This window comes from Tetrahymena thermophila, assembly GCF_000189635.1.
Source record: "Tetrahymena thermophila SB210 genomic scaffold scf_8254654, whole genome shotgun sequence".
Taxonomy (NCBI): Eukaryota; Ciliophora; class Oligohymenophorea; order Hymenostomatida; family Tetrahymenidae; genus Tetrahymena; species Tetrahymena thermophila.
This window is the reverse complement of record NW_002476422.1, coordinates 266,344-337,006: the sequence shown is the minus strand read 5'-3', so window position 1 is coordinate 337,006 and position 70,663 is coordinate 266,344. Positions and strand designations below refer to the sequence as shown.

Here is a 70,663-nt window from a genome sequence, read left to right as displayed (position 1 = left end):
ATTTTTTAATTAGTTAGTTAGAAGAAAAAAATGAAGAAAAAATATGATATTAAGAAATAAGAAAATTAAAAGTTGAGAGTGATAAATAATTTAAATTAAAAAAAAAGAAATAAAAAAAAACACAAGCATTATAAAAAAATATAAAATAAAAAATAAATAAATAAATTAAAAACAATCTCAATCCAAAACATATAAACAGTTTTTACTTAAGGTTAAGTGTTAAATTTGAGAGATTAGTGCACTTTCCTAAACCAGAGCCTAAGCCTTACGCACCAATTACACCAATTTAGTTTTTCCTTATTAAATATTGAAAATAAAAATATGAAATAATAAGAAATTAGTTAATTATTAAAAGCAAAAGCTGAGAAAGATAAATAAGTTAAATTAACAAACAAAGAAATATGAATAAAACAAGCATAATAAATAAAAATTAAATCAAATAAAAATCTAATAAATAAAAACATTTAAAGAGTAAGTTATATTTTTTTAAATACATTTTTTTATTAAAAAATATAACAATCCAAAACAATAAACTGTTTTTACATAAGATCAAGAATCAAACTTGATATATTAGTGCTTTATCCTAAACCAAAACCAAAGCCTGATGAACCTTGATCACCAATTTTATTTCCCCTTTTTAAATATTAAATATATATTTAATTAGATTATTGAAAGAAAAAGCGAATAAAAAATAAGAAATAATAAGAAATATGAATTATTAATAAAAACAAAATTTAAAAATTAAATAATGAGTTAAATTAACTAAGAAGGTAAGCAAGAAAGAAAAAGAAATATTACCTGAATAAAAAAAGAGTAAAATTAATCAAATAAAAAGCTAATAAATAAATTAAAATAGTTGTTGTTTTATTATATTTTAATATTATAAAATAACACAACCAAAAACAAATAAACTATTTTTACCAAAGATGAAGTGTCAAACTTGAGAGATTAGTGGATTATCCTAAACCAGAACCTAAGCCTGATGCACCTTTACCAATTTCATTAACCCTTTTTAAATATTAATGAAATAATTATGAAATAGTAAGAAATTAATTAACAATAAAAGCAAAAGTTAAAAATGAAAAAATGATTTAAATTAACAAAGAAAATAAACAGAAAATAATAAAAAAGTATAACCAGAATAAAATAAATAAAAAGCTAATAAATAAATTAAAAGAGTATTAAAAAATATCACAATCCATAATAAATAAACTGTTTTTACTCAAGACGAATTTTCAAATTTTAGAGACTAGTGCACTATCCTAAACCAAAACCTAAGCCTGATGCACCTTCTTCACCGATTTGATTTTCACTTTTTAAATATAGAAGAAAAATATATAGTTAATTAATTAGTTAATTAGAAGAAAAAAATGAAGAAATAATAAGAAATGAATGGATTAATTAATAATAAAAGCAAATATTAAAAAAAAGATGAGTTAAATTAGTAAACAAGGAAACAAAACACAAGCAGAATATAAAAAAAAAGAAAAATAAATCAAATAAAAAACTAATAAAAAATTAAAATAATTAGTTTTTTTTAAATTAATTTTTAAATTAAATAATATCACAATCCAAAATAAATAAACAATTTTTACTGAATTTGAAGTTTTAAATTTGAGAGGTTAGTGCACTTTCCTAAGCCAGAGCCTAAACCTGATGCACCATTTGCACGAATATTATTATTACTTTTTAAATATTGAAGAAAATATATTTCTCTAATTTGAGTAATATACCTTTTTAATTTTGGATAGGTTATGCTAATTACTATTTCGTTAAAATAAATATAAACTAATGTTTTGTTATAAACATTTCTCTACCTTTTTTAATTAAACATTAATTAGTATACCCTATCCAAAATTTAAAATGCATTTAATCCTAATTATATTGTTTGTTTTAAATTCATTTTTTATTAAAAAGATAAGCAATCGAAAACAAAAAACTGCTTTTACACAAGATCAAGTGTTAAATTTTAGAGATTAGTGCATTTTCTTAAACAAAAGCCTATGCCTGATGCACCTTTATCACCAATTTAATTTTCTCTTTTTAAATATTGAAGAACAAATATATAGTTAATTAGTTAGAAAGAAAAAATAAGAAGTAATAAGAAATTAATTAATAAATAGTAAAAGTAAAAAATCTAAAAATGTAAGAAAATGAGAAAAAAAATAAATATAATAAAAAAAACAAAAACAAATAAAAAAATAAGCTTATAAATAAATTAAACGAGTTATATCGTTTTAAATTCTTTATATATTAACAATCCAAAACAAATAAACTATTTTTACGAAAGACAAAGTTCCATATTTGAGAGATTAGTGCACTATCCTAAATCAGAACCTAAGCCTGATGCACCTACACCAGAGATTTAATTGTTTCTTTTTAAAAATAGAAGAAAAATATATTGTTAATTAGTTAATTATATAATAAGAAATTAATAGCCATAAGTTGAAAATGAAAAACTTATTTAAATTAACAATCAAAAAAAGAAAAAAAATAAATCAAATAAAAGGCTAATAAATATATTAAGAAAGTTCGTTATAATGTTTTAAATTAATTTTTATTTTAAAAAATATCACAATCCAAAATAAATAAACTGTTTTTACTGAAGACAAAGTGCCAAATTTGAGAGATTAGCACACTTTCTTAAACCAGAACCTAAGTCTTATACACCTTAATCACCAATACAACCGAAGCTTTTTAAATATCAAAGAAAAAATTTAGAGTTAATTAATTAGTTAGTTAAAGGAAAAAAATGAAGAAAAAGTATGAAATAATAAGAAATAAATTACTTAATTAATAAAAAAATAAAAGTTGAAAATAAAAAAAATAACTTAAATTACCAAGGTAAGGATGAAGAAAAAAAAACACAATCAAAATAAAATAATCAAAGATAAATCAAATAAAAAACTAATAAATAAATTAAAAGTTTTAATTATATTGTTCTAAATTCATTTTTTTTTCAAAAAATATCATTATCCAAAACAAATAAACTATTTTTACTTAAGATTAAGCATCAAATTTGATAGATTAGTGCATTTTCCTAAAGAAGAACCTAAGTACGATGTACTAATTGCATCAATTACACTACCCCTTTTTAAATATTAATGAATAAAATATAGTTTAGAATGAAAAAATGGAGAAAAAATATGAAGTGATAAGAAAATTAATTAATTAATAATAAAAGTAAATGTTGAAAATGAAAAATCAGTTAAATAGTATAAGAAAGAAAAAAAAAATACAATGAGAATAAAAAAAAGAAAAATAAATGAAATAAAAAGCTAATAAATATTGTTTTAAATTCATTTTTATATTCAAAAATATCACAATCTAAAACAAATAAATGGTTTTTATTACTCAAGATCAAGTTTCAAAATTGAGCAATTAGCACATTTTTCTAAAGTAGAATATATGTCTTTTACATGATTATCTCTAGAATTGTATTTTTTAATAGTGAAGAAAAAATAAATAAAATGATGAATAAATATCAAATATAAAAAAATTAATAATAAATAATTAAAATAAAAATTGAGAATAAATAAATAAATAAATGAGAATATATATATAGATGAGAAATTCTAATTGAAAAATCATTTTGTAAATAACTTGAAATGTAAAAAACAATTAATATTAATAATTAAATATACTTCTTATGATCAAGATCGAGAGCCTAATGCGATTAAAATGAAGAGTTAAAAAAATTGTTTTTTAATAAAATGAATTTAAACAATATTAATAAAAAAATAAATATTTACTTCTTCTTTATTCTAAAAATAATTTTTGTATCTTATCATTTATTTTTCTTCAAAAATATTTAATAGCAGTCAGTTTATGGAAATTTAATTAATTAATTAATTATATGTTTTTTCATAAATTAATTAAGTCAAAAGCAACAAACAAAATATAATAATTTAGAGATATCACAAAAAATAATATTAGTATAAAATTCATTATTAAATCTTAATATTTCTATTTAAAACATTGCTTTTAACATGTCAATTTATGATAGAGTAGATATCAATGAAGCATTTGCTCTTAAATTTATAAAATTAGTGTTAGTGCATATATAAATATTTTATTTTTATCCTTATTATATTTATTTTTATTATTTCTGATGTGTTTAATTAAGACTTCCTTAAAATTTAATCTATTAATTAGATAGATAGCAGTCTTGTTTGTTAATCATTGGCAAATTTACAGACAAATAATTTATATCATAATATGTATTCTATATTAGTTAGTATTCAAATTCTTCTATCAATTTAATGTTAAATTTTTATGCTAGATATTATTTAATTACTCCAGATTAGCCTAATATACACCAAAGCTGCAGATACTTTTTTATTAAAGAAAATTATTTTTTGGTAGGTAAAATTTACATTTTATTTTTCATTCGATTAAAATTTGAATACATCAAATAGATAAAAACATTTATGTCTTTGTAAAGACTGATTCTATTTTTAATTATCATCAGATTTAATTAGAGATGATTGAAAATATTACAAAAATTGCATTAATTTATTTATTCTATAATTCAGTATTATTTAAAATATTTAAGCTTGCTTGAATTTGTTTGTTTTTCTACTATAAAAAATATTTATCTTAAATTATAAAATTATTTTTAAAATAATGAAATAAATAATTCAAGCAAAGTTTTATCTTTTTTAAACTAAGTTGACCTTAGAAAAATAAATATAATTCAGCACATATATATTTTTTTTTTGTGTGTTAGTGAATATCCATTCACCTTATATAGGTCAGATTTTATCAGCCAAGACATAAAATATTACAAATTTTTTGTTAATTGATTTATCTCTTAAATTAGACTTGACTATGATTCTTTCATTTAAAAATCTCAAAATAATCTGTAATTCAAATTATATTAAATAAGTAAGAAACAAACACAAACAAACAAAAAAACAAAATCAAGACAAATTAAAAACCAATCAATTATATTAATATTAAATGAATATCTTGAAGAATAACTTTAAATTGGCTTGCGCTATAGGAGCTGGGATCACTGGTATAGTATCTGGTATCTATTGGTATCATGGTGCTTTTTCTGATATAGAGTTTAGAGATTCAAAGTATGGTCCTTATGATTTCGTCTACTATAAGAGAGTAGGAAGCTATTAAACTTTAGGTAGTGAATGGTCAAAGATGAGTAATGAAGTTCAAAAATAGTTTAGCACTGTACATTTTATTGGCATATACTACGATAACCCTGAACAGCTAAAAGATCCAAATCAAGCAAGAGCAGCTCTTGGTTTTGCTGTTGGAAACTGTGAAAAGGATAAGATTAAGGCTTTCTTAGATAGTCACCCAAATTACAAATTTACTGAGCTTCCTGAAGTGCAAAGTCATTCTACGAGCTTCCCCTTCAAATCTTATTTTTCATTTAAAATAGTAAAAGATAAAATATATCCCAAAGTAAGAGACTTTGTATTTGAGAAAAAACTTAAATCATATTGTTTAATAGAGTCTTACTTATTTTAGGTTTAAAATAAAAAAATAAATTTTGATATCCCCATTGGAAATAATTCATAAAGCTACTTATTATTTTGATTGAATATAGTTAGAAGGTATATATATATAAATACTTCTACTAATACAAATATAATCAATCAAAGACTCTATATAATTATATATAGAATAGAATAGATCATTATTATATTTTTCATAAACTATTGATTAGTATAAACATATTTTATAAATACATTTATTTTGCTTATTTTTTTTTTGAATTTTATCATTAAAGTCTTATTATTTATAAAAATCTATTTTTAATAGTTTTCAAACTAACTTTGAAAATAAATAAATGGATTGAAAAATATAATCTGAATCCTTTTCAATAAATATAAATTTAGATAAAAAGTAGAATATATTTGAGATATTTATTATAAACTATATTTGTAAATTAAAGAAAATTTAATTTTTATTTTTTAATTTTAATATTTAGATATGAAAATATTATCAAAAAATGTTAAAGGTGTTTATAGTCTTTACTTTCTAATTAGTATGAATTTAACAATTTAATACATATATAAAGACGATTTTCTTTGATTGAAAAAGAAATAGAAATTATAGAGTTGTTTAGGAGATAAAAAATTTTCTTTTAAAATTATTTTATCTTAAAATATTACAATATTTATAATAAAATTTGTTTTGAATATCTTAAATATTTTTAAACTTTGATATTTAAAAATGAAAATATTTGAAGGCCTTTTTAGTCTTTTCTTTCTAATTAGTATGAATTTAACAATTTAAAAATTGTAAAGCCTATTTTCTTTTAGGTTTATCTTGAGTAAATAGAAACTATAGAGTAGTTTAGGGAGATATAAAATTTTATTTTAATCTTACTTTATCTTAAAGAAGAACCATTTATATAATAAAATTTGCTTTAAGAAAAAATGCTTAAGATACTAAAATATTTTTTAAAATAGATTTTCAATTAAAATATCTTTTTTATTTTATTTAAATTTTCTAGAAACTACTTTTGTAATCTTCTTTTTTTTTCTAAGAAATATTAAGCTTAAGATTTTGAATAAATAAAAATTAAGCGCAATTTTTTGATAATTTAGAGGAAAATACAAAATAATTATTTATTCTCTCGAATAGATATTTTAATTTATCAGAAATCATTCTTCTATATTTCTGTTATTCGCTTTAAAAATGAATAATAATTATTTATTAAAATATATAATAAATATTAATAAAAAACAATCAAAATAATTTAAATAGCATGATAATCCTTGGTTACTGGAATCTAAGAGGCTACGCTTAACCTATTCGTCTCCTTCTAGAATATTTGTAAGTAGATTATAAGGAAAAACTTTATAACTAAGATGGAGAAGAATGGTTAAATGTTGATAAATAATAACTTAAAACTAATTTCCCTAACTTACCTTATATAATTGATGGAGATATTGTTGTAACAGAATCAAAAGTTATTCCTATTTACTTGGCCAAGAAATTCAAAAATTATGAGCTTATTGGCTAAAATCCTGATGGGTCTTTTAATTTGAATGAAATTACATTCCTTTAAATCTTAGAAATTTTGAAAGAACTCAGAGATTCGTTATTGAATTCAGCAAAAGTACCATCTTTCAAAGAAGAAAAAGATTAAATTTTCAATGAAAAATTCAACATTACTTTTGAGGTATTTGAATACAATTTTTTTAATTTACTAAATATTTAATTATTATTATAAACATAGAAAATAAAGAAACAACTTGGAGAGAACAAATACCTGCTTGGAAATCTTTCATTTATAGATTTCTATTTTTATGAAGTTTTGAAATTTTTCTAATTCTTTTATCCAAAACTTTCAATCTTTACCGACTATATTGATAGAATAGAAAATATTCCTCAAATAAAAAACTATCTTGAAACAAAAGAAAACAAAATCTTTATTCTTGATAGAATGAAAAGCTATTTTTATTATTGAATAAGACTAAAACCTGCAATAAATTCATAATATTTATTTATTTATATTGGTAGTATTTTATAATATTAAAATTGAATAAAATCAAAATTTAAAATAAAATTCTCAAAGATTAAAAAATAAATGGATTATTTCATGAAATAATAAATTTTGAGATAAGTTTTTGTTACCAATAATTTCATAAATTTATTTTTTAAGTGTCTCTATATTTAATAAAGAATCTTAGAAGATTATAAAACTGAATGATTTACTTTTATTTAATGAATATTCATAATAATATAATGTTTGATGTTAAATTTATAACAATTATAAATGAAATTAATTTATTTATTCTAACTAAATAACATTTTAAGGATTCATTAATTAAGATATTCAGGCAAAATACAAAAATATTATTCTAAAAATCTTCTAAAATAAAACTCAATAAAATATTTTAATATTTTGAGAAAGAGTAATTATAAATATGCTCTATTAATAATTGAAAAAATGCTATTAATTAAATAAAAGTTTATTTATCAATATATAAAAAACGATTTCAATAAAGTGCCCTTTTTTAGTTTAAGTAATTTGACTTTTTGTTGTTAATAATGTTAATTGTTAGTATTTTTCTAAATAAATTTATTATTTAAGAGTGATGATGATAAATTTATTTTATAATAGAAAGCATGAAAGCATTAATTAATAGGATTTATTAGTTGGTGTTTGTTATTTACTTGTTTTAATATTTAAAAAATCTGTTTTAATTAATTAATATTCAATAATCACAATTTTTAATAACAATTACATTCACAAATTAAGTTTCGAAACTAATTTTTTTTATAATTTGTTTGTAAATTTTGTATTTTAAATAAATTATTTAGAAAATAATTATTCAAAAATCAATTAATTGTTTTGCTATTTCAGCTAAGCAAATATGATTTGGAAAATTCAAATCATTTAATAATTTTTATTATTTTATGCAATTTTTATACTGAGAATCGTATCAAGTTATTTATTGATTGAAGAAGAGTATTTTAAATACTAACTTTTTTTAATAACTACCACAAAATATTATTTAAATGTATAAATTATATTTAAAACCAAAATTAATTTCTATTTTTGTTTTTTAAATTTTGTAATTTATGGCGGTGATTTTTGTATATTAGTAAAATTTTTATGAATACCTTTTTTTACTATTTTAATTGCTAAATATTGATCAATTTCGTGTAACTTAGAATTTATCAGCTAAGATACAAAGTATTATAAAATTCTTCTGAATTTGTTTTTCAAATTAGATTGGGACTCTATTTTATCTTTTTTATCTTTAAAAGTCATAAATAATTTTCAATAATCTGATAATAAATTATTAATAAACTTGCTAATATTAAAAGAGAAGAATTAAAGATTATAGAAAATAACTACTAAATGAATATTTTGAATAATAAACTTAAATTAGCTTGCGCAATAGGTGCAGGAATTGCTGGGTTAATATCTGGATTCTATTGGTATCATGGAGCTTTTTCTAATGTCGATATTAAAGAATAGAAGTATGGTCCATGTGATTTCATCTACTTCAATAGAATTGGCAGTTATCAAACAATAGGTACTGAATGGATGAAGCTTGAGAAAGATGCCCATAAATATTTTACTAATGTACAGTTTATTGGTATTTACTATGATAACCCTAAACTACTTGATGATCCAAATCAAGCTCGAGTTGCTCTTGGATTTTCAGTAGGAAATAGAGAAAAAGATAAGATAAAGATTTTTTTAGATAATAACCCAAACTATAAATTTGTTTAGCTTCCTGAAGTACAAAGCTACTCCACTAGTTTCTCCTACAAATCTTCATTCTCATTTAAAATAGTAAAAGAAAAAATATATCCTAAAATCACTGGATATGCTTTGGAGAAAAATTTATCATCGTTTTGCTTGGTTGAGACATATTTATTTTAGGAATAAAGCAAGAAAATTAATTTTGATATCCCATTAGGAGAAAATTCTGAGAGTTACTTCTTATTTTGATTCTATAAAATTTTATTAAAATGTTTGTTCTTGCTTGATAGCATCAATATTAATTAAACTTAATATTATCATGTACCATTAAAACCTTTTAAATTTCAAAAATATTTTTGCTTACTTTTAACTATTTTAAATTATTTGAAGACATTTTATTAAATTTTTACTTATTTTTAGCCATTTTATTTCTACCTAAATTTTTTTATTTAATCTTCATTATTTATGATATTTGCTTTCACATAAAAATTAATTTATCACTCAAAAACTCAAAAATTTAAAGATTAATCACGTATTTTATGAAAAGTTTCAATTAATTTTATTTATTATTCAAGAAAATATTTGAAATTTACAAGATTTGAATATCCATCAATCCTACTCCCATTTTAAGTTATTTTCTTTTATTCACTATTTATTTATTTGTTTTTTATCTTCGAATTTTCTTCAACTTTAGATTATGAAAAGTTTGATTATTAAAAATAAACTAATTTGATTGAAATTTAGATGTAAGCGAAAATATTTAATTAATAAGGTATTTATTTATCTAATCTGGGAGGTTATACTAAGTTTATTTATTTATTTATTTACTTTTTCAACATTTACTAGGAAATTAAAATAAATTTAATAGAGTTTAACTAAAATAAATGAAAAATCAATTTATTATCTTTATAAATAACTTTAAATTGCCTGTTTTTTTAACTATTATCAAGTACACATTCAGTATTTAAATATAATATTTAGAGATTAAATTATTGTTTTTGTATTCCAAAATCTAATTATTTTTATTTAGGTTTTAATATTCTTTATTAAACGCATAGTATAAATGATTATATTCTATTTTTTTAACAAAAAGTAAATCTTAATTTTTATAAAACTAAAGTTAAAATTAAATACATATTCATAAATAAATAATGTATTTCTTCTAATAAATTTTACCAATTATATATGCACTAGAAATAAACATTTTTATTGAAATTATTTACTTGCTCACTACAGTATTTAATATTGAATGCAAATCGATCGAGGAATTATGGTAAATTTTTTTAAATTAAACAATCAAAAATTAGTGACTATATCTAAAATTAAAGGAGAAGAATGTAATTCTCAGAATTTGTAAGTAAGTAAGAATTACTATGAAAACCAACTTAAAATTAATAATTTACCACTAATTTAAAACTGTAAATAGATATTTATTCGATGACAATTTCTAAAATTTATTATTTGATGTAAGAATTGTTCTAAGAAAGATTATAGAAATTAGCTTTTTGAATAAAATTCAATAAAATAAAACAAAGAACATTTATTAATTTAGAAGCTAAATTAATTTCAAAAATAATTTAAGTTTGATTTTCTTAAAGTTGTTTAAAAAAAATATTTAATCATAAAATCTTAAAATATAATTTTAAAAAAAAGAATAAATTTTTGAATTGTGCTTTAAATATTATTTTACTTAAAAATATTATATTGTTCTTTTCTTTTTCTAAGAAATAACTGATATTAGTATTTTATCATAAAAAATACAGGATTTCAAATCAAAACTTTTATTTTTAATAATTTATCAGAAATAAATCTGAAGGAATTCTTATTATATTTTGTATTAAATTAATTCTTCTGATATATTTTAACAGATAGTTTTCTGAAATTTGTCTTTAAATTAAGGGAAAAGTTTAATAATTTAAAAAGAATAATTTAAAAAAACATTTATAATAGTAATAAAAAACTAAATGATAATACTTGGATATTGGAACTTAAGAGGTTACGGATAATCTATCCGCTTGCTGCTTGAATATTTGTAAGTGGAATATTAGGATAAACTTTATCATGAGAATGGAGAGGAGTGGTTTGGTACAGATAAGAAAAATCTCAATACAAACTTCCCTAATTTACCCTATGTTATAGATGGAGATGTAGTTGTGACAGAATCTAAAGTTATTCCTATCTATATTATTAAGAAGTTCAAGAGATTTGATCTTATTGGATAGAATGTTGATGGTTCTTATAATTAGAATGAAATTACTTATCTACAACTTTAGGAGATTTTAAAGGAATTATTAGATAAACTTGAAGCTTAAGCGAGAATCCCCTCATTCAAAGAAGAGAAAGAAAAGATTTTCAATGAACAATTTAATATTACGTTTGAAGTAAAAAATTTTTATTTTTGTTTTTATTCAATCATAGAAAAATTATTTTAAATTTTATCATAATAATAGAAAATTAAGAAATAACTTGGAAATCAAGAATATCTATTAGGTAATCTTACATACGTAGATCTTTACTTTTACGAAGTTTTAAGAAATTTCTAATTATTTTATCCTAAAATCTAAATTTTTACTGAGTACCTGAAAAGAATTGAGAATATTCCTCAAATCAAGGAATACATTCAAACTAAAGAAAACAAAACATTCATTTTTGATTCCATGAAAGATAAATATTATTACTGATAACAAGTCCTCAATTATTAAAATGTATTTATATATTGTATTTAATATGTAGGATCTTTCAAAGTAATTTTTTTAATGATTTTTAAAAATACTTTATTTAAATTAAACAAATTCAATTAAATTAATTTTTTTTGTTGAAATAAAATAATTCTTTTCATTTTTTTTCAAACTTAAATGCAAACAAGAAATATTGTTAAAAAAATCAGTTTTATATTTTGTTAATTGATAAAAAAAAAAATATTTATAAGTTAAATAATTTATTTTCAAAAGAATTACAATTTTTATAGAAACATTTTTTTAGCTAGCTAGATAGCTATGTTTTTAAAACAAAATAAACACAAAAAAGTTATCAATTAACATGATTAAATATTAATCTTTTTAATATTTGTATTTAAATTATTTCAATAAAATTATATTTTCAAGAAATTATACAAATTATTACATATTTATTTGCTTTTATTTATTATATGATAGTTTTAAATGTTAATTTTTACAATATAATAACTGTATAGTTTTGCACAAAACAAAAAATATTTTATTATTTTTAAAATACAAAAATATTTGAATAAAAGTAGACTAAATTTTAATGATATAATCAAATTGATATCTTTGATCTTATTAATCTTTTTAATTTAAAAATCTTTTAAATTAATTTTTATCTGACTAACTTTATTTTATTTGCCCTATTTATAAAGTTTATTAGAAATATTTTAAATCATAAAAAATTTACAAAAAATCTATTTCTAATTTTCTTAATTGATTGCATTACTGTAGCTAATGTCCTAAAATAGCTATACCCATATCACCAATATTATTTGAGCTTAAATTATTTTTTTTATTTTAGTGGAAACTCAAGTAAAATTAAAAATTTTAAAAAGTTTTATTTTATATTTGATATAATTAAAAAAATTACAATAAATCAATTTTTAAATTTTAAATAACTGAGCACTAATTTAAGCTTTTACTCAAATCAATTAAGCCTTCATCATTTATGCAATTACAACTAATTAAAATTAAAAAGTTTAATCAAAAATTAATTCTTTTTGTATAATAAATGTATGATGAGTTAATTTTGGAAAGTAATTCAAAATATAAATTTACTTGAGAATCAGAGTTAGATTTCTCAGTTTTTTTAATTTACTTAGTGTAAACCCTATTTATGACATAGCTTTATCATTTAAATCATTAGAACTATTTAAAAATCATCAGATTAATTACAAATTAAAACTATTAATTATAAACTTAAATTTTTCTTTTTTTACGATAAAATAAGTTCTATTGTTGCCAAATCGAGGCACTAGCTGATACCATTAGCGATTTCAAAAGCTCCAGATTCATTAATTTAATTTTATCTAAAATAAATTATTATAAATTATGGTTAATTATAATAGAAATATTACTTACTCAAATTTTAATTATAACTCTTGTAAATTCATATAATTTCCTATTGCTTTCCCAAAGCATGGTGTTCCCAATTCTCTAATCTGATTGTTGCTAAATTGTTAATTTTATATTCAAAAATTAAAATAAATTTGAATAATATTTAAAAATTTAATTAAAGAGTACTTTAAATTCAAACTAAAAACTAACAGCTACTAATTAATATTAACAAATCCTTTACTAAATTCTTTAATTATCTTGTCATTTATTTTATTTAGAGTTCTAATTTCAGTAAAATAATTATTTTAATTAATGAAATTTTAATTATTCTATACAAAAGAGAAAGTTTTAAAGATATAAGATTAATATTATTTGCCAAACCAACTCCTAATCCAAAAGCTCCTTTTTCAAATATTTCATTATTTCTTATTATAAAAAAAATTAATAAAAACAAAATATAATTATAACTAAACTGAATAAATAAAATCAAATTCTTTTTAGCATGTGCTTTGAGTTAAGAGCGCATGAAATATAGCTAAGTACTAATAAATTAACTAGTATTTTAGTGGATATTTTGTATTAAAATTTTTAAAAAAATTTTCTATTGAAAATATTAATTTTAAGTCTTTAGACTGAAAATTGACAAAATAATAAAGTGACCTTAATTATTGAAAATTTATATTATATAAATATGAATTTAAACTTTTTTTACCTCAAATCCAGATCTAAAATTTAAAGATTTTTGCAATTTCCTAATTTTTAACCTAAATTAAAAATGTTTTCATCATTAATCGTATTTCCTCTTTTAAAAATTAAAATGAATTTTAAATTTAATTTATGAATTCATAAATATTAACTAAAATTTTGCTTAAATTAAAAAAACTTTTTAACATATTTTGTTGATTAAATAAGTATTTAAGTAAGATTACTTTCCATCTAGAACAAGTGTTAAATTTTAAAGATTAGTTATTTATTGCAAAGCATCAGCTAAACCAGATACTCCATTACTTTAAATTTGATTTTATCTTATAAATTATTTTAATTTAAACATAATTTATTTTTCTGTTTTAATTAATTAAGACTAATTTTTACGAAAAATATAAGCTGAGAGTTGTTATAGATAGACACTTAGTTAGCCCCAAGCTTAAACTGGATAAACCATTATCTTTAATTAAATTCTAACTTTTTTAAAGATTTTAATATATTTTGATTAATTTTTAAAAATGAAATAATTTAATAATTAATTAATCCTTATGGATCCTAAAAAAGAGAAATTAAAACCATATTTTAATAGACAAAGATTTTAATTTGAAGCATTTTCCTATCTCTTTTCCTAAATTAAAAGCTCCGTTTTCATCAATATTATTCTAACTAATTTAAATATAATCAAATTTAATTAATTATCTAATGAACATTTTTTATTTAATCATTACTCAAATTAAAGGTATAAATGCTAAAGGTTTATACATTTTCCTAAGCATATTGCTAGATTTGATACTCCAGTCAAACATAGTTTGTTGCATCTTAGCAAATAAAACAAATTAAATAATTAATTATTTAGATTTCAATTTTTAGCAAAGTACTTAAAATTGAGAAATAAATTCTAGAGGTTGGCGTATTTAACTAATTAGTCTGCAGTTTGATTTGATTCTTTTACACCAAAATTTTCTTTACTTTAAAATTTACAAAAGTTTATTTAAATAATAAAATTAATCTGTTTAATATTTAAAAAAGTTTTAAGGAAGAGAAAAGAGTTTTACAAAAGGTTCAATTGAAGATCTTTGATCTGAAAAGATTAACAAGTTAGAAACTATTTTATTTTTTAAATTAAATAATAATTGGCTATATTTATAAAAAATATAATTACATTTCTTAAATCATAAAATACTTGAGTCTGCTACATAATATTTTTTTAAAAGGTGCGATTTACTTAAATAATTAAACTTATAATAATTAATTTAAAAATAATTCAATAGTTAACTGATTATGTTAACTCTTTTTTTTAATGATTTTTAAATAAATTAAATAAAGTTAGCTTTAAATCTTATTTTATGGTAAGAACAATTATCAAAATCTCTAACTATGACTTAGTAATTCTTTAAAGATTACTCAATATCAGACTATCTCTGAGAAATTTTTCTTCTTCACCCTCGATTAGATTAAGATTCTAAAGTATTTTTTTAATATTTATTTCACTTGAATAAAAAAAAATTAAATTCAATATATTTTTTACTTTTTCTTTCTAATAAATTAAATATTTGGAATAATTTATTTTGTGGCAATTGCTTCGAATGTCTTTTTTTATTTTAACCATTTAGTTTTTTTGATGCAAAATATACTGCTTTAATAAATTTTTGCTAAAGGAATATATTTGTAAAATTTAATAAATATTTGTATTAAAAATTTTACAAATGTGCTTTCATAATTATGAGAAGAATAAATTATTTCATTTCTTTTTTTTATAATTATAAAACTATTTCAAAATTAATCTATTTGCTATTTTTTTTCTTTCAAACATTACTAAAAAAATCTAAATAAATAAATATTTATCATAATTAAAATGAAATTTAGATCTAAAATTCATTTAAAAGCAAATCTCCAATTTAAATTCGTAATAATAATTATAATACAATAGTGTTTTAAAGTAAATTTAAAAATATATTTTTTGCAATTTGAAAGCTAAAAATTTCTATAAAAAAATATAAATAATAATTGAAAGATTGATAAAAAAAATATTCTGTCTTTTAAAGAAAATATTTTTGGTAAAAAAATAAGAAATAATTATTTAATTTTCCATTAAAAAATAGATTTTTATGTGAAAAATTTGTTAATGAAAAGTAAAAAAATATTTTTCTTAAACATCCGAAGATAAAATCAAGTGCTCTGTATAAAGGTTTTTTTTTATAAAACTTTTTAATTAAAAAATAATACATTGAGTAATAAATAGATTTTTATGTTTTTAGATTGTGGAGCTCTTTAATAGATTATTAAATAATTATTAAAAAATTGAAAATTTTATTAAGGGAAAATAAAAATTCATTTGTATAACATTATTTAAAGAAAATTGATTTAATTGTGTGTCAATTTTTCATAGCTGATTGTTTTTAAATAAAATAAGTCTAACTTTAAAAATAAATAACATACAATTCATGTTGCGTAAATTTTTTAAATTGCAAATGTATAAACTTAATAATTTTTTATTTAAAATGAAAAAATACATACTATAATTCTTTCAAACAAATAAATATGAGAATAGATAAAATTATAATCATTGTATAATCTATTGAGTACGTTAGGTATTTTATTATAATCTTTTTTTTAAGGTTTTGGTAGAAAATAATAAATGTTCTATTAAACTTCTATTTATGAATTTGAAGGAATTCGAAGCAATTAAAAAATAGAAATTGAGTTGATATTAGGAATAAATAAGAATATAATTAGAAAATAATTAAGTTTTGATTACGTATTAACATAGAAAATAAATATTTAGTTATATTATATAATAAATTTTATATTAGTGATTTGTATAATTAAGAATGAATTTACATAAGCTAGTCCTTAAACTAGCATTTTGAGTAGATTATTATTTATTTTTTTAATGGATTAAATTATTTAAAGAATTTTTTAGTTAGATTTGTCATTTTATGTTTGATTCACTAACACTACTTTTCTTTTAGATTGGATTTTAATCTAAGTCTTTATGGCTGACAAATTTTACTTTAGACTTCTTTTTTTCAGAGAAAGTTTAATTCAAACCTTTTTTAGCTCCTTTGAGTAAAATAGAGTGGAGATGATGATTTTAAGAAATTACTAAATCAGGGACATCAATTGATTACTAGTTCTTTATTTTTTAACTTTCTTTTACGGGAGAATTTCCTATTGTTTTTTTTTCTTCTATTTCTTTCTTTGTATTTTCTTTGATTACTTCGTCATAATTAATATTCATTTCGATTGGAGGAAGAAGTTTCTTTTTGGCTGGAGGAAGAGAAAAGAAAACAACATTTTACTACTGTTTTGAACTTACAGGCTGCTATATCTAAGTTGTATACTTTTCATCGCAACAAGATTCATTATTAATTTAGAGTACACTTTAAGGATTTGATTGTCCATCTTTTTCTTGTTATGTGATCAATATTTTATTTTCAGCTAATTAAGAGTTATTTAGCGAGGATTTTCTATTTGTTTGCTATTACTGATTAGTTTATTGATCGTTTTTAATGTCTATTTTTTAAATAGGCAAGGTTTTTACTTTTGGTTTTGTTAAATAATCAAATAATTTTTTTATTTTATAAAATACGCCCTCATTTTATTTTGTTTCATTTTTCTTTTATTAAATTTTTTGAGGTTAGCTTTTTGACAAATTTTATGTAGGAATAACTTTATTTGACTTTTTAATAGGCAAGTTCTTATTATCTAATTTGAAAAAGTCTTATTCTACTTCAACTCTCAAACATGGTAGCAGGTAGTGAACAATAATGACTAAAATCCAATTAAGACAGAATGAAAAAATAGCTAACAAAGTAAAAATTAGTAGGAGACAGAACTGATCAACAGGGAAATAAGGTCTTTCTTTGAAAATGACTTAAACAAAGCTTTCACTCTTTTTACAATAATCAGAGGAGTTTTAATTATCTAAATATAGAGAATCGACTCCATAAAAATTAAAATAACATGTCTCAACATCGACTTTTGGTTTATTTTAAGATCCATTCCCTTTTATATCAGTTTGGTAGTCAGTAAAAGGCTAGCACATCCAAGAGGGCATTTTGATGGTTGAAATATCCTCTTCTTCTTTCATTGTTTATTCATTCAAAGCAGTCATTTCTTCATTACTCACATAGCGAAAAGGCTCAATTTTTGTTTAGTATATACTCTCTTCGTATTTATCACTGCCACAACCGCATCCCTAAAAAGTTTATCCATTGTAATTGAACTAGACAGTTAAGACCTGAAAATTTTCTAAGTAAGAACCATCCTTAAGGACTGCCCTGCTGTCCTTGATTATTTTACAGTTTTAACCTTCATTGAACATCTATTTAAATGTAGGATTATAAATATAAAAATAAACTCCTAAAAAGACTGAAAGCAAAACTGCCAAGAGTATAAACTAAATAAGCCAGTGGTATCTAGGATTTGTCAAAGTTTTTTTAATGAAGATTATCTGAATAAAAGAGTAAATTAAGCAAATAGGACTTAGATAAATGCCATATTTAAAGTTAGTGTTGACTTTAGCATACAGTATACTAAGCGTGGTCAAAGCTAAAATGAACTAAATCAAATGGCATAAATACAAGACCTTCTTATTCTAGTAAAATTTAACTCTGTAGATAATGTTCCACTTTTTAAAAAAGACAAGTTCAACTTGCTCCTTGCTATTGCTTGGCTAAAAACCCATCTTAATCATTTTGTTTTATCGTGTTTACTTACTTATTTTAATAATTATTAATTTTAATTGTGATTTTTAATTTATAAATTGAATGAAAATTTTTATGAGGAAATCGATATTTATTTGTTACAAAGATAAAAAGTATTTGAATAAATCAATTTATAAATTATAAAATTATCCAACTTTATTAATTTACCGAATACATTACACACTAAATAGCTAATCGATGGTTGATCAATTTCGAGATATTCTTTGAAATAATAATAAATATCATGATTAAATTAATTACGATTCGTAGCAAACTAAATCTATCATTCTAAAATTCCGTCAGTCTTGATGTAAACTAAATTTCTAGCTATTTTAGTAATAAATAATTTTTTATAATATTACAAATTTTCTTTTTTCACCTTTTCCTTATATTTTTTAACTTACTTACTTAACAAAGAATTACCAAAAAAATCAATCAATATATTTCATAATTACTTGTATGGATATTATAACCACATTTTATAAATACAAATAAATTTAGTGGTTCACAACTCAAAATCTATCAAAAAAATTATTAATTTTTTTTTCATAAAAAATTTTTGCAAAATTATAAAAGTGATATGTAATTAATTTAGTATTTTACAACGGTTTTATATTAATTAAAACGTAACTCGAATATATTTTCAAATTAGACTAGATTCTAAATACTTTTTTAAAATAATCTGTAAATAAGTTAAGATTTCAAAAATATAAATTGCTATTACAAAAATTAATGTTTATGATAGTATTTAGTTAGTTAGTTATTTACCATGTTTTACACAATATTTTAAGAAATTTGAGATTATCTTGAATTTTATTGTTAAGAGCTATTTTATAATTTAAATATTGAATGGTTTATCAAAAATGATTACAATACATATTAATTATAAGTTCTTCTATTTTTATAAAAATGAAGTTCTTTTACTAATCTACTTCGAAATTGCAATTTTGCATTGATAGATTTCAAAATTTTAGATCAAATTAAATCTAACAAATAACTAAAATATCTTAACAAAGATTTATAAAGATAATTTCTGAAACTTAATAATAAGTTTCACTTATTAAACTAATTTTCTTCTAGAAATCAAAAATTTTCACGTCTCAAGTCTCGAATTTCAAAATAAATGAAACCTTTGTATTAATTAACACAATCATACAAAGTCCTTATTTAAAAATAATTATTTAATTTTTACGAATAATTATATTGTTAAAAATTTCAAATTGATCTTTTATCTTGTTTATTTATTGTCATAAATAAGTTAAAAAATATTTTACAAAAGAATGTGAACTTATATTTACACTAACTAAGTGTAAAAGTTGCTTATTAGCTAAACATATTTGCCAAATTTTGAAATATGTTTGAATCATTAAATTAGCTATTAAATCTAACTTGATAAACTTCAAGATTATTTAGACTGCTTATTTTTTTGATTATTAAAACAAAATTAATTGGTCATAAATTATAAGAAAAAATTTCAAGTCAAAAAAAAATTTATTGGTCAAAAAATGAAAAATTATGCTTTTATTTTCTTTCCTGTGTAAATTATGGAAAATAATGCTAAGTAAAATCAATGCACCAGCCTCTGGATAAAATTAAATATAGTTTCAAAAATAATATTAAAAAAAATCCTGATATTTCCAATATTTTCTTGATACATTTATCTTTCAATTCCTACTTTAAATAAATAAAATATTCAATCATTAATTATTTTAACAATAGAGTTTCTTCATTACTACAATTAATTAATTTATAATTGAGGAAAGAATAATTATAAATTTATTTTTCAATCATGAAAAAATATAAATTGTATAATTTGTTTGAATCTAAAGTTTTAAGAAATAAGTTTTACAATAATCACAAATATATTCTATAAATTTACTTTTAATTTTAATTGCTTATTTGATTTATTTAAATAGGTATAGTTTATTTTTATCTAAAATAATATATTTACAAATTATAATATTAAATATTATTTTTTTAGAGAAATTTGGGATTAATAGAATGCAAAAAAAAAATGTTAACTCAGTAATTATTGTAAATATGTAATTAGGGCATAAATTATTTTTTATTATCTCAAGAGCTAAATAATCTAAAAATATTAATACACCTTAAATTAATTAACTAAAATAATAATAAAAAATAATGTAATTAGAATTATTTTTACTTATCCAATAAAAAATATAAATTTTAAAATGAATTAAATAAATGTATTAATAAATAATATTTGGAATTTCTATTAATATGTGCACTAAGAAATAATTATCTTGCGATAATATTATTACTATTCTTCAATAAATAATAGCATATTATTCTACTAAAGTATTTTTTGTATAATTATTAATTATTAAAGTTATAATGAACATTAATATACAAATTATGATATCAAATAATTAACGGCTAAAAAATCTACAATAAAATAACTAATATTATTTTTAACCAAAAATATCCCCAAATATAATTAAAATATTATTTTTAAATTTTTTTAATACTTCTAATTTTATCAATGTAAGCATCGAATAAACTTTGTGTTTATAATTAATATTCGGACTTATTATGTTTAAAAAATTACTAAAACAGGAAAATATTGTTACTTAATGAGTAGAAATAGAATAAATCATAATCAATTTTAAAAATATGTCACTTAATTATTAATTTTGATATATGATTGACCTATAGAAGAGTTTTAATCTATTTATTAGATTAACTTTAGTTTTTGAATTGTTAGAATTAAGGCATCCAAAATTTATATGATCAATTTACTAAATTTTCCTCCATAAAATAAAACATGCTTTTGAAGTAAAAATCATAAAATATTATTTTATTTCTTGCATTGAAATGAATGTCCATTATTTTATATAAATAAAATGAAATCTTAGCTACACAAATCTAGTAAATAAAATGAAGGAAATTAGACTAAACAAACATAAGCACTTGGTTAAATAAAGGAAAGAATTTCAACAACAACATCTTAATAATATCTTAAAGTTATTCAACAAAAAATAATTTATTTTTTAACTTAAAATAGAATTTAAAATAATAAATTATTTATTTTTTGTATAAAAAAATTGCTACTAAAATTACATGTAATGGCATTATTATTATTTTTGTAATATTGCTTATCAGTCGTAAAGCTTATTAAGGTGAATTAAGGAAATGAATTGAAACGAACTATCCTTCGATTAAATCAAAAAAGACCACTAAATTAAATGCGATTTGAAGCAATTTGATAAATAAAGCATTAATATCATACTATTTAATAATCTGTGATCTGTGTTGACAGTATAAGATACAAAATTTCTTTTAATTAAAAATAGAATCGGATTTAATAAGTAATTAATAGATTTAAGTTCGAGGTCAAATGTCTTCAAATCAAATAAATTCATAAAGTCTTAATTAAATTAATATAGTTAAGATATCAAATTATATTAAGGAAAACGCTAAGAATATACCTCCAGCATGCTTAACTAAAATATCTCAAAAACGATCATTTTAAAAAAGTAAAATGCTGGTATTCAATATTCAAATTAATGAATGTTTAAAATATTTCATTGATTTGCTAATTCTCAAATATCAAGATTAATAATAATGTAAATTTGTTTTTATCTATATTTTTAATCTAACAAAAATAGAGTAAATTTTATCCGTTGCTTTTTCTTTTAAAACTTTAAAACGTTAGTTTTTGAATTAAAAAAGTATCTTTTAATTCAAATAAAAACGTAAATATTTTTTAATCAGTGTTTATTTTTCTTTGCCCTTCCTTAGGCAATTAAATGCTCTGAGCAAATTAGATATTTCATAATTAATTAATCAAAATAAAATTTTATTTGTTAATTAAAAATATGAGTAAATATATTTAAGTCATATTAATATTAGGAATATTCCTTAGCACTTGCTCTAGTTAAACAGTAGTTGTTACAGATTTTACAATCTCTTCTGGCAACAGCGTACCATACATAAAAACCTTTTAAAATTAATGGAATAATGAATTGGAATTTGCTGTCTATGGCTGGATTAGAGTAGCTGCTTGGGTTAACAACGAAATCTAAGTCTTCCGTTTATCTGCTAATCAAGATATTAATTCTAATACCCTTGGAGATAGAGTCTTGAAGTCTTTTGTTTAAGACAACAAAGTTATGTTTGAAACATATGATTCTTAGAATTGGGATCCTAAAGTTCAACATGGATATCTCAACTAAGGCGATAACTTCGGATAATGGTTCTTTATCTACTAAGGATACAATCCAAAAACTTATAAGACATACGGATGGGTTCAAAACGCTGCTGGTTAAGGACAAGGAGGATATTGCAACAACTATGCAAGACATACTCCTTCTAACTTTTATTAAGTCATTGTTGGTCCTAATTAAGGAGTTACTGGTGGCGACAGAGTTGATGTCAAGATTCTTTGGATTTAAGCTGGTAGTGGTGCTTACAGAGAAAGTAACTTTGATTTGAGAGATTCTAATCCTACCGTTGCTCCTGTTACTCCCACAACTCCTACCACTCCTGTTACTCCCACTACTCCCACTACTCCTACCACTCCTACAACTCCCACTACTCCTACAACCCCAACAAAGCCAAGTTAACCCACTACTCCTTCTATTCCAGATGTTAAATGCCCAACTGTTTATTCAGAGTGTAACTTTAAAGGACAATCAGTAAGTTTATGCAACGGTATACCTGCTTTGAAGATTCCTTAGATAAGAAGTGTTGTTATTCCTGCTGGTTACAACAAAATTACTCTTCATAACCTTAAAAACTATTAAGGTAAATCTGTTGTTTTTGACAAAACAGATGCTTGTATTGATGATTCAAAAGTTTAATTTAGCATGTACGAAAAGAAAAATAGCTTAAAATAAAACATGCAAAAATCAAGAAATATGAAAAATAAACTTCATTTCTGATTGAAAAAGAAAAACAAGAATTTTGCATAAAATTATGAAAATAAATTTTAAATTTGTAGAAAGCTAGATTGATTGATTGATTAATTTATTGATCGATTTATATATTTTTTTATGTTCTGACAATTATAAATAATATTTTTTTTTCAATCTTTTTATAAATTGATCTTCAAATAAAAATGTTATTTTGACATAATTTCATAAATGAATAATAATCATATTTTTTATAATAATTATTAGATTTTTTTTAAATTGATATTCCTTCCTTACTTTTTCATTAATAAAGCCAAAATGATATTTTTCGCATTAGGTAGGGAGGGATAGATAATACAAATTGCATTGCTATTTTTAAAATAATTTCATAAATTTAAAAAAACATAATTAATTAATTAAAAAATCAATTATTAATAATTAATTTAATTTAAAGTATTTTTTTTAAATTTTTAATAATTCATACGAAAAATATGAATAATAATTTTATTAAAAAGCAGAATCACATAAATTAATTTTTAAAGTAGCATTATATTTTTATAAAGAATAGTAATTAAATCTTTATTTTAGAGCTTAAGTTAATAAGAATTATTATATCAGAAATAGTCAAAAGAATCTATTTTAGCTGAGGAAAAAAGTTAAAATTAGTTTTTTGATAAGCAGTAATAAGAATAATTATATCAGAAATAGTCAAAAGAATCAATATTAATTTTTTGATAAGCAGACTAAGCAATATGGATTTTTAATTAATATGATGATTATGTTTATTTGATATTTTTGTTACAAATAATCATTCAAATACAATTACTAATTCAAATATATATTGTTTTTTTTGATAAAAAAATTAACATCGCCTTTGATTTAAAAAATCTAAAAAAAGATGAAAGATCTGAATAAAAAAGTTAGGTGCAAATATGAAGAATACCTTAAATAAAGTTAATATGAATTGACAAAAAACCCTTCTCTTCTAAAAGAATAAAACTTTTAACCTGAAACTTTATCTTTTCAAAAGGCTGAAATATTTAAATCGAATAATAAACACTTATTAGGACGCGGATGCATTTCTATGCCAACATATTTTTATGAAAATGAATCAAAGGATATTATAATAAAAGATTAGCAAATCAATTTATTAAATTGCATATATTCTTATTTTATTGGCACAGACTTATTTGGTTAATAATATATAAACATTTCTCTATTAGATTTGAAGAATGATTTAAAGATTTTAGCAAGCTACTAAAATATCTGCAATTTCAATAAATCATATTATACTATATATTAAATTAAATCTGTAATTGTAGGAAATAAATACATCTTGATAACTTTAACATCCCCAATTTATATGGGTTTCTATTTATTAAATTTAGATTTAAAATTACTTATGTAATATTAAATTGATAGCATATTTCATACTTCATCTGGATTAGATAATATTAAGTACTAAGATGGTGATTTTGATAATTTTGAAAGTTATATAGATTATTATGAAGATGAAATCATTTATTATCAACACCAATACTTACTTTTGAAGATAGATATAAGTTAGAAGCAAGTAACTTAAAGATTATTTGAAGAAAAATTCAATTTTTTACTAAGACTTCTTCCTATTACAAATAGTGAATTCAATTATTATTTTAAAGACTGTGATAAGGAGAACCTAATCGGTTATGAAAATGATAAATAAGATAAATTAATTCTGTTTTCAGTAATAGATAATATAATTTATTAGCTAAATGCATTTAATCTTAAAATAATAAGAAAAACAAAATTTAATTTTGAGATAAATACTGTTTACCAAGGTCATTATAAAGTACAAGTCTGTGTTTTACCAATTTAAATCGAGAATAGATAAAAGAAAGAATTTTCAAATTGGACATTTTTATTTAATTAAGAAGGTAAAGTAATTCGTTTAGTAGATTGGAAAGAATAAAATTTGTTTCATAAATAAAAATTGAAAATAAAAGATGAATTAAACAATCTAAATTAGTAATTAAAATAAAGGTTTGTTGAGAAAATATTTGTTTTAAAAAATAAGACATTTATTTAATTGAGGAATATTTACCGATTTTAATCTGACATGGTAACTTGTTAGTTAAATATATGCAAGAAAAAAGGAGATAAAAATTACGAATATAGTTTCACATAAATTTATGAAGATAAAAATTAAATATCATAACATTTAAGAATTTTATAATAATTTCCACCTTTACTCAAAGATGACTGCATTACTTATCCATGCTTCATTCGTAGTGATAATTAAGATTTTATAGGTTTTTTCTAGAAGAATAAAAAACAATCTTTTTATCTTGAAGAATTAATTTAATCTAATGACTAAAAAGCCTAATAAAACATGAACTCAGAGTTAATTATTTTCTAATGGAGTGATCGCTTTACTCTCCATGAATTGAATTAAAATTAAGTTATAAAATAAAATCTTGAGTTTCAATTCTATTTTTAAGATGAATATAATTAAATGGATAAGAATAGCATATTATTATACCATTACAATAAATTTAAGTTTGAAATGATAATAATTCGCAAAATTTCAATTAATTACATGGAATACTATTACAGTTTAAATGTAATTATGCCCACAAAATAAAAAGATTCAAATATAAACGATATTGAGTCTCTCAAAACTTAAATTTTGTGCTTTTCTAAATTTGAAACAGACTCCGAAAATAATATTTATATACCTATAGTTTATTTAGAAAGCGAAAACAAATTATTTGGAGTGTATAATTTCAGCATTAAATAAATGATAAAAGAATCAGTTCGCTTATCTGATTACACTAAGAACATAGTTTCTACTTTTGATAAAGAAACTAAACAATTTATCCTGATCTTTAATAATTAGATTTGCAATCAAAATTACATTGCCTTTTATTCGTTTGATTTGGTTAAACTTAAATATAAGTTTATAAATATGCATAAAGTTAACTATACTTTATAAAATAGTATATTGTAAAGTAAAAGACATACATTAGTACTTCTAAATAATGGTAGCTAGATAGTTAAGTTTGATAGAAATAAGAAATTTGAAGTGAAAAAAGTAATTAATCTCCAATATCTACAACCATTCTAAGATGCTAGACTTAAAGAATACTTTATTTACATAAATGGTAAATTATCTAATAATATTTTATACAAAGGAGAATATCACTATTACTAGTATATACACTCAGACTATGTTACGAAACAAGTAATCCTTTCAGTTTTAAATCAAAAAAACTAAACTTTAGAATTTTTCAACCTTAAATATGACAAATAATCTAAAGAATAGGCTGATAATTAAAATAGTTATTCATAGAACATTCCTAATGTTTGTTAGCTAGATAATGGAGAAATAATAATTTTTATTGAACATAGAATTTTTATGCTAAAGAATAGCTATGAATGAACTAAATGTTGATTAAAAGAAACTTTTGTCAAAAAAATATTTACTTAATTCAGTTGATAAGTCATTTTTTTTTAAAATAAACATTTCTATTCGTAATAAAAAGAGATCAGATTTGATACTTTGGTTTTAAAATCTTTGACTAATGGCAAAAACAATTACATAAATTGAACTACTCTTTAAAAAAAAATAAAGTATCATATTGATATTAAATTATATAAAATTATGTATTAATATTTATGTTTTTTTTATTGATAGGTATTTAGAATGATTATTTTAGGACAAAAATAATTACATTACAATTTACATAATTGGCATTATTTCCAATTATTTTAAATAATTTAGCATTTCTATTAATTTTTATGTTTTAAGTATTATTAAGTTTGAATTTAATAGCTTAAAATTTATATTTTTTAAAAAATGTTAGATCATGTTAAAAATAAAAACTGACAAAAATGAAAAACAAAACAAAGTTAAATGAAGCTATTATTTTTAATCAAGAAAGTCATTAGATTATTATTAATTTATTTTTTGGATCATTTTCTTAAAATGTTTGAAGCTTTTTGAAGTGATTTTAACTGGTTTGCAATTTCAAAGAAATCATTTGCCTTTTCTAATTTCCGTAATTAATTTAAAATATTTCCTAGGGATTATTAGGCATCAGCAAGAACAGGACTAATCTAAATTGCCTTTAAAAAAGCTATGGAGATTTCTCTAGAACTCCAAGGAGATCAAAAATGACTCCAAGTAAGTAATTATCAACATCAATATCAGGTTCTTATATTTATAGAATTTTTTCACATTTCTTTTATTTTTTCTTTAGATAAGATTTATTCCTTGTTATTAACAAACCTTTAATGCATTTAAGCAATTTAAGGATTTATGACAAAAGATTTTTGAATATACTGATATGAGATTTTTTTAAAATTTTTATCAAATTTCAATTTTTAAAAATTATAATTTAAACTAAAAATAAATAGTAAAAATCAATTTCCATTAAATAAAGTCTTCTTTTTTTGAATGTTTACAATATATTAAAATTATGAATATATTTATTATTATTATTATTATGATATCAATTAATTAATTAGGATTTTTTGAATTTAATACTTTTAATAGTTTTTTTATTCTCATAAAGTATAAGTAAGTGTATTAAATATTGAATTATTTATATTAATGAAAAATATTTTATTCGAATTCTATTCAAAAGATAAACAATTATAATATTTTTTATTATTTAGGGTTTAGATTTAATTTGAATAATATGAATTAATAATGATTTATTGTTGTTATTGAAAATTTACATATTTTAATTTTCATAAAATACAAGTGTATTTATTAAATAAAATATTATCAAATTATCTGTATCAATAAACTGTTTTTTATTCAAATACAAACTAAAAGATTAAAATTGAAAATGATTATAATAGAATTTAAAAAGATAATTTCAAGTGTTAGCATTTTTTATTCTAGCGCTTGGCTTTAATATCAACTTTATTAATTAATTTGCATGTATTTTAATTGAACATTTAAATAATTTTATTCCCATTATTTAAATCAATTTAAAAAAATATTTTCTTATTATTAGTATAAAAATAATATTTTTTTAAATTCAAATTTACTAAAATATTAAATTCAAAATTTTTAAGTGCTTCTTACAATTTAACAGGATCAATTCAAGTGTAAGGAGTTTTTAAAATAAGATTAGATTTTTTCTTTATCAATATTGGTAGATTATTTCATAAAGTTTCAGATTGATTTAAAATACACGAATATCATAAGATATTTAAAATAAAAGTATTTGATAGAATCCAAGTTTGAGATATTTTTTAATCTTACCAAATTGAAAGATTTAGATTTTGGATAAGCTTATATTTTTTTCAAAATAGAAAATAGCATTTACTTGTAATTTTTTAATTAAAAATAATATGTGTTTTTACTTAGCTATTGGATCTAAAAAACAGTACATTCATGCTTTATTCAAATTAATTAATGTATTAAATACATCCAATTCAAACAAAAATTCTGAAAAAAAAATGAAGTAAAAGCCTAAAAATTACTTATTCATTCAATGCTACATCTAAAAATATCTACACAGTTTATGTATTTCTTCCCTAAAATATTGTATTTTTCTTCGCTTTTTTAAAAAACGATAATTTGAATTTACTGGAATCAAAATATCCCTGTATTAAACTTAAGAAATACCTATACTGTTTGGATAAATTGTTTTTAATTATAATTCGTTTTTAGCAAAAATGCTTCTGTTTTATACTATTATTAAAGCAGTAATTAAGCATATGAAAGTTTTTGATTTTTTGATATTTAATTTGATGAGATTAGTGCTAAAATCAGATAATAAATTAAAAATATAATCTTATATTGATATAGATAAAGATAAATTGTTTAGCAAAAAAATAATGAGAAAGGCTAATTTAATATTTGTTATCTTAGGATTGACCCTAAGCGCCTGCTACGCTTAAACAGTAGTTGTCACTGATTTTACTATAGCTGCTGGTAACTCAGTACCCTATATTAAAACATTCGAAAACTAATGGAACGATGAATTAGAATTCGCTGTTTATGGATGGATCAGAATACCAAGTTGGGTTAATAGTGAAGTTTAAGTATTCCGTTTATCTGCTAACAAAGACATAAATTCTAATACTCTTGGTGATAGAGTTTTGAAGTCTTTTGTCCAAGATAACAAAGTTATGTTCGAGACTTATGATGCTTAGAATTACGACCCTAAAGTTTAACATTCTTATTTGAACCAAGGTGATAGTTTTGGATAATGGTTCTTCATTTACTAGGGCTACAATCCTAAAACAACAAAGACTTATGGTTGGGTTTAAAACGCAGCTGGAAAAGGTTAAGGAGGTTACAGCAATTAATTAGCTAGACATACCAAGTCTAATTTCTATTAAGTAATCGTAGGTCCTAATTCAGGCCTTAAAGGAAGTGATAAAGTAGAAGTCAAAATTCTTTGGATTTAAGCTGGATCTGGTGCTTACAGAGAAAACAACTTTGATACAAGAGATACCAATGTAGTAGTAGTACCTATCCCATCTGTTAAATGCCCTACAGTTTACTCTCAATGTGATTACAAGGGAGATTCATCATCTTACTGTTAAAGTGTCCCTTCTGTCAAAATCCCTGTAATTAAGAGTGTTGTAATCCCTGATGGATTCAATAAGATTACTGTGTATAATCTTGAAAATTACAAAGGTAAGACCGTTATTTTTAACAAAAGCGTTTCTTGTCTCGACAAATTTGAATTTGCCTTCCTAGAGAGAGAAGGATATATCACAGTTATTGATAATAAAGAGTCAAAAAAATCTAAAAATGCTCTTAGATCAAACAGAAAATGAAGACTTTTATTGCATATACTAAAAATAGATCTTTTATAAATATGAAATCTAAAAAATTTAAAATATAGATTTTTATCAAAACTATTTGTTGAGTTATGATTTTTCATTTTTTTAATTCTTGTTTATTAAAATTCAAAACATTTTAAATGCATTTTTGCATATTATTTATTTTAAGACAAAAAAAAACTATCAATTAATTGAAGAGAAAAAGTAATTAACTAATCAAAGAATATGGCGAACGTCATAAATAATCTAAATTCTTAAAAAATACATGTGAAAACATAATAAAATTAAATACTTATTTAGTTAAATACTTTTATTTATATCAGATTATTTAACTTAGACGGTTACTAAATTCATTCAATTCAAGATTTTAATTGACATTTAAATAAAATAAGTTATAAAAAATACTTAGATTTATTATTTCTTTAGATTGAGAAAATAAAAACCTTATTTCAAGTTAAATAAATATGAATAAAAAAGGCAAAGGATTTTTGGCTTTTTGATATTAATTTATCCTTGTAATTTAAAATTAATTAATTCGATGAATTAATTAATAAAAGCGCTATTGAAATTATAATACCATAATTTATTATAGCATTTAGCTAATTTATTTGATCAAAATTTAAATATTTTTAAAAATATTAACACAAATTCAATATATTTACAATATTTAAACATTTTGCTGAATAAAATACTTTTTTTAAAAATACAACAATTTATATTAATTTTAAAAGTTAATCATTAATAAAAAACTAACATATTGTTATACCCTCTCCTTTAAGATTCCTCTAATTAGCTAATTTTGGATAAAGGGTTTCTTAAACTTGGGAGAGATATTAAACATGAAAGCAATTACTTTTAAAATTTGATACTTATAAACTTATAGATTAGCAAGATAAATAGCTGAATTGATATTGGGATAATATGTGACGAGTTGTCATAAGAAATTTATTCATATAAAAGGTGAATTATATTAACCAATTATTCATTTTTTATGCGATTAGTATTGAATGCTATTTGATTTTATAATATAATAGATATATCTTTAATTTAAATGACTTTTTATAATAATGTTAAGTAATAAAAAAATAAAAAGTAAAATATTTTAATCAAAATTTTCAATTTAATTTTTCTATCATTTTTAGCTTTCTTATTTGTTAATGAATGAAGGATCTATTATTTTTTAAATCAATTTACTCAAAAAATGAGATTATTTTAATGAAATATTCAAAACATAAAAGAGAATTTGATGATTTTATTATTATTATTTAACTCATTTAGAATGAAGATTAATTTTATAGTCGAATTAATTTTTAACTTCTAAGCATAGTTTTTCTATCCTTTTTAGCTTTCTTATTTGTTAATGAATGAATGAAGGATCTATTATTTTTTAAATCAATTTACTCAAAAAATGAGATTATTTTAATGAAATATTCAAAACATAAAAGAGAATTTGATGATTTTATTATTATTATTTAACTCATTTAGAATGAAGATTAATTTTATAGTCGAATTTATTTTTAATTTCTAAGCATTTTTCAATTTAATTATAAAATTTCAAAAGAATTATTATATAAAAAAAATGGATTTGATCAGCAATATTTTTTTTCTATTGAAAAGAATTATTATTAACTCAAACAGATTTCATCAGATGGTATTTCTGAAATTAATTAATTAATAAATCAGAATCTATTTTCAATTTTATTTGCTTAACTCCTAATTAAAATTTACTTTTTTTAACATTAGCAGTATCTTAATTAATTTATTTGAATATATATAGATGAAAAGAATTATTTATATTTATTTCAGAAATCAACAGTTCTAAATATTTTCATCTATTATTAAATAAAATAGTCAAATATTCTTTTCTTTAAAACCTTTACTATCAAGCATATTATTGAAGGCAATTAATTAATACATTAAAACAATAAAAACCACTAAAAAAAAGAGCAATAAGCTAGCAAATTATTTACAAAAACACTAAAGAGAAAATATCAAATAATGAAGACTCTCTAAATTGAGAAGATAAGAGAACTCATGATGAACCCTAACCAAATCAGAAATATGTCTGTCATAGCCCACGTTGATCATGGTAAGACTACTTTAACTGATTCCTTATTAGCTAGAGCTGGTATCATATCTGAAAACAACGCTGGTAAAGCATGTTTGATGGATACTGACCCTAAGGAGTAAGAAATGGGCATCACCATTAAGTCTACTGGAGTTTCCTTATACTATCAAAATACTGTGACCAAGTAGGAGAGTATCATTAATTTGATTGATTCTCCTGGTCATATTGACTTTTCTGGTGAAGTCACTGCTGCTTTAAGAGTTACTGATGGAGCTCTTGTAGTAGTGGATGCTGTTGAAGGTGTTGCTGTTCAGACAGAAACAGTTCTAAGGCAGGCTTGCCAAGAGCGAATACGACCCGTTCTTGTAATTAATAAGCTAGACAGGCTTTTTAGTGAACTTAAGGATGATTATGAAAATATTTATCAAAGACTTGTTAAGATTATAGCAAAAGTTAATTCCATCTTAGAGATGCATGAAAACGATTCTATCAGAGGTTACACTTTAGATCCTTCACTAGGTAACGTTGCCTTCTCTTCTGGTAAGTAGTGTTGGGGATTCACCTTAAAAACTTTTGCAAGAATTTACAGCCAAAAATTCTCAACCAAGGAGGAAACCTTAATGGCTAAGTTATGGGGAGATAACTACTTTAACTCTCAAACCAAATCATTCACCTCAGAAATAACCAAAATTAATAACTAAAACAAGAAAGCTTTGCGCTCTTTCATTGAATTCGTTTTAGTTCCTTTAGATAAGTACTACTCTGCTTCTTCAAGCGCAGATGTAGAAGTTCTATCTAAGATGGTTGAAAAGCTCAACCTCTCTACTATTTTAACTACAGCTGAATTAGAAAGACTCAAACAAGTTGATGTTCAAGAGAGAATCAAAAGAACTATGAGAGCTTGGTTACCTTTAGCAGATGCTATACTTGAAATGGTCTAAGATCACCTTCCTTCGCCTAAAGAAGCTATGAAGTATCGTAGTTTGTATCTCTACGAAGGGCCTGCAGATGATGAGGCTTGCACAGCCATGAGAGAATGTAATTCTGAGGGACCTCTTATGCTTTATGTTTCAAAAATGGTCCCAACTGCAGATCTCAGCAGATTTTATGCTTTCGGTAGAGTATTCAGTGGTACAATTTCTCAAGGAATGAAAGTTAGAGTTCAAGGCCCTGATTACAAGCCAGGAAGTAAGGAAGGTCTCTTTATCAAAACTATCTAGAGAACCTTTTTGATGATGGGTAAATAACACGAACCTATCGAATCAGTACCAGCTGGAGGTACTGTCCTCATTTTAGGTGTTGATAATGCACTTACTAAGACAGGCACTCTTACAACTTCTGAAACAGCACATAATATCAGAAACATGAAATATACGATTTCACCTATATTGAGAGTTGCTGTTAATACTCCCAACTAGCAAGATCTTCCACGTCTTCTTGAAGGTCTTAAGATGCTTCAAAAGTATGACCCTCTTGTTTAAGTAGAAGTTGATGAAAATACAGGTTCTTATGTTGTTGCTGGTGGTGGAGAGCTACACGTCCAAATTTGTCTAGAAAAGCTCAATGATTTCACCCACAATTCTATCAATATCGTCGCTTCTCAGCCCACTGTATCGTATAGAGAAACCATAGGTGATAAGAGTTCTTAAATGTGCCTTGCTAAGACTGCAAATAAGTTGAATCGTTTATATGGTACTTGCGAACCTCTAGATGAAGAATTAGGATCAGCTATTGTAAGCAACAAAATAAATATACAGGAAATCAATAGTTAAGAAACAATCAACAGTTTGGTGAATGATTACTCATGGGAAAGAGAAGATGCAAAGCGTATATGGTGCTTCGGTCCTCTAGAAAAGGAATCAACTAATTGCATCGTAAACCAAACAGTTGGTATATAAGGTATGCCTGCCATTCAGCCTTCAATCATAACAGCTTTCGAATGGTGTACAAAGGAAGGTCTTTTATGTGATGAACCCCTAAGAAATATTCGTTTTAACATTATGGATGCAGTAATACATGTAGATCCAGCTCACCATCGTAGCAATTAAATAACACCAGCTGCTAGAAGATTATTTAAGGCTTGCCAATATGTGAGTGAACCTAAAATTCTGGAGCCATTTTACTTATGCGACATTAGAATTCCAGACGAAAGCAAAGGCCCTATATATGCAGTCTTAAACAAGAGAAGAGGTATAGTTGTTGGAGAAGAATATGAAGATACACTCTCTGTGATATAAGCCCACATCCCTGTATCTGAAAGCTTTGGACTAGACTAAGCCCTGAAGTCAGCCACTCAAGGTAAGGCTATACCTGCTCTCTCATTCAGTCACTGGCAAGTAGTTTAAGGCAATCCACTTGACCCAGAATCAAAATCAGGTAAGATCGTCAATGAAATAAGAATTAGAAAAGGTTTGAATGCTAAAATACCAGAACTCAACAACTATCTTGATAAACTTTGATAAAAATCATAATATTATTAATTCAATTATTTAATTTATCCTTATTTAACTAAAATTTATATCTCTATTTGTTTGTTGTATTTTTTAATAAATTATTTTACCCTTTTAATTTACTTCTTAAATGTTTAAGCATAAAATATTTGATTTAGTTTAAAATTTTATTTTTTTATTTATTTTCTTAATTTTTGAATTATAAAATAATAAATATTGTTATATGATAAGAAATATTTTGCTTGCTTGCTTGATTTGTATTTTAATAATCTTTAGATATTTTATAAATCTTTTAAAAACTAAGTAATTAAATTTTAGAATAATTATTTTTATATGAACTATTTTATAAAGAAGAATTTATACTTTAATTTAAAAAATAATTATTATTTAAAATTAAGAATATTTGTTATCTAATTCAGTTCTTTTATTTACTTAATAAAAATTTGAATATTATATAGCCTGAAACAAATTTAAAATAATATTATTATAATTTTGAAATTTAAATATTATAAATTAATATGATGAGAGAAAATATTCTTAAAATTAAAATTTTTTAAATTAGAGAGTAAAAAATATTCAATTAGTCTGCAAATAAAAATTTTCTCACTAATGAATTTATTTTTTTAATATTTATTTTGTTAAGTCTTTGTCCTCTTCATTAACATCTATCTACTCTAACTATGATTAATATAATTTTTTGATTAGTTATTTGTTTAATATTTTCTTACTACTTTTTTATTACAAAAATAAAGTTGTTTAATTTGCTTCAAAAATATATGGGTGTCTCATCCTTTTCAATTTATGGATCTTTAGATTTAACCAAAAAATGAGTAAGTGCAGAGTGGTAAATTTAAAATTTTTTAACTTTATTTAAAATAAAAGTAAAAAATAATATAAGAACAATACTTAAATTAATAATTAGCATCTCTAGAGTGACTTAACTATGCGTTTAGAAGTTAATTAATAGCAAAAGGTAAAAAAAGTTATCAAATCATTCATCTGCATATCAATATATAAATATTTATGTTTGTTTGAAAATAAAGTATTTGAATTTTTATGTTCGTTCATTAAAATTTTTGATAGTTGTTAATAAATAGACTTATCCTAAATAATTTTTTAATACCAGTATTGACGTCACTGCTATTTGAAATGAGTCAAAATTTGAATATTAATTAATAGAAATTAGATCAGAGTTTCGTAATATACGTCAGTGGTTATCTTCTTATGATGCTATGAGTATCTGAAGTGTCTTACGTAGCATTTGTATATATTTTCAAAGCAAACCAAAAACCAATCTTGACATAAAAATAATAGCAATAACAATAAGTCCTACTGAATATGTACTATTTTGTGTTTTAAAAGTCAAATATAAGATTTATTGATCAATAATTATTAAAGAATTTGAATATCTACAAATATAAATATAATAAATTGCAGAAATTTATGTAATATTCAACCTCTTTGAATTATTCTAGGAATATTCATAGAAATTATTAAGCATCTAATTTATAAAACGAAATTACTTTATATGTGTTGAATAAATAATTAATTAATTTGATAAAAAAATAATCCTCTCAAAATCTTACTTTGGCTAGCTAATCTTTAATTAAATATTTATTGATATGAAAGTAGCAATCCCAAAAAATTATATTCATGGAAGAGATAATAGATCTTAGGAGCAAATATAGATAGAAGGTAAACAAATATCATAGATTTGTTCTTTAAATGAACAACTATTTAAGCCCTTGGTTGAATAAGAATCTTAAAAACAAATCTAAAAATTCAAGAATAATGATTTAGAGATGAAGTTAAGTGGAGGAAGATATTTATACTACACTGATAGAACTTCATTCTTAAGTGAAGAAGATAAATCTAATTCTAAATTACCTATTATTTTGACTGTCCATGGGATACCAGGGACTCTCTAAGATTTCTTAAGCATGCAGTAAAATTTATAATCTCGCTTATCTTGTAGATGGATAAACTTTTCAGTACCAGGCTTAGATGGAAAGGATGAAAGGAGAGGTAAATAAAATTAAATTAATATTATTGCTTCACTTTTAATTAACAGAAAATTGAAATTACAAATATTGAATATATTAATTACTTCTATTCTTATTTCTATTTCAAGGCAATAAGAATATCTCAAAAATAAAGTAATGAAATACATTTAAATGATGATAGATTGATTGATATTAAATTTTGCTAATTTTAAAACCTAAATTATTAGAAACAAACATCAGAAATAATATATTTTTGTTTACTTTATTTAAAAAGAATCTAACTTATAATTCAATAAATAGGAACTTATCAGGGATATTTAGAAGATACATCCCTTTTGATTAAAGATTTTTTAGATGAATTGAAGATAGATAAAGTTATTTTAATTATGCATTCTGCAGGTGGGTTATATGGAAAATATTTTATGTATTAATATCCAGATAGAGTAAGAGCCTCAGTCTAAGCCGCATCAATTGGAATAGAAATGTAAATCAAGTTATTCATTCTCATTTAAAAATTTTAAAACCAATAAAGCAAATTATTTTATTCTCTTTATTATTTAATAAAGGTGGGCTCCTTTGCTTTAGGAAAACCTTTTTTTTAAATAATTTGGGATCGATGTGCTTAAAATCACAAGGGAAGAAGTTGATACGTAGTAATTTAGAGATTAGTTTACTAGGTAAATGGAATAATTAGTAAAATCTTTCGAAAATAAATAAGACAAAAATAATAACTTATGGAAAGCTATTCCTATTTATTAGCATCTTATGCTACTTAAAGCTCAGCTATTGAAAGGAGGATTTGACTAATTCTTTGCTAATATTAAAAATATTGACAAAAGAATTCCAAGATTTTTTGCTTTTTCTCAAAAAGATTCACTTTTAGAAGAAAGGCATATTTAGCAAGAAATCTACCATTCGATTCTTTCACAACAATCTTTTGATTTCAGATTAAAAGAAGATAGTAACTTTGATTAAATTTTCAAGCTAAGAGATAAGTAAAATCTTTTGAACAATTTTATCTTTTCTTATCATGATGCTGGTCACGGAGTTCAGCACGTAAAAGCATTTGACATTTCAATAAAACTGATGATTTTTATAAAGTTGTTAGATCATATGCAAACCTTTAAAAAAACAGAAAACAACACTTTACTAAAACCAAATTTATGAATTATTTTATATAATAAAAATGAGTCAAGGAAAGATAAAAAAAATGCCTATTTTTATTTTTGTATGAAAAATTATAGTTATAAATTTATATTATTAAAGTGTAAAGTTTCTATAGATAACTTCTTTGAAAATTGTTCAAGCCTTTATAGAATAATTATTAAATAAACAGTATTAAATAAGCAATTCTTTAAGCTAATAAAGAAGTCATAAGTTAAAAGCTTGATTTAAATATAGTATTCAAAATCTAAATAAAAAATATTATTTTAATATGTATTTCAAATTTAAGCCAATTTGATAATAATTTATTTATTTGATTGATTGAATAAATTTAAGATGAAGTAATCTAGTTTTAATTATATAAATTTAATTGTATTACTATCTATAAAACATATTATTTAATATATTAATTCAAATAATTTGTGTAAAATGAAATTCAATTAAACTCAAAATATTTAGATATCATAACTGAGACAGATTAATAATAAATAGATATAAAATATTTAGAAGAATTAAGCATTTAATATAATTTGAGAATAATTTAAATGAATTTCGAAAATAAAATGTTATTTTAAAGAGGAATTAGATACAATAAATAGATAATTAAACCAAGATAAAACATACAATAATTCTATAAATAAAATTTTTTAGATTTATTAAAATAGACTTAATTAAATTATATTGAGAAATATATTTATGCCTCATTTATTTAAATTAAATTTTTCAATATATTCATAAGCAAAAAGATATTTTAATTAGATTTTAATCTACAGGTTTATACACAATAGAAGCTGTGGTTTTAAGTGGAACTGAATTGCGAATGCAATTGAATTTTTTAACAAAGTAAATTAAAGATACTTTTACTTCAACTAAACTCATTTATTTTCCAATACAGTTTCTAGGTCCAATAGAGAAGGGAGTAAAGGCATACGAGTTTCCTTACTTTTCTTTTCCATTTAAGAATCTATTCACATCAAATTTATCAGGATTTTCAAACCAGTCAGGATTAAATTAGGTAGGATGCCATAAACTTTAAATAATATCTCCTTTATTTAATTTAAAAATTTTTAGTTAATTAGTTTAGTTTTAAATTAAAATAATTAATATTTATTAATGATAGATTAATCAGTACCTTTTTATATTTCAAAGTTTCCAGACTTAAAGGGTTCAACTACTCTACGGAGAAAAACGCCCATAGAACTTGTATAGTGCCTGAAACATTCATCAATAAATGCTGAAGTATAATTAAGATTTTTTAAATCATCAAATTAGATGTTATCCAAGGTCTCCTATGTTGGAAAGACGGAGTTGATTTCTTATCTTACTTTATCTCCTTCTTCTTTATAGTTAGCCAAACAAAAAATTATCCAAGCTATTATGCATCCAGTGTTGTCTAAAGCTGCAATAAACATAGTTATGCACTATTAGCATATCTAATTAGATATAAATGAAGACATTTATTTTTAAAAAAAGCTTAATATAAAATGGATTACTTATTCTTTTGTTAGATTTGGGTCTTATTTTGTGAGATAATTTCTCACTAATACATCTATAAGGTAGTCTGATTGTACACTAGGTTAACCTTCATAGTATTTTATTTTTTTTTCTATTTATTCCATAGCAATTTAATTTATCCTATCACTCCTAGACAAAAGTTTCTTTTCTTTCGCAGTTAAAAACTTCATTGCCAATTCATCTCCCAAAAAGATTCTCTTTAATTAGAAGAAAATAGAAGTATAGCTGTAAACAATAGTCTGATCTACAATCTTTAATTTTATTTTTGCATTTATATAAATATGTTTTCATTCTTGATGTTAAGATAAATCATATACAAATTATAATATACCTACGAAATAAATAAATAAATGAATCAATTAATCATTTACCTCCTTAAGCTCTTCAGATATATTCTTACCATCTATTTGGTGATCACCAAAATCTGGTCCAAAGAAAACCCTAATACCTATTTCGCCTTTAATTTTAGTAAAAAAAAGTTGAGAATCAACTGAAACTAAAATGTTAATTAAAGTAATTACCTGAATGCTTCATCATTTCATCAAATAAAGGGAAGTAATCCTTTCCTACATATTTGCTGAGACTGTCAATTGTTTCTTTAGTTACTTATGCAATAACTTAAAACCTCGATTTTAAACCTTTTTGAACATAATGAGAGTTAATAAATTAAATTTTTGACTGAAAAAATAGTATTTACTATCGAAATGGAAGGAATCTGATATCATTTTGCGCTATTTCTTCCACTGTTCTCCTTCTGAAAAGATTATTCCATTTTTAAGTATTTTATAGTTAAATATTGGTGCAAGTTTCACACTTTTTTAATAGTTATCAATTAAAAATGATTTGTTCATGTCTGGGTCTACACTTGTAATTAAAACTCCAAAGCCCAAACTGCATGCCACTGCTTTTAATTTAGGGTTTTTAGCCATTTCTAACTTCAATAGCTTCATTGGATCTCCATGGATTTTTTCGCTCTTTTTTAAGTAGGCATGTATTCCAATAATAGGTTCGAATTTAATCAAGATCTCTTTACCATGCTTTATTTTGAGCATCAGTAACTTATAGAGTGGCCTTAAAAATGTTAAATAAAAAAGAACACCAATCAGTAAAATTACTGTATAGAACAGTTCAGTTAGCATTTAAATAAAAAATTATTTTTAAGAATGGATTTTGCTTAGAATATTTGGTTCTTATTCTTATATAGAAAGCAAAAGTTTTATTTGGTTTATTTGCTTATTTATTTAATTATAATAAAATCAGATTATGTTTGAAATTGGCTATAACTTTTTGTTTACTGATTTTAAGATGCTGGTTACTCATTAATTTAGTTAATTGCGTTGATATTAAATTTTTTATTTGTAATAATAGTTTTAAAATTACGTATTCTTAACTTATTTCTGTAAAAAATTTTAATAGGTCACTTTTGCTATTTCTTATTTTGTAAATTTAGGATTAATTCACAAGGTTTTAACAACATTTACACTACTTAATTACAAAAATTAATTAATTATATTATAATTTACTTTATTTAATTCTGTGGCGAATAAATAAATAATCTATCTCTTTTTGTCTGCTTAGATTTAAAAAGTAACTCAAACCTAAATCTGGTTTAAAAAAATTTTTTATTTAAACTAAAATTAAATATTTAAAATAAACATTTTGAGATTAAGAAAATTCTAAATAAAAATAAAATTAATTTTAATTGCAAAATTCTTTAGCTATCTTCAAATTTTAATAAGATTATTATTGTTATAAATAAAATTAATTATAAATATTTGTGTTTGTTTATTGCTATTTTTAGCTTTATTTACTTCTGAAATAGATATTTTTGAAAGAAAGCTAATCAATCTCACACATTTATTCCTGAAGAAAATTTATTTAATTTAGTAATATTAAAAGAAACTTAAATTGATCTTGCAAACAATATTCAAGTTATTATAACTAATATAATATTTAATTTGAAATAATTTTTTTATAGTAAGTGTCTTAATTTAAATACTACTTCAATTGTTTATACAAAACATTCTTTTTGATTTTTAATTAAAAATTTATTTTGTGGTTAAGAATTTTTAAATTACTCATTTGATTGAAAATTTAAGAATTAAATTCATCTCCAATCTGATATAGCTATATTTATTTGAAATAGTTAAAACTTTTAATCTTAAAATGATAATAATTTGCTCTTGATATTTATTGGATTTGAACTAATTTAGAATAAATTAAAAATTAATAAAATTAACAAAGATTTTAAGTTTAAAAATAGCAACTGTTTATGAAAAAATAATTTTAAACCAATTTTAATTAATATTGCTAACTATCTAAAAAATTTTGATGGATATTATTTTATTATATATAAATGATCTTTACATCATAAATAAGCAACTTTATATATTATTAATAAATGGAGGTGAAATATAACCAACCAACCTGCTTTTTTAAAAAAATATATTTTTTTTTAAAAAATTGATTTTAAAAATTGGGTGTAAAAAAATTGATCGCCAGACCTCACTTTTCCTCTTATATAAGCTGAATCAAAAAAAATATCTTAAATATTAAAAAAATTTTTGAAAAATGTTCCTTACATTAATTAAGTGTTTAAAAAAAAAATTTATAAAATTTAGTTGGATAAGACAAGCTTAAAAATTTCGTATATTTTTGAGAAGAATAAATTAAAGTGATAAAAAATAAAGTAAATTATTAAAATTTAAATATTATCAATGTGGCATAACAAAATAATAAATTAATTGAATAAAATACCTTGATATTTACTAAAAATAATTATTTGAAATTATTAAAAAAATTAAAATAAATGAGACAAACTGTCTATCTAACTAAGATAAATGGAAAATATTTGAAGGGAACAATACAGAGTGAGAAAATTAAAATAATTAGCTAAAATTAAATGCTTCCAGATGAAATCTAATACAATAGTAATTAAATTTAATATACATACCTAAAAAATTTACTTATAAAATATTAGAAATTTAAAAACAAATCTGCACATTTATAACTTACGTACTTTTGTTTAAGCAATCTGTAAAATAGATATATAAGTTTTATGTGATTAATTAAGTAAGTAAGTGTATGTCAGATTCAAACCTTCATTTGAAGAAATTGAAAGATCTTTCTTTCTACTTCTCTAAAATATAATTCTTAAACTAAATAATTTTAGACAAACAAGATTTACTTTTGCATTTGAATATTTATTTAGTCAAAAGAAATTGTTTGTTTTTTTGTTTGTTAATTATTGAGATTCAGCAATAGCATGGTGTATTTTAGTTTTTACTTTTTTTATTATCTGAAATATTTATTTGTTCAAAACTATTTTCCTTATTTAATAATATAATTTATTAAGCTATACATCTAAAGGCTCAAGGGATATTGCTATCAATTTATATTTACCTACAAGAGAGTATCTATTTTTGTATGGTATTGTTTATACTTCAAAAAAAGGAACTCGGTATTTAAAAGCTAGTTCTTCGCCTTGTTAAATAGATATAACTCTTTTATCTACCAAACCAATTTTGTTGGCTACAATAATTGTTTATAGTCCTTTTTCTCCTTATTACTATATATCTTACATAATAGATTCTATTTTCCTAAAAGAATCAAAATCACTCACGTTATATACTAATATAATACCGTCTGCTCTTCCATAATAATATTTAGGTATTACAAATCTACAATACCAATAGAAAAGATTCAGTTTTACTTAACACCCATCTATTTATTCATTTTTCTAAATAAATCAATTTTTAAATCATAACCTAAAAGCTACTTTTAAATGTAATCCTCAATTAAAGAAAGATTCGCTTCTCTATTATATCCTAAAATCATTATATCTAATTTTCTAGGTTAAATTTATCCATACATTTTGAAAGTAATAAGAACTCAATTAGAAATTTTTTTAAAAATTTTAAATAAATTTATTATATAAATTGATGATGATGATGATATTAGAATTTCAAAAGAAAGCAAATATGATAATAGATACCACTTCTATTTTTTATTTATTTTTAAGGCTCCTATATTTATTAGCTGTAAAATTAATATTTATTATTTGAATTTTTTTTACAAATTAGTTTTTGATTTAGATTGAGATCAAATAATCTTTTTTCAATTTTTATACTTTATTATTATTTCCCAATTTAATAATTAATTTCTTTTCTAATCAGTTTTGAAAAATCTGATAATATTTGATTTTTATATTCTTTGAATTTATTAAGTCTATTTTATTTATATTAGATTAAAACTTTCTATTTCAAAAAATCCTAATGAATTTCATCTCAATTCTCTTTTGAAAAAAACTAATTTTTTATTAAATCTCTTTTTTTAATTATTTATTTATAAATAAAATATATTTTTTTCATTATTTTGTGATTAAATAAATTTATTTTTTAACTAAAACAGAAATATTTTCAATTATTTATTAATATTTGTTTTTTCTGTTAAAATTTTTTCTATTATTTTAAGTATTCAAATTCTTAAAGTAAGTTTAATGAAATTTTATTAAAATTCCATTATTGAAGAAAAAGTTACTGGATAAAATTAGATATTTTGATATTTAAATTAAATTTTGATTATTAAATGTTAAAACTAATTTATTAACTAAATTTTATTTTTTTATATTAAACTATTAAAACTATTATTGTTATTTTAATAATTGTATTTTTTTGCCTCTTCAAAATAAATTTAATATAATTAAAAAATGTATCGTTTTTGATTTAATAGATAATATTCTCTTCCAGTTTACTTATGTTTGAAACATATAAATTAAATAAATTAATTTATGACATAATCGAGAAAAAGAGATAAGCTAACACAATTTTATGCAGACACTTCAATAAAAGTATTAGAATAATTTTTAATTAATTTAAATTATTAAGTTATTTTTAAATTTTAAATGATTTTCAATAAAAACAAATTTATAAAATTTATATTCATGAAATACAATAATTATTTATTACTTTCTTTCTTTCTTGCTTGAAAAGGCAAGACTAAAATTTTTAAGGAAAAATTTTTTATTTTAATTAAATTTTTAATAAATTAATACATTTTTCTACTTGATTGGTTATTTTTTGCTTATTTAGCTTTCCTGATTTGAGGAAGACAAACGCAGACAGTGGTGGTATAGAAAATAAAAAATACAAAAATTATTAAGTAAAGATTTACATAATAATGAATTATAAGTTATAATAGTAGATTTATTATATATTATTTATTTATTATTTTTTTATTTTTTATTATAATTTAAGTAATTTTATTAAAATATAGTCTAAGTAAATTAAATTTAATATTAATTATTTGATAAGTCATGTATGTTTTCTTTATTTTTTTGTTTCTTTCTTTCTAAGTTTTTTTCATGTTTTTTGAGAATATATGTATTTACTCATTTGTTATTATTAAGAGCCGAAAATAAATAATTTATTATTGAAGTGATTTTTTTTGTATTATGTTGTATTAATCTATTTGCATTCATTTGATTTGAATGATTTAGTTGTTATATTAAAAGATTTATTGTTTGAATTTTATTATATTTTTATTTATTTGATTCAAAAATTTGAGAGGATGGATGGATGAATGGGTGTTATTGCAAATTTAAATGCATATCTTCAACTTATGTAAGACCATTTATCTATTTTGCCAATATTTTATTAGCTTGAATGACTGGCTTGATTTTGTTTATTGCTGTGAGATTTTTAATCAGATTATTTAGGTCTGTTATCAAAATTTATGTTTGTCAAGGTTGGCTTTGTATCTACTTTAGGAACATCAAAAGACGGAGCCTTTACTTTTCCTGTATAAATATCATTCCAACAAATATTTTTAAAGAATTAATGCTCTTTTATCTCTTCAGAATCTCTTTTTGAACCGAGTCTTTCTTTTGGGTTTCTATTAAGTAACTGTTTTTAATTTTTAACAATTATTTAACTATGAAATTTTAAGATAAAATATTTACTTGTTTAATTAAATCCTTAGCATCAGCTGACATAGATCTAGGAATTTTTAATGGTCCTCTCCTTATATTGTCATATAGAATCTTAATAGAAATATAATATTAGTATTTATATCAAAATTTAATTCATTTTACTTCTTTATTGTTATCATAATAAGGTGGAATACCAACAAGTAATTCATAAAGGAAAGTTCCCAGTAAATACCAGTCAACAGTTCTAGAGTGAGGTCTTTTAGCAAGGACTTCGGGTGCCAAATAAGCTACACTCCTATTAATTTTAATAATAAATTAAATAAAACTTTCAAAAATCCATCTTTAATCAAATTTAAAGAATAAAATGGCTTTTTAAATTATTAAAGATTTTCTTCATAAAAATTAAATTAAGATTAAAATATTATTTACCCACAAAATGATTTAGTGAAAGTATTTTCTTTTATTCCTTCTTTTGAAAGTCCAAAATCAGTTAATTTTGCATTTCCTAAGTGATCTAAAACTACGTTATCAGGTTTTAAATCTCTGAAAATAATATCTTATTTATGTAATTCTTCAAGAGCCAGAACAATTTAAGCTGTGTATATCCTTGCTTCATCCTCTGGTAATTTATTTCTTTTATTCAGATAATTTCCCATATCACCACTATATTATTAAAAAATATGTTAATTTTCAAAATTATTCAAGAACTCATAAACATAATTAATAAAATTATTTTGAATTTAAAAAGGAAGTTAATTACCCAAAAAAATTAATCTAATTATTTGGTAAAATTTTTGTTTTTAATAAACTGATTAAAATTTATTTTTTAAAAAAAATGATTTTACCATTTAATTCCAAGATTTTATTAAATGTTTATTTGATCAGTTATATTAAAAATTCAAACAAAAAAAAAATGCATCTAAAAAATAAATAAAAAGTTGTAAATTTTACCCTTCAGCATACTCCATGACCATAAAAAGGTACCAATCATTTTAGAATGCATAATGAAGTTTGATAATAAACGGATGATTAAATAAACTTAATGCTTTCTTTTCTGTTTAGACATATCTTTATAAGTTTTTTTAGACAACTTACTGCTTGTTTTAGATCTTCATAGCAAATAATTTTTTTTCTCTTTCTACCAAATATACTTCACCAAAAGAACCCTATCCTAGTTTACTAATAAATCTAAAATCTTTCCAAGAAAGTTCCTATTCAATTTAAAAAATTGATTTTAAATATTTTTGTTTTAATTTATAAATTTCATAAAATTAAAGAATGATTGATAAAGCCAATTTTTTATTGTTTAGAGAAAAATTTTAAAAATTAAATTTAAATTAACAAATTTAAAATAAATACCTTAAGAAGCCTTTGCTTGTCTTCAATAATTTATATTTTTCTTTATTCTTAACACTTTTGAGCTGTTTAAGTCATTACAAGAAGTTTTGCTACGTGATCAGCCCTATTGTTTCTTTTGACTAAGCCACCTACTGAGAGTCTGGCATAATCCTCTTAAGAATCAGTGGCTGAATAATTTTAGAAAATTTATCTCATTTCTTGAGAAATGCTCAATTGGAAGGGAGATAAATTTTTATGATTTTTAAGTGAAAAATTAGCTTTGTTTTAAATTAAGAATTCAACAATTTGAATTTGGTCATTTTCAGAGGCAAGGTGAAGAGCAGTATTAAAATCTTTATCCTATATATCAATTAATTTTTTGCCTCCTTTTTCAACTAATTGCTAAGTACACAACAAACTACCTCTAATAACAGCTGAATGTAAAGGAGTTCTATTTAATTATGAAAATAATTTATTTTTAAAATACAAATAGAGCTAATTTAATAAAATTTTAAAAAGTTTAAATGTTGAAAAATATTTTTTTTCATTTCAATTAAAGTTTTACTTTTAATTTAAATGCTTGCTTAAAATTTTGATTTAGTTTTTAAAAAATTAGCAAAATTAATCAGTTTCTGGGGATTTAAATTCTTATATAAGAGAAATTAGTATTTTGCATCTATTTTATTATTTGAGCAAGAAAGAATGATTAAAAGAATAAATTAATGAATGAATGAGCAATAATAAAATTTAATAAAATAGAGTCTTAGTACTATAATTTTTAAATTTTACTGCTCAAATAATAGGATTAACTCTAATTGTGCTGAACTAGCTTAATATTTTCAAACATAAATATTTCTGTTTACTGGTACAAAGCAATTAAATAATTTGTAACCTAAATAGAAAATTCTAAACAGTAGTAAGCTAAATTTTAAAACTTAAATCAAGATTGCTAATTTTTTTAATAAAGTTACAGTATTTTAAATTTTTTATTAGCAATTATTCATTTTTCAACAATAATACTGAACTATTAAAAATGAGTTCTATACTACAATATTTTTAAAAATAAATCACTGACCTTTGCATTGAGCTTTATGAAAAGGGATCTGCACCTTATTGCAGTAAAAATTCCACTATTTCGTGATTGCCACTTGATGCAGCGAAATGCAAAGCTGTCCAATTATCTATGCTTTTAAAATTGACTTATGTAGGTATTGGCTACTTATCAGAGAGTAGTATTTGAAGTTTTTATAAGTCACCGTTTTCACAATAATCAAGAAGCAATAGGTTGTTTTTCTTTACTTTATTCCAAAATTACTTCCAATTTTACTCAGAAGGCAAAATGCTCACTTCTGAGCAATTAAACTGATTAGAATCATGAGTCTGAGAAGCAGTTGTTTTCATTACTAATGAAGAGTAAGAGAATTTTGAATCTATTTCACTACTTCTAGAGTCAAATTCTTCTCCTGTATCTAGATTTCTTACTATATAAATGCGAGGATCTTCTTATCCTTGCTTTGCATTTTGCTTTCTAATTTTTTTAGCATCCCTGAAGTAATCATCTTCAAGACTGTCAATTTATTTCATAGAAACAGAATTGCAATTTAGTTGAGTATTTGATACATATGTATGGACATTAGGACTCTCATCTTCCTAATCGCTACCACCAGATTCATAAAATTTTTTCACTTGAGATTAACCCTGATTTGCTTCATCTTCTTCATCTACCTCTTCAATTTTGCTAAATCCAGCAGGAAATTTATTATAAAGTTGTTTGTTATCTAAAGAAAAATTATCGCATTATTGCAATTAATACTCTTCGCAGTCTGATATCTTCCTGCGCAATGTAATCACATTCTCGTTAGAATCTTTCTACTCTGATTTTTAAGATATTTTTTTTTTGCCTGATAAAGTTGGCGACGATCCTGCATCGCTGCCAAATATTGTAGGCGAATCTGGAACTTCAATATCAGCCATATGTAATAATTTGTATAAAAAATGTATTTTTCAGGTGTGAGAGTTGATTGAAACTGCAGCTTTAGCTGGTTTATTTGAAATCTTTGTGAATGTTTTTTAAGTTTTTGTTGGTATTTTATCTATTAACACAAAAAGGACTCGCAATCTTACTCTGATAATTGATTAAAATTGATAAATTACAAGAGTTTGTCTTTAAATTTTGTAATAATGAATTAATAGTGATTTAATTTAGATTTATAGTAATCAATTATATTAACTTAATTTAGAAAATACTAATCAAACCAAATTGATTTTTGTTTGTTTTTCTTTTTCTTATTACTTTTTTTGTAAGATTAATTAATTTTTATGGTATCGCCATTCAAAAATACGCTTGCTTGTTTTTTTTGATTGTTATTAAATACCCTGCTTTTCAAACTGATTGAATGATGGTTTTATTAGATATATGTACTTATTTTGATTATTTGGATTAATTCTTTGTAAATTCATTACCAAAATATGTATTTTGTAAAAGATTTGTTTGCTTATGCATGAAAAAATATATATGTTAATTACAAATGCAATTATCCAACTTATTTTTTTACATCAAATGCACTTTCTTTGATACAATTTCTTATAAGAAAGACTTAAATAAAAATACATAATATTAAATGCCAAAGCTAAATTCTTTTCCTTTTTTGCATGCAAATATCCCATAAATTAGAAGACCATATTTCTTTTATTAAACTTTAAAAATTTGATTTGTTTATATGTGACAAATCCAAGCTAACTCGTAAACAATTCCCCTTAAAAATCAATTAATTGTATTTCTAAACCATATAACTTATATTCCAAATGACGATTCCTATCTTATAGTACGCATTTATAGTATTTAGAAGTATTAGCATTAATTCCTCCTTCATTTATAGTAGAATTCAACAAACTCTCCTCATTTTACTTTATTTTTTCATTTAAGCATATATTAAAATAGTGTAGCCACCTTTTATACATACAATTTAGTTAATTTAAGCTTATCCTTAATGTAATTTAATTACTCGCGAATCCATAGCTTTACTTTTTTAATATTATTAAAAAATTTATTTCATTCATTCTTAATTTAAATAAAAAAACATAAATAGCTATTAATATCTTTTCTATCAATCAAATATAATACGTAGACACATACATACATAGATACAATCCATAACCTAATTTTTTTGAATTCTTTCAAATTTTATTCATTTTTTAAACAAAATTCAATTTATCTTCTTTATTTCAACCATAGTTAGATTGTTTAAATTTTGCTTTTATTACTTAATAATTTAATAAATTTATTTGCAATAGTAAGTTCCTCACCAATTTTGAATTATGAATTTTTTTGCTTTCATTAGAAAGCTTTTTAGTAATTCAGTAATTTGAATAATTTAAATAAATAATTAAAATATTAAAATTTATTGTTAATTAATTAAAAATTTAAAACATGAGAACTATATGATAGAATATTAAATTTATTTTAAAAATAGTATTTTCAAATTGATTTAATAAAAGGATACTATTTAAGAATAAATTAAAATTCGCAAATTTAATTAAGGTTTATTTTTTTAGTTTAGAGATTGACTTAGAAGAGAAAAAACTCTAAATTAATTTATTTTTAATGTAAAATAAATAGAAGTTTTCTAGCAAAGATATTTACTCTTTGATTATGGATTTATTTTTAACTTTACAAGTCTTATACAAAAATATTACAATCAAAAAGTAATAATTATAGATAGATATTCTTATATAAATTTTGAGTATTTAGTTCAAGTTAAGCAGGCAATAGAAAAAGTTTCTTAAAGTTAATAAAAGCTTTATAAAAATAAATAAAAGAATTAAAATGTTCATTATCTATTATACACTTTTTTTATAAATGGCTTGTAAAAAATATTAAATAATTATCAATAAACGAATAAAGAAGTATAAACGAGTTTATGACAGTTAAAAAACGATACTAAAATAAATAAAACTTAATTGTTTTTGAAACAAAATAAAATTTTCAATAAATAATTAATATTTGCATGATATTTAAATGAATTTGGTAATATTTTCTAAAGAAGTAAAGAATTATATTTAATTTATTTTTAATCACCATCAAATGTAACCATAAAATTCTTCATTTTCCTCCTCTTAATTTATTTAATTAAAAATTTAGCTTTCTTACTGAAAATGAATATTGACTTGCTTGTAGTCAGTCTCTTAATTAACTTGAATATCTTAAAAATTTGATTTATCATAATTATCAGGCTCATCATTAATATAGGAATCAACTGGACTGTTATTAAATTTGTCAGTAAGCTTTGAATTTTCATCAATAAATGATTGCTTTATGTTTTATTACTCAGTGACAATTGACAAGCTAATGAAAAATTCATATAATTTTTAATTATTTTAAACACATTTTGTTTGTAATAGACAGTGCACAAAAGAAAGCAAAAAAGGATAACTTTATATTACATTTTATTTCTTCACAAGCACTGAAAATATAAAGTGGATAACAGTAAACAGTAAAAACACCAAAAAGAAAATTAATTCTAGACCTATTTTTCTTTCTATTTGTATAAGCTCCTCTTTTATATTCATACCACACGTTTTATTGATTGTTATCTTTATATCATCAAAGTGGATTAATGGAACTAAAAGTTAAAATTCTGTCTCCCCTTCCTACAAACAATCCAAATTTAACAATATATTATCTTCTTCTTTTATAGATTGGTCAAAATTTCCTTTTCTACTTATCGATCCACCCCTACTTAAGTTTCCTTCTATCTATTAATATATTATTATTATTATTATTAAATTTCGTTAGATCGTTTTCATATCTAATTAATTAAATAATGTCAAAATTTATAAAAAATATTTTGAGTTTTATTTAAATTTTTAATATCAATTGATAACATCAATTTATAACAATATTTTGCTTAGAAAAAAAATATCATCTGAAAAATTCAACAAAAATTGAAAATAATATCTTATTTATTTAATATTATTTTTATTGTTAGTTATTTTTCTGATTAATTAGAATCGACTTTCAATTGCTGTTCAAAGAGATCAAATCAAAAAAACAAATTCTTTTAATGAAATAATTGGATTTTTATATTACTTTTATATTGATTTCCTATTCATTGAAGAAAATCTAAGGTCTTTAAATAATTTCTTCATTAATTTACATAACCATATTCTTTAGCACAGTCAAATCACTTTTTTATTCACTTTCATTTTCTTATTATAACTCTTCATTCTATGAATCTTACTAATCTTCTCCTTACAAATATCTGTACATATGACCATTTAAAAAAATATATTACATTAAACATAAAAATATCTGTTTTATAATCATTTTTTCTAATATGTAATTCAATTTTATGAAATTAATTTTAATAAATCATTTTTTTGATATATTATATAAAAGTAAATTGAGACATCTATGAACATATATACTACCAAATAAAAAAATACTTTTGGCTGCGCTTTGATGTTATATCAAAAATATACAATTTTGTTGGAAGAAAATATAGTGAATATTTATGCTGAAGAAAGAAAGAAATAATTATTTACACTATAAATTTAGGTTTACCAACAGATTTTTCTAGTTAAATTGGATCAGTGGATATACTAACACCGTTTTACACCAAAGATATTTTTTATCCTTCATCGTTTATTTACAAGTCAATATTTAGCCCATTTCGAGGGATTTTAGTTTCTGTGCATATTTTCTTCCAATAAATCTACCATTTGTTCAAAGAATCCACTTTATCTTATAGCTATAATTAATAATTAATCAAATATTTATTGGAGGGACATTCATATTTTATCTAAACAGTATATAAACAGCTACTTCTACTTGAATATTTCATTTCTTATAACTAAATTGCTGATTTATCTTAATCTTCGTTTGATATAAAATTCAATTAATATGATTCTTTAAACTTTTCCATGTCGCATAAATCACTTTCGATGTAAAAATATTCTAAATCTTAGGCATAATTTGTTAAATGAGGATCAATACTAAATTTTCGATACTTTTCAGTGTTTACAATGTCTGAAGAGCTGTGTGATGAACTTTCCTTTATTTGAATAAATGCATTTATAAAACTGCTTAGACAACAAAGCAGTACTAGTTTTTTATATATTATTTTACTCCTATTTACTTTTCCTATCATTTTATATTATTTAATTGAAAAATTTTTCAGTAAAGTCCTATTACTAATTATCTTAAAACGTATACAATTTATATACTAATTAAATTTTATAGCAAATAATTATAAAACGTATGTATATTATATGCTTATCAACGAACTCCTTAAATATTAATACAGCTGTATGAAAAAAGTTCATCTCATTTTAATAAAAATGTCAAATTTAAATGTCTTCTTTTTGTCTTCAAATTTATTTTCTATTCAATATATAAAACTTATTTCACCATAAAACTTTATTGCTTATAATTAATTTTACTTTAACATACTTAAAATAATCCAGAATGATAAAGAAAGGGAATAATAACTATAAAAAAAATAGAAATAAAATCCATTGATTTTTAAAAATTAAAACAAAATTATTATTGTAGATTTTCATGATTTCATAAACACCCTCAATTTTTTATTGATTTATATTAATATTTATTTTTATAAATTAAAATTTTTTAAATGAATAAATTACTAACTTACAAATATGGAATATGATATATAGAAATTATTTAAATATAGTATTCCAAAATTATTTATATATAATTATATGGGTAAAATTTATAAATTTCTTTAAACTCTTAACAAAATTTGTATATATTTGCAAATAGATTTAAAATCATTTCTTAAATGTTGTCATAACAGCAAAACCAGTGGGAGAAGAATTTCTTTTGGAATGGTCTATGTAATCACTCAAATCTTCATAGTTTAGTGGTGTGAAATATGAGGGCTTGAAATTAAAAGTACTATTTTAACTTGGCTAGATTTGCACTTCTTTAATATCTAAATTATTTTTGTTATTGCTTTATCTAATAAGAGAGCTGTTTGATATATTTAGTTATTAACTTTTTGCCTTTTCATTTCCTCTTAAGTTAATGCTGCTAGTTAAGTTTGTTTACACAGTAGGTATTTTTGAGAGATTTAAGGATTCCTTTATATCAATTTTAGTTAAAGATGTTGTATTGCTATCTTTTGTGAGTGTTTAGTATTATTTGTTTTAATTTTTATTTGAGTAGTCGTTGTTGGTTGGAGAGCAGTCATCCAATTAAATTGGTGTTTATAAAAATTATTATACCATGTTTGACTGTGTTTATTTATATTAGCTCTTTGATCTTTATGTTATAAGGTTGTTTTATTTTCTTTCAAGAGAATGATCTCTTGACCTTTCTTTTTCTTAGATTAGTTATAGTTTTTCATTTGTTTTAGTTATTGAATTTTCCTGCTGATTGGCTGCTAATTGGATTTGGCGAGTTAGCGTCGATTTAGAAGGGGTAATTAAATTAAAGCTTCTTTCCAAATTACTTTTTTCGTTAAGTTTATAATTACCTGATATCTTGTTAATTATGTTGGACTTTTCATTTATAAAATTATAACTTTATGTGTTTGAAGCACTGGCCAATAGATCTGATTTTCTATTTTCAGTGTCTCTTTAATTATTTGATTTTCTATTTGTAAATTCATGTGAGATTATTGTATGATTATTTCCGTTTGATAAGTCAGCACTGATATTACTTTAATGAGGTTTATTAATGCTCTTTGAAACATTCTTATTTTTTGTTTCAGTTTTAAAAGTGGGGGATAAAGGTTAGTACTTGGTTTATTTATTTTAGTAATCTAAGTAGTATTTTTGAGAAGGAGATTTTGCTATATTGTTTTGATCACAGTGAGAATCATCTATTTAATTTTGACTGATTCCAATTTCTGTTTTAGAAATCGTTGTCTGAATTGAATTTATTGACTGGAAATTGCCTAAAAAATAACTAGAACTATTTTTGTTAGATTGAGCGTTAGATTGTGTTTGATTGTTTTATTTTGAGTCTTAGACCTTAGCCTTTAAGATTTAATTGATTGAGTTAGAATTTGTATTTATTTTTTACAAAGGAGTAGAAATTTATGTCTTGCAGTTATTTGTTGCGTTTGTTGTTGTTGTAGTTACAGAATTATTATCACTTACAGCATGCTTATTGCTTTAATCACCTTTCTAATTGTTATTGGAATCTATATTATTATTATCTTACACATTGTTTCTAGATGTTAGGCTGCCTCTTTGAGGATTTTGTAAATTATTGATTATAATATTTTAGTTTATAGAATGTATTTTTTTTACTTCTTAATATCTTGTTGAAGGTGAAACAGCTTTAGCACTCGTAAAACCACTACCTCTGATCGCTTTATTTCTTGTTTCAAGAGCTTATTTAAATAAAGCAATATTTTCTTTTGACTTCGAATTTATTCCTATTTCTTATGATTCCTAAAACAACTTTTTAGAACATTCCGAAACGTAATTCAACTATTATTGGCTTCTTGAAGTATAAAGAGTTGGAGATATATTTTTATTTGGTAATTTGCTTACTGCATTAGAATTAAATTAGTTTCTCTTACTACTTTAAGCCTTTTTTTAAGTTTGTTAATTTGAATTAAAGCAATTGTCATTTTAATTATCACTAATCAATTTGCTAGCGATATCTTCAGATGGATACTTGGAAAAATTAGCTTTTTAATTTATTTGCTTGAGATTTTTGTTTTTATTGACACTCCCACTAACACCACTAGGTTTTGTGCAATTAGTCTAACTTGTGTCTTGCTAGACTTAAGAGCTGCTTTGCTATGACAAAGATAAAACACTGAAAACTTTCTGTGGTTTCTAGGAGGTTATTTAGCTTGAAGCAGGCTTTGAATTATTTTATTCACTTTTAATTGCTAAATCTAACTTGTGATTTGTTAAATCGTTACTTCTATGAATTGAAGAACTTAGAGAGTTATTATCTGTTTCTGGGCATATTCCACTGCTGCTTCTCTAATCCTTTCTGTATTGTTCACTTTCCATTGCTAAATTTAAGTGCTTTAAGGAATCTGAAGTTGGGGTGGCATTGCTAAAATAATTATTATAATTAGAATTTGAAAATCCACTGCTTTGATTTGAAAGCTTTTTGTTACTAATGCCTTTTGACTAATTCTTTTTTCCTTTGATTTCTTGTTCCTCCCTCAAAATACTTTATTCAAGAATCTCAAACTCAGAAACTCTTAAATCGTTTTTCTCAGTTGGCTAATTTTTTTACATGCCTTATTTATTATCAATATCCTTACTATTATAACTAATTTATTTTCCATGTTAGTTAGAATCTTTAGTGGTCTGATTGTTACTCTCTGTCTTGCTTTACTTTTTGACTTCTTCAAACTCAAAAAATTGAGATTCCTAAAAATCAGAAAATTTCTTGGAATGATTGCTGGAAAGCACATTTATATTTTTTTTATCAAATTTTTAATCTATCTTATTAAACTCAATTTTTGTTTACAGCTTTTTATCGTAGCCATCAAGAGAAAAATCATTCTTATTATTACTCAAAATAGCTAGGTTTTTTGAATTAGGAGAGCTTATTTAAGATTATTGCTTTTAACCCTAAAAAATGTATTGATCATTATAGCTAAGTCTTTGCTGAATATGCTTATTGCCTCTAGCACTGTTCTTTCCTGCAATAAAATCATAATTGTCATCGTTAAAATTTGGTATCTATTATATTCCTAAGATTTCTTATTAACCTTTATTCAATTTATCTTATTTGGAATTAATTAACTTCCTACTTGAACTGCTACCATTTCTTTCTTTTTTTTCTTATTCAAGCTGAAGCTTGATTATCTTTACATTTTATTTAGAATTGCTTACACCCTACTTTTCGGCCTTTTTTTTTTAAGCAGAAGAAGTAGAAAGATTGCTTTTACTCCTGTTTTTGATATTATTAAAGCCAGATTAAATTTCTTCTTCTTATTTTTGTTACGCTATTAATGAGAATCTTTACTATTTAGATTGTTCATATGTTTAATTTTTTTTGAAAGAAATGAATTTGCCATTTTCTTATTAAGTAGGAGATTAACTTCTTGATTACGACCTATTGTTATTACTCTACTAATTTAAAATTGTATTGATGTTGCTTGTTCTATTCAGGTCTATTTTCCTTAATTGCGTGGTCTACTATCTATAATTTGCTGGTTAAATATTGTATTTATCCTAACCTAACTCTTCAGTGTATTATTTTCTACTATTTTGATCACTTAAAATCTAATTTTATTTATCAATATTTCCATATTCTCCTATCTTGCTTTATTTGCTGTTGCTATTACCTTCAAACTAGTAGCTATCTATTTTAATATATTTGAGTTGTTAATAATATAATTTAGAATAAAATATAAGCATTGTATTGATAAAATAACCTACTTTTATGGCTTGAGCTGCTTAAAAGTGTTTTCATACAATTTATAATGGTTGAAGAATCTAAAGAATAACTTGTTGAATATTCAAGTGAGTGAATGAATGAATAATAAACTTCAAGTGACTTTTTAAAATTATTATAAAAAGTTAACTGTATTTATTAATAGAAGTTTGTGAATCTATCTATCTATATTTTATGAATGAATGTAAATATCTCCTTATAATAATAACTAATCAATCAATTCTCTAAAGTAAGTAATTTAATTAATTAATTTTTAGTTTTAATTAAATTATTGATGAAATTCATTTAAAACTATAATTCCATTTGTCCAATCTTTCGTCATGCACACAGAGAAAAACCTTCATAAAACTTTCTTTATACTTTAAAAAATACAATAAAGTTCATTTCTTCTTCTTTATATTCTTCAATAACAATCCTTCCAACATATTTCACTTTTTTTAGTTTTTACGGTTAAAATTTACTTCAAATTGATTTTTTTTAATTTTTAATCAATTGTTTTGCAAACTAAATTTTAATCCTATCCTTATAATTTAAATAAAACTTTCTTTTTTATCAGATAGTAAATTATTGAACCTGTTTCACTTACTTAAAAAATGTATTAATATTTATTTAGATTTTTATTCTTTAATTACATGTTGATAATATTTTCATTATTAAAGATATTTTATCTGTATTATATTCCATCAATAATAAGTAGCAACCAATCTTTGAATAGCTATGTGTTGAAATATTTATTTTTTATTAATCAAAATATATAACTTTATTAGTTTTATTTAAAAAAAATATTTTAAATAAGAGCAACAAATTATTATTTTTGTTATATTTATAAACATTTTAAGAAATATAAAAAATAATTAATAATTAATACCTAATATCTACAATTTAGCCTTTAATTTATTTCTTTAACTGTAATCAGTTCATAGATTAATGAATCAATAAATCTGATTTTTTATTTAAATCATTATTTTAATAATTGTTATAAATTTTATAACTTATTTCAACAAAAAAATTAATTTAATAAGAAATGTTTTTTAAATTGTGGGTTTTCACTTAATTTTTAATTTACAAAACGAATTGATTTTGTTATTGAGTCATAACATAAAATATGTTCATTATTATTTAAGTTTGAAAAAACAATAACTTAAAAAAATTGAAAATGATATTAATAGAAATCTATTTTTTGAACTTGCTTTTTTATATAATTAAATTAATTCGTAAAAATCTTTAATATAAAGTGAGCATTTTAATATAAAATAATGGCATTTAAGTTATAAGTTTGTATTAAACTTTAAATTTGAAGAGCATTTAAAATAATATATACAAAATATAATAATGTTATTATAATATAATTTTTTTAAATATAAAATATTTAACTAAATTTAAATTTTATTTGAAATAATTTTTATTTCACTTCAAATAATTCATTTTTTATTTTTAGCTTTCTTATTATCTCTGAGTTAGCTTTATGAGCTATAATCTTCGTTAATTTAGGAATTTTTTTTTCTTATAGTAATGCTATTTGTAAATTCTTAGAGAGGCTGCTAATTTTAAAATTCTTATATTCTATTTTAATATTAAATAGAGGATATTCCATACTTACTTTTTCTTTATTGATTTTACAAATCACTTAGGTCTATATCATCAAGAGAAGGCTGATTAATTACAAAATTATTATATCTGTCTATATTATTATAGCTGTTTATATCGTGATATGCTGCAAACTATTTTTCTGATTGTTCATCTTAATAGACTTATCGGACATCATTGCATTCTTCATTAGTTTAGTAATATTTATCTTATTCTTAGTCTGAAAGGTATTCTTTGTCCTTTTATTTTCTGTAAAATTATTTAAATTCTGATGATTTCAAAATAATAATTACTCAGAAGAATGAGAAAGCTAATCCTTTACACCACTCTCCAGCAGGTGAATTTATGAAAATTTAGTTATTTTATCATTCAGAATTTGATTGCTCTTTAAAGCTGTTTGAAGACGTTACTCTAATTCATCATATTCACTTTGGTAACATTGAGCCTTGCATTTCCAATATTCAATTTCTTAGATCTTTTCTTTAAGTAAATACTTAATACTTTCGATTTCTTCTTCATATTCTTTATTAAATAAATAAAATATTAGAATTTCTTTTTTAAAATATTTTTGTTTGTTTACATTGAATTTAATTCTGCAATTCTTCTTAACAACTTTCGTTGTTGTTGTTGTTGTTGAAAGATTTTATTTATTTATTTTCTTTAGTCTTTTTGTCTTAGTTTGATTTATACTTTTAACATTTAGCAACTAGTTTTTCATTTTCCTTTTAAACATTTTGAATTTCTTGAGCTTGCTCTGAAACTATCTTTTTCAAATTATCTATTTCTAATTTCTATTTTTTACATTCTCCGTTCAGCTGCATATTTTCTTCGCCAAGTTCTTTATTTTCTTGTAACAAACTTTCATTCATCTCTATAAGCTTTTCAACTTTTTATCTTATTTCTCCATTCGTTTCAGTTCTTTATTATTCCTATTAAAAAAAATATTTCAAATAAAATAATTAGATTTTTTAATTTGTATTAAATACATTTGGGATAGCTTTTATAATAGTTGTTAGTCTCTCAATCTCCAAAAGAAGAGTATTTATTTGTGTTTAGTCTCTTTAAGAGATTTATAATTGCTACTAAAGTAATATATCTCTAGATTAAAGATTCTGCTAATACTCAAGTTCTTTTTATTTTATGTCTTCTAATAAAATATCGTATTTCTCTGACAGAATCAGAAACTCTTTATTTTTATTTTTTAATTAGTTATTCATTCTTTCAATTTCTTCACTCAGCTGAATCATTACTTTATGAGATGTTTTTGCTGATTAATCATAGAGTTGCTAATGTTGTTGCACTTATTATTGAAACTATGATTAGCTCGATTATTACATGAGCTATTAAGAATTTTTTTGTATTTAACTTTGATTCATTTATTCATTTTCCTTAACAGTAAATTCTTATTTAACACTAGATAAATTGCTACAATTAATTTCCTGATTTTAATTTGTCGTATTTATTTAGGTTTGTGCATTTAAGCTATTTTTCAATTAATTCTAATAGTCTTAGCTCATTGTTAGATTATCAGCTCTTTATTGATTCATTTGCTTTTGTTAGATTTATTGTTAGTTATTTTCTTAATTAACAACATCATTATTAGAAATTTTAACAAAATTGTTATTTGGTTGCTATGGTTTATCCTATAATTAGTCTTATAAGCTTGCATTAACTTAAGATTTATTTTGTTAAAAAAACTAATCCAACTCGCTTTTCTAAAAAAACTGAGCAGTGCTATTGTTTTAAGGAACATTTTTATAATTGTTTGCTAGCATAGCAGAAGAAAGTTGATTTTATAAATTGAGTGAAGAATTAGCAGTGCTATTTGATCTGCTTTAGCAAACAGAAGAATTACTTGCCTTAAGCTACTAACTACTTTCAACATATTATATATTTTGGTTATTAAAGCTAAGCTACATAGAAGAAGACTAATCTAATTAGTTATTGATCCATATTTAATTATTCATTAAATTTTAATTTATAGGAGAAGGCATATTAAGGAGGTGCTTATTTGTGCTATTTTATAGTAGAGAATTTTGATTTATAATGTTAGAATTTTTTCTGCAAAGAACAGCTGGCCTTTTTGGCGGTGTTATAGATCTAAGCTATTATGAGCTTTGCTGATTGTTTTAGGTATTCAAACATTTACTGCTAGTAACATTAGAATTATCTAATTAATTAACTTTGTTATAGTTGTTCATATTTATGAGAAGGAAATCTGTCTATTTTATAAACAAGAGAGAAGGATATGTTATGAATAATACTATGAAAAATTGCTAGATATCTGTTAGCCTATTACTACTAATACTGTTATTCTTACACTCTACTATTGAAAAGGTATTTATTATCTTTTCGATTTAATTTATTATTTAAGACTAAAAATTCAAAGTCTACTTCTGTATTTTTTTGTGAATAAATATTTAATTATTTTGAAGTAAATCCCAAGCAAAAATGAATGAAGATTTAATCAGATTTATATTTTATTATCAAAATTTATTATTTTTTTTAACGATAACATTGACTGTTTATTTGTTCTTCTCTCTATATATTGCATTAATTCAAATATAAATTGTATTAGTGGATAATATAAATTCTTCATCTAAAACAAACAAGTATACAAGCATAAATCACTTTAATTAATATTACTCATTTATTTAAATATATTTACAATAAATAATAAATAAATGTATGGTTTTTGATTTATTAATACAAATTTTATATTTAAGAATGAATACAATAAATTTTCTAAAATAAAATATGAATAATACTATTAAATTCTTTTTCTAATCTAAAAACAAATTTTCAAATTATATTCAAGGAATTTGTATTAACTCTCATACAAAAGTTAAGAAATATACATATCTATTAAATTATAGTAAACATCTTCAGACCTTTGATCATATAGCTTTAAAGCATTACTATATAAAAATATGGCTTAAGAATGAATATTTTTTTTTGTGAAACTAAAATTATTAATTTGACATGTTTTTAACTTTATTTATTACCAAAATTTATATTTTATATAAAAACTGCATTTTATTATTAATTGAGTTTTTATTAAAATAGAAATATATTTTGAAAATTTTTTGGATTAGATTATTAAAATTTAAGAAATTTATGCTTATTTTTTCTCTTAACAAAATAGCAAATATTTATGTTTTCACTTTAAATTTTTAAATCTATATTTTAAAAACATAACTCAATAAATTTAATAGCTGAAATTGATTTTTAAATCAACTTTTAAAAAATTAAAACTCAGTCTATAAAAATGAACAATTTTTATAAAACTTTAAAATAAATAATCTACCTTTAAAGTAAGAATATTTTATTTAACAGTATTTAATTGGGTTTGTTTCAATAATTAAATTTTTATTTTTTTAGTTTTTGTTTGAATTTAAAATTGATTAATATAAAATATAAAGTAATTTAACTCTGAAATTTATAGTAAATATGAATAAAAAAGTAAAACAAACAGTAAATATTAATTATTGGCTTGAAGTAATGTTTTTACTTTGCCTATAATTAAAATATAAAATATATTATAATTGTTATAAGTATCATATATTTTAGGACTCTATTAATTAAAAATAAATTTATATAACTCTATCTTTATGTTAGTATTCATTCACTCAGCTCAGAAAAGGACAACAACTTTTTCAAAAGCAGATCCAAGTTTATTCTTGGTCAAGTCATCTCTTAGGCTGACTTACTGGTCTTTTTCAACTCCAACCTTGATCAAAGAGAGATCCAAATGTTATAATTAATGCATTTGTCTGAAAGAGTTAATTATTTCTGTGGCTCCTTCTAATTTAATCTTATCGTTGAAATTAAAGTTGACTACAACATCATTCAATCTTTAGATTTTGACAAGTCTCTTAACTATCTTAGAAGCAGCTCTGCTTTCAAGGGGGTTTTAGTATAATTGTAAGTTGACCTATCTCAATAAAGTCAAGTCCTTTAAGCTTTAAGAAAGTTCAATTGCGCTTGAATTCTCCAAATCTTAAAATTATTTCAAAAATAAATAAATATTCAAATTTTAAAAAGTATTTTTAGTTAGTATTATTCATTTTTTATTTTTAAAAGTATTATTTTTTACCTGTGTAGCCGAGATCTAAGACTAAGTGGGTTAAGTTAGTGAGCTATCTTATGGCACGGACAAGTGATTTTTATGAGTCTAAAGTGAGGCTGTTTTTAGAAAGAGAGAATCCTCCAAAGCTGACATTTAAGTGGGTCAAGCTTGTTGCAAAGTGGGAAAGGGATTAAGAAAGAGAGGAAACGTCAGTAATCTTATTGTATTTAGCATCAAAAGTAAATTTCTTCAAGTTGGTAAGAACACCAAAATGAGCGACTAAGTTCTAAACTGAAGCTGAGGATAAATCATTCATACCGATTTCAAAGTGCAAGCTTTCTAAGTTAGTTAAATGAGAGATTTAAGCACCTAATTAGGTAGAGAATTCATCTCCAAGCTTGTTTCCATATAAGTTAATGTGGAGATGATTTAATCCAGTCAATACAGATAAAGCTTAAGTAATTTCATGGACACTTTCAGTTTGGGTCTAATATTGGATAAAATTAAATAAATTGATTCAGTTTAATAAATAATTTACATGATTATTTTCTAAAATTATAGTTAAATGTCTGAGGTTAGTAAGAGTGGCGAGATCAGAGCCAATCTTTTTAGCTTCTTATTGAGTAAGAGGCTTTTTAGAGAAGTTAAGAACAAGTTCAGTGTCTTCCTTGATCATTTAGTTAGTAATTAAGGAGACTTCTTGAGCAGCTTATATGTTTAAGACAATACCTTGAGTATGCTCATATAAATTAGTAAAGCATCCACTTTAACTCTTAACCTTTTCAATCAATTCCTTCAATCCATTTGTCCAAATGTCCAAAATCTAGTCCTTAGTATTGAAAGTAGGTTGGTTCTCAGATAGTTTTTCAATCTTTTCTCTGTAATAATCCTCGGTTCTCTTACCTTTTTGTTTTTAATAAATACAATTTTTAAATTTATTAAAGATGAGAACTGATTTAAATAAGGAATTAATTTAATAATTTTACCAATTGTGCGGATTTCAACTGAAGCGCTATTCCATGCTTCCTTCTAGTGAACGATTTGAGCAAGATAGCTTTCTACTTAGTTAATGTCTTCTTCAGCTGAGACCTTATCTCTGATTTCAGTGAATTTAGGAATGTTAGCTTCTTGTTCGTTGTCAATCTTAATTTCCTATTCAAATCTATTATAAAAGTTTCTGAAAATTGACTTTTAGCTCTCAAGAACTCCCTTCAATTCAGTCACCTTTTTAAATTCATTAATAATATTAATAAATTGCCAATTTTTTGAATTTAAAAATTTTTTTTATTTTTAATGTAATTTTCAATAAAATTAATTTTTTACCATTTCATTGCATTTTTCTTGATATTGGTTCTACAATTCAGTGGAAAGAGCAGACTAAGTTATAATGATAAAAAATCACATTACTTTTGCATTTAATTTTTTAAACTTACGATATGGCTCTTTTCTTATTCAATGTGGCTTTCAAATTGACTGATTTTAGCCTTCTTAGCTTCAGCGATTTGGAGAGCTTCAGCAGAAGCAGGAACGCTTTATTTTAATATAGAATTATGTTAAAAAAAAAATTAAATTTAAAGTAGCATTATTAAGTGAAAATGAATATTTTGTATGGCGAATCTATGCTGATGGCTTTAAAAATAATTGTAGAGTAAAATAAGCTTTGTTCTTACTTAATACCAGAAGAAGTAGCAATATTCTAAACGAATTCTTCGTAGGTGATCAAGTTAGTGTTGTCCTTATTTTGACCTAAAGCAATACATTTAGCACAAAAGAAGCTCTTTGAATCAGGATTGAATGAAGGGCAGACAAGGATGATGGGTGACTTGAATATTAAATTAATAAAAAATTAATTTTGATTTAATGCAAGAAATCAAATTATTATTTTAAGTAAAATATTTTTTAATTTAATTGCAGAAGAGTTTGATTTTTTCTAGATTCCTACTTTGTATGATTAAGTAGAATGATAATAAATGAGGTGTTGAATGACTAAAATGGCATAAAAATTTGAGAATGTGCAAAATAAAAACATCCCTTTGAGTTTTAAAATGTACTAAAAATGGTTGCAATTACCTTGTGATCTGCACAACGAAGTTGAGGAAAATCAGGGTGATTCTATTCCATTTTTTTGTGTTGTTGTTATTGTAGTTTTTGATCGTAAACTATTTGAGTTTTAAGAGATTGTTATATTATAATTCTAAAAGAGTTTGATCTTTGCTTGCTTGCTTGTTTGTTTGTTTCTCTTTTCTTATTCTTCTTTTTTGATTTAATTAGGATTTGATTCTATCAAAATTGCATGTCATATCTTTTTAATACAAAATCCTTTTGATTTCAAAATTATCCAATCAAAACTTAGATTTTCTTCAAAAATCTTTTCCCGCTTGCATCTACTTATTTGTTTTTAATAAGTAATTGTATTCGAAACCTCAACTGTGCCTATTTTTTTTCCCCAAAAAATAAATCTAAATAAATGATATTTTAAACAAAATCCTTAATCAAATACCTTTGTTGAAAATTTAAATATCTCTCCTATTTCTCTCTGATTTTAAATTTATTAGAAAATTCTATTGCAATATTTAATTAATCATTTATATTTTGCTTTTGTGAATGTGAATTAATAAATTATAATTAATGATTTTTTTCTTTTGTATTTTAAAGTATTTCCATTAAGCATTACTTTCTTTATGAATTTGAGTCTGTAATAAATAAAAAAATACACAATTCAAAATTTAAAAATTTTAATAGCTTATTTTATTTGTAATTTCTATTAAAAAATAATATAGAATATAATAAATTTCATTTAATAATCCATATTTATTCATTATTTCAATGCCTTTAAATAATTTAAGTTTTCTTTTAACTTAATACTAAGATATAAATAACCATTGTTTCTTATAAGTAATTTAGATTCACTTATTAAACCTAGCATTTTATAAATAATTATGATTTAAATGGGACTTTCTTAATTTCTTATTTTATATTACATTTTAATATTCTGAAAAGTTTTTATAAAAAGATAAATAAATAAATAATCTTATACATATATCTTAAGAAATTCTAACTAGGAAATCATTAATAATAACAAAATTAATAATAATTATTATTAATACATCTTTGAAAATAATAAATTTTAAGAAAATTTACCTATCTTAGATTTTATTTTATTTTACATTATTTAATTTATTTTAAGTGTTCATTTTATTAATATTTTTTCAGTTTATTAATTTACAATTTTTATTTTTATTTTTTCTTTTTATTAACTTTTAAAAAAATTTACATAAACTAATTATTATTAGAATTGAATTTTTTCCTCATTAGTATAAAGTTAGTTCATAAACATAATAAAATAAAATTATTAAAAATTTGTTAAAAAGTTGTTTTAAAAATGTGAATAATAAATACATCCCTCGAAGTAAAAAATGATTAGAGAGCGAAAAATTTGGCATTATAGGTATCGATTTCGAACTTTTTGCTCCTAAAATGATCCAGCCAGTTTTAAATTCTTTTTAAAATATTTATTTTAATAATTAGATATCCAAATTTATTATACATATTTTATTAGTTTTTTAAAAATTTATTTTAATTAATTTAAAAATGTAAAATCTATTTATTAAAAATTTATTTATATAAATTTAAATGAGCTTATTGGAGCACCCAACCCATTTATCTAAATAACATTATCTTGCAAGAAAAATTAATTGTATTGAGAGTATTTAGAGATGTTATAATATATTAAATATATTTTAATAAATTATAATATTCACCTCATTTTTGCACTAAAACAGAAAAATATAAAATATTAAAATTATTTTATCAAAATTTAACTACATTTGTTAATCAACATATTACTACCCATCTTTAATTTTTGATATTTTTATAAGAATAAGTTTTAACAGAAATATTAAGATTTAATAATGAATGTTACACTAATTTGTTTGTGATTTCTAATACTAAAGGCAGATTATGAATTTTTAATTGATAATTATTTAAATTTACTTGTTCTTTTTTCCAAATTTATTTGATATAAAAGTTAATTGATTTATAAATTTTTACAATTAAAATCTCCATAAATTGATTATCAGTATTTTTGAAAAATAAAAAGAATGATATAAAAGTAAATAAATTTTAGCAATCTAGAAAAAGTAAATATTTATTTTACTATTCATTTTAATTAAATTATTTTTATTAATATAATAAGTTTTTAAACTCTTAACTTGAATCACATTAGTACATCCTTATTTAAAATTAGAGGTACATTTAATTTATTAATATTGTATTATTAATACTTTTTTATATTTATTTTTCATCTGATTTACAAGATTATTTTTCAAATTAAAAAAATCATCTAATTTTATTACTTTTATTAAAAAAATTATTTTTGAATTGTTTTAACCTAATTTTCATTCAATTTTTATTTAAATTATTAATTATTTATTTTTTTATTTTTTATATTTTTTCTTCACTTTTACTACCAAATTAACTCTTTATTTTTACTTAGTCTAAAGTAATTACAGTTTATTTGTTATAGATTGTGATATTTTTGAATATAAAAATGAATTTAAAACAATATAACTAACTCTTTTTATTTATTTATTAGCTTTTTATTTGATTTATTTTTTTATTTTGATTTTATTTTTTATTTATTTTTTTGTTTGCTTATTTAACAAATGTTTTCATTTTTAACTTTTGCTTTGAAAAATTAATTAATTTTTTATTATTTCATATTTTTTCTTTATTTATTCCTTCTAACAAACTAATAAACTCTATATATTTTTCTACAATATTTAAAAAGTGAAAATTAACTTGGCGATGAAGGCGCTTTAAGTTTAGGTTCTGGTTTAGGAAAGTGCACTAATGTCTCAATTTTGAAACTTCTTCTTGAGTAAAATTATTTTAGTTCTGGATTGTCATTTTTTAATATAAAAATGAATTTTTTTCTTTTTTTTTCTATTCTGTTAGCATTTTTATTTCTTTGTTTATATTTTTGATAATTTAACTCATTTTTTAATTTTCAGCTTTTGGTTTTATTTTTAATTAGTTAATTCATTTTTATTATTTCATATTATTTCTTCATTTTTTCCTTCTAACTAGCTAATTAAAAATATATAATTTCTTCAATATTTAAAAAGAAAAAATTAAATTAGTGATAGAATAGAATAGAAATACTCGCACATATATATGCACTCAGAATAAATCTTAATTTATGTGATTGTATAATAAGTTTTATGTATTAATTTTTTTTTTATATATATATATTTTATTTTATATATTATATAATAGATAAGGGGAATTATTGCCGGTCAACCCATATTAATAACCATAAAACCAAAAATTTAACGTAATTATTTTGGATTGTGATATTTTTGTGTATAAAAATGATTTTAAAACAATATTACTAACTCTAATAATTAATTTATTAGCTTTTTATTTGATTTATTTTACTTTCTTTTTTTTATTCTGCTTGTGTTGTTTATATCTTTGTTTGTTTATTTATTGATTTAACTTATTTTTTCATTTTCAACTTTTATTTTTATTATTAATTTATTTATTATTTAATATTTTTCTTCATTTTTTCCTTCTAACTAACTAATTTATAATTTTATCTTCAATAAAATTTAAAAAGTTAGAATCAAATTGGTGCAATTGGTGCATCAGGCTTAGGTTCTGGTTTAGGAAAGAGCACTGCTCTCTCAAAAGCAATAATCTCACTTAAGTAAAAACAGTTTATTTGTTTTGAATTGTGATATTTTTGAATATAAAAATGAATTTAAAACAAAATAACTAACTCATTTAACTTTAATTTATTAACTTTTTATTTGATTTATTTTTCTTTTCTTTTTTTTTTACTTTTGTTTGTATCTATTTATATCTTTATATGTTAATTTAACTCATTTTTTCATTTCCAACTTTGGCTTATATTAATTTCTTATAAATTTATTTTTTTCTTAATTATTTCCTTCAACTAACTAATTAACCATGTATTTTTTCTTTAATATTTAAAAAGTGAAAATTAAATTGGTGATGATGATGCATCTGGTTTATGTTCTGGTTTAGGAAAGTGTACTAAACTCTCAAATTTGGAACTTCGTCTAGAGTAAAAACAGTTTATTTGTTTTGGATTATGATATTTTTGAATATAAAAATGAATTTAAAGCAATATAATAAAACTAACTCTTTGAATTTATTTATTAAATTTTTATTAGATTTATTTTTCTTTTTTTATTCTGCTTGTGTTTTATTTTTATTTATTTTTTTGTTTGTTTGTTTGTTTTTTAATATAACTCATTTTTTCATTTTTCAACTTTTGCTTTTATTATAATTAATTTCTTATTAATTCGACTTATTTCTTCATTTTTTCATACTTACAGACTAATTAACTATCTATTTTTTCTTCAATATTTAAAAAGCACTAATAAAATTAGTGCAATCGGTGCATCATACTTAGGTTCTGGTATAGCAAAGTGCACTAATATCTCAAATTTGAAACTTAATGTTATGTAAAAATAGTTTATTTGTTTTGGATTGTGATATTTTTCAATATAAAAATGAATTTAAAATAATATAAGTTTCTCTTTTAATTTACTTATTAGTTTTTATTTTATTTTCGATTATGATAAAATTTTATTTATTTATTGATTTAAAAATTATATTGATTAAAAATTTTATTCTATTTATTTTTTTTTAATTATTTACACTAATTTTAATTTAAAGTTCAAATGATTTCAACAAATCTCAATTGAAAGTAAAGTGTCTCAAATCAAAAGGATTAGTTACCTTAGAAATAAATTGGTGAAATAGGAAATATAAATATATTTGAATACTTTAATATGTTTTTTTTTAATTATTTTTTGTAATTGGATAAATTAACCTAAAATATGAATAGATTTATTTTTATATTTATTAAAATTATATTTTTGTAAGCTAATAAATAACTTACTAAACAAAACAAAATTTAAAAGTTAAATTTATTTAAATTAAATAACTAATCTAAAATCAGCCCAAAACTTTTACCAAAAACTATCAAAGTTTTATTAGTTGCTATATTATTTAAGCCTAAGTAAGACCTTCGCTTAGATTGCAAACAGGGAACATGTTTGCAAGGGGATTTTTGTTCAAAATGTGAATATTCACAAGTGAAATTTTTTGCAAAATCTGAGTATGTCTACAAACAAATTAATGCTTAATGCTAATATTCACACAAAAATTTTTTGATAATATTTGTATATTTCAAATTAAAAATGAGTAAATTTATTAAGAAAAGATGCTAAAAACAAACATTTCAAGTATCTTATATTTAGAGTTTAAAAAATAAAAATTTAAGAAGGTATAAAAATGAAATAAGAATATTTTATAAAATAAAAAAATAGTTAAGTTATTGATGGCGCTCTTTCATAATATTTGATCAAATTTAATAGAACCCTCTTGGTTTTCATCATTAAAAAAGTATTATATATAGATAGTATTGAATAATATACACTTATATTAAATAAAAAATTAAATTTTTCCTATAAAAATTTAAAAGAAGAAAATAAATTTAAGCAATTTTTTTTTGAAAATCAAAATATTAATTTTAGTTCTAATTCCATTCAAAAATGGAAACAAAATAAATAAAAAAAATTTAATTTTTCTTGCAATTTTAACCTTTATGCTCACCCAGAACACCCTATTATCCAATAAAAAATAGTATTAATCAATCTATAAGGATAAGAGCTGAAATTTCAGCTCAATAAAAAAAGAAACGTTTATGGAGATAAGAAAATTGCAACCAAATGTAGTATGCCTGCAGGAAATAAGACAGTTCCAGTTC

General features: G+C 21.7%; 20 protein-coding genes across 20 annotated transcripts in view; 10 read left to right on the top strand and 10 right to left on the bottom strand. All coding sequences in view use genetic code 6, as the record gives it.

Annotated features, from left to right (window-relative positions):
* Positions 1–3,791, bottom strand: part of TTHERM_000516461 (kinase domain protein) — a gene marked incomplete at both ends in the record, with an annotated part of 6,860 nt that extends 3,069 nt beyond the window's left edge. Inside the window, 12 exons of the mRNA XM_012797473.1 lie at positions 207–296; positions 544–633; positions 922–1,008; positions 1,223–1,312; positions 1,596–1,685; positions 1,950–2,039; positions 2,286–2,375; positions 2,604–2,693; positions 3,001–3,090; positions 3,355–3,429; positions 3,645–3,667; positions 3,753–3,791. Of these exons, the coding sequence (XP_012652927.1) occupies positions 207–296; positions 544–633; positions 922–1,008; positions 1,223–1,312; positions 1,596–1,685; positions 1,950–2,039; positions 2,286–2,375; positions 2,604–2,693; positions 3,001–3,090; positions 3,355–3,429; positions 3,645–3,667; positions 3,753–3,791 (944 nt within the window). The remainder of the gene's footprint in view (positions 1–206; positions 297–543; positions 634–921; positions 1,009–1,222; positions 1,313–1,595; positions 1,686–1,949; positions 2,040–2,285; positions 2,376–2,603; positions 2,694–3,000; positions 3,091–3,354; positions 3,430–3,644; positions 3,668–3,752) is intronic.
* A 1,171-nt stretch (positions 3,792–4,962) lies between these two features.
* On the top strand, positions 4,963–5,562 carry TTHERM_000516450 (glutathione S-transferase, amine-terminal domain protein; the record flags this gene model as incomplete). The annotated part of the gene is made up of 1 exon (XM_012797472.1): positions 4,963–5,562. One exon carries the CDS (start codon positions 4,963–4,965, stop codon positions 5,560–5,562), a length of 600 nt encoding a protein of 199 aa, XP_012652926.1.
* A 1,177-nt stretch (positions 5,563–6,739) lies between these two features.
* On the top strand, positions 6,740–7,444 carry TTHERM_00516440 (glutathione S-transferase, amine-terminal domain protein; the record flags this gene model as incomplete). Its single annotated transcript, XM_001015255.3, has 2 exons — positions 6,740–7,156; positions 7,214–7,444. 2 exons carry the CDS (start codon positions 6,740–6,742, stop codon positions 7,442–7,444), a joined length of 648 nt encoding a protein of 215 aa, XP_001015255.2.
* Positions 7,445–8,845: 1,401 nt separating this feature from the next.
* TTHERM_00516430 (GyrI-like small molecule-binding domain protein) lies at positions 8,846–9,445 on the top strand (the record flags this gene model as incomplete). Its single annotated transcript, XM_001015254.3, has 1 exon — positions 8,846–9,445. One exon carries the CDS (start codon positions 8,846–8,848, stop codon positions 9,443–9,445), a length of 600 nt encoding a protein of 199 aa, XP_001015254.1.
* A 1,715-nt stretch (positions 9,446–11,160) lies between these two features.
* On the top strand, positions 11,161–11,877 carry TTHERM_00516420 (glutathione S-transferase, amine-terminal domain protein; the record flags this gene model as incomplete). Its single annotated transcript, XM_001015253.1, has 2 exons — positions 11,161–11,577; positions 11,647–11,877. The coding sequence occupies 2 exons, from the start codon at positions 11,161–11,163 to the stop codon at positions 11,875–11,877; spliced, it is 648 nt and encodes a 215-aa protein (XP_001015253.1).
* A 595-nt stretch (positions 11,878–12,472) lies between these two features.
* Positions 12,473–15,160, bottom strand: TTHERM_00516410 (hypothetical protein; the record flags this gene model as incomplete). Its single annotated transcript, XM_001015252.2, has 15 exons — positions 12,473–12,560; positions 12,608–12,697; positions 12,791–12,880; positions 12,979–13,068; positions 13,140–13,229; positions 13,282–13,371; positions 13,444–13,539; positions 13,593–13,682; positions 14,187–14,282; positions 14,350–14,439; positions 14,539–14,628; positions 14,691–14,780; positions 14,841–14,930; positions 15,018–15,067; positions 15,125–15,160. The coding sequence occupies 15 exons, from the start codon at positions 15,158–15,160 to the stop codon at positions 12,473–12,475; spliced, it is 1,266 nt and encodes a 421-aa protein (XP_001015252.2).
* A 1,512-nt stretch (positions 15,161–16,672) lies between these two features.
* Positions 16,673–18,727, bottom strand: TTHERM_00516400 (transmembrane protein, putative). The gene has a single exon (XM_001015251.2). It carries the CDS (start codon positions 18,659–18,661, stop codon positions 16,895–16,897), a length of 1,767 nt encoding a protein of 588 aa, XP_001015251.1. The 5' UTR covers positions 18,662–18,727; the 3' UTR covers positions 16,673–16,894.
* Positions 18,728–22,495: 3,768 nt separating this feature from the next.
* TTHERM_000516399 (carboxy-terminal crystallin fold protein 7p) lies at positions 22,496–23,575 on the top strand (the record flags this gene model as incomplete). Its single annotated transcript, XM_012797471.1, has 1 exon — positions 22,496–23,575. Exon 1 carries the CDS (start codon positions 22,511–22,513, stop codon positions 23,573–23,575), a length of 1,065 nt encoding a protein of 354 aa, XP_012652925.1. The 5' UTR covers positions 22,496–22,510.
* A 2,068-nt stretch (positions 23,576–25,643) lies between these two features.
* Positions 25,644–26,966, top strand: TTHERM_00516390 (hypothetical protein; the record flags this gene model as incomplete). Its single annotated transcript, XM_001015250.2, has 1 exon — positions 25,644–26,966. The coding sequence occupies one exon, from the start codon at positions 25,644–25,646 to the stop codon at positions 26,964–26,966; it is 1,323 nt and encodes a 440-aa protein (XP_001015250.2).
* Positions 26,967–29,213: 2,247 nt separating this feature from the next.
* On the top strand, positions 29,214–30,607 carry TTHERM_00516380 (carboxy-terminal crystallin fold protein 7p, putative). The gene has a single exon (XM_001015249.3). The coding sequence runs from the start codon at positions 29,219–29,221 to the stop codon at positions 30,329–30,331; it is 1,113 nt and encodes a 370-aa protein (XP_001015249.2). The 5' UTR covers positions 29,214–29,218; the 3' UTR covers positions 30,332–30,607.
* Positions 30,608–32,335: 1,728 nt separating this feature from the next.
* On the top strand, positions 32,336–34,864 carry TTHERM_00516370 (translation elongation factor EF-2 subunit; the record flags this gene model as incomplete). The annotated part of the gene is made up of 1 exon (XM_001015248.2): positions 32,336–34,864. The coding sequence occupies one exon, from the start codon at positions 32,336–32,338 to the stop codon at positions 34,862–34,864; it is 2,529 nt and encodes an 842-aa protein (XP_001015248.1).
* A 1,613-nt stretch (positions 34,865–36,477) lies between these two features.
* Positions 36,478–38,025, top strand: TTHERM_00516360 (alpha/beta fold hydrolase; the record flags this gene model as incomplete). Its single annotated transcript, XM_001015247.1, has 3 exons — positions 36,478–36,880; positions 37,159–37,342; positions 37,425–38,025. 3 exons carry the CDS (start codon positions 36,478–36,480, stop codon positions 38,023–38,025), a joined length of 1,188 nt encoding a protein of 395 aa, XP_001015247.1.
* A 666-nt stretch (positions 38,026–38,691) lies between these two features.
* Positions 38,692–40,776, bottom strand: TTHERM_00516350 (cytochrome P450 family monooxygenase). Its single transcript, XM_001015246.3, has 6 exons — positions 40,235–40,776; positions 40,059–40,175; positions 39,909–39,994; positions 39,516–39,788; positions 39,155–39,455; positions 38,692–39,068 (listed from the first exon to the last, which is right to left on the bottom strand). Exons 1-6 carry the CDS (start codon positions 40,674–40,676, stop codon positions 38,755–38,757), a joined length of 1,533 nt encoding a protein of 510 aa, XP_001015246.3. The 5' UTR covers positions 40,677–40,776; the 3' UTR covers positions 38,692–38,754.
* A 1,972-nt stretch (positions 40,777–42,748) lies between these two features.
* On the bottom strand, positions 42,749–43,120 carry TTHERM_00516349 (Ras family protein; the record flags this gene model as incomplete). The annotated part of the gene is made up of 1 exon (XM_001470728.2): positions 42,749–43,120. One exon carries the CDS (start codon positions 43,118–43,120, stop codon positions 42,749–42,751), a length of 372 nt encoding a protein of 123 aa, XP_001470778.2.
* A 2,029-nt stretch (positions 43,121–45,149) lies between these two features.
* On the bottom strand, positions 45,150–48,778 carry TTHERM_00516340 (Serine/Threonine kinase domain protein; the record flags this gene model as incomplete). The annotated part of the gene is made up of 7 exons (XM_001015245.3): positions 45,150–45,440; positions 45,497–45,577; positions 45,629–45,761; positions 45,896–46,129; positions 46,418–46,677; positions 46,826–47,255; positions 47,880–48,778. 7 exons carry the CDS (start codon positions 48,776–48,778, stop codon positions 45,150–45,152), a joined length of 2,328 nt encoding a protein of 775 aa, XP_001015245.2.
* Positions 48,779–50,884: 2,106 nt separating this feature from the next.
* On the bottom strand, positions 50,885–53,079 carry TTHERM_00516330 (transmembrane protein, putative; the record flags this gene model as incomplete). Its single annotated transcript, XM_001015244.2, has 3 exons — positions 52,349–53,079; positions 51,894–52,065; positions 50,885–51,559 (listed from the first exon to the last, which is right to left on the bottom strand). Exons 1-3 carry the CDS (start codon positions 52,951–52,953, stop codon positions 50,885–50,887), a joined length of 1,452 nt encoding a protein of 483 aa, XP_001015244.2. The 5' UTR covers positions 52,954–53,079.
* A 514-nt stretch (positions 53,080–53,593) lies between these two features.
* Positions 53,594–57,221, bottom strand: TTHERM_00516320 (hypothetical protein; the record flags this gene model as incomplete). Its single annotated transcript, XM_001015243.2, has 2 exons — positions 53,594–57,111; positions 57,188–57,221. 2 exons carry the CDS (start codon positions 57,219–57,221, stop codon positions 53,594–53,596), a joined length of 3,552 nt encoding a protein of 1,183 aa, XP_001015243.2.
* A 1,403-nt stretch (positions 57,222–58,624) lies between these two features.
* TTHERM_00516310 (hypothetical protein) lies at positions 58,625–60,991 on the bottom strand (the record flags this gene model as incomplete). Its single annotated transcript, XM_001015242.1, has 4 exons — positions 58,625–59,039; positions 59,084–59,312; positions 59,371–59,719; positions 59,777–60,991. 4 exons carry the CDS (start codon positions 60,989–60,991, stop codon positions 58,625–58,627), a joined length of 2,208 nt encoding a protein of 735 aa, XP_001015242.1.
* A 1,433-nt stretch (positions 60,992–62,424) lies between these two features.
* On the bottom strand, positions 62,425–64,980 carry TTHERM_00516300 (hypothetical protein; the record flags this gene model as incomplete). Its single annotated transcript, XM_001015241.3, has 8 exons — positions 62,425–62,789; positions 62,887–63,346; positions 63,398–63,762; positions 63,846–64,083; positions 64,183–64,236; positions 64,293–64,389; positions 64,530–64,681; positions 64,930–64,980. 8 exons carry the CDS (start codon positions 64,978–64,980, stop codon positions 62,425–62,427), a joined length of 1,782 nt encoding a protein of 593 aa, XP_001015241.1.
* Positions 64,981–66,959: 1,979 nt separating this feature from the next.
* Positions 66,960–69,649, top strand: TTHERM_000515281 (cyclic nucleotide-binding domain protein; the record flags this gene model as incomplete). Its single annotated transcript, XM_012797470.1, has 9 exons — positions 66,960–66,998; positions 67,055–67,107; positions 67,649–67,738; positions 67,986–68,083; positions 68,137–68,194; positions 68,480–68,569; positions 68,861–68,950; positions 69,264–69,353; positions 69,568–69,649. 9 exons carry the CDS (start codon positions 66,960–66,962, stop codon positions 69,647–69,649), a joined length of 690 nt encoding a protein of 229 aa, XP_012652924.1.
* Between the last annotated feature and the right edge of the window lie 1,014 nt (positions 69,650–70,663).